The sequence below is a fragment of the Halichoerus grypus genome, chromosome 9 (genome assembly GCF_964656455.1).
Source record: "Halichoerus grypus chromosome 9, mHalGry1.hap1.1, whole genome shotgun sequence".
NCBI lineage: Eukaryota > Metazoa > Chordata > Mammalia > Carnivora > Phocidae > Halichoerus > Halichoerus grypus.
This window is the reverse complement of record NC_135720.1, coordinates 65,793,535-65,865,623: the sequence shown is the minus strand read 5'-3', so window position 1 is coordinate 65,865,623 and position 72,089 is coordinate 65,793,535.

Genomic DNA, 72,089 nt, shown 5'->3' with positions numbered 1-72,089 from the left:
CCTTCTTCACCTGCAACATGTATGTAGTATGGTGCCTTGAGAAGTTCTGACCAACAGAGCCATTAAAGTTTGAGTCTCTGTCCTTCTTGAAGTTCCCCAACATCATCGGACTGGTGCTTAATCCTCCTGAACAGGGAGGCCAGGTCCCTGAGCCTAATTATCCTCACCATTAAAGCAGGTAATATCAGGGTAGAAGAGTAAAGAGGGATTGAGGGCCTGGAGGGAGAGAGCCACTCTGAGCCAATAAGGAAGGCTTTGTATTTACTTCTAGTTGCAAGCAGCATGGCAGTGACTTATGACAACCAAACAAACTTCTGTTTTCAGCACATCCAAATCCTTATATAGGGTAGCTAGGTCATTATTGCTGACACCATCAATTTTGGGACTCTTATCTCAGCAGTCACATTGCTTTCTGCCTGGGCCCAGGAGGATGGTTTGACTGATTCAGGCTTGACTTGCATATTGGCAACCTTTTTTCAGGAGTCCATCTTAATCGTGGCATCCGCTGTCATTACAAGAGTAATATCTCTTGTTTTCACTCAGTAGGAGGAGTGACTTTTGTTATCGTCCCCTTCACATAAAAGTTCTTTGATCCCAAGGAAGTCTAGCCTTGCAACAGTCACATCATTTCTTTTGTTTTTCTTGTGCCATTTTGACAATCTATCTCTGTTGCTCTTAGCCACTAACCCTAAATTTGGGCTATCTCTACTCTAGGACATTTTCTAGGGTAGCAAGGCTGATTGAGTTAGTTTATCTATACTCCTCTGGGTCAGTTTCTTATTCTCTAGTCACCTTCAAAAGCCTTACAAACCCGATCCAGGCAGTAAGAGCCCAAATACTAGCCACTGCCTCATGTACGATTTCCGGTGGGAGTTCAGTTCTCTCATGAATTCTCCCTGAGAGTGCCAAAGCTCCCTTACAGTAGCCAGGACCCACTGCAAAAAAAACCCAAATAAATTTAAGGTTGGCATAATAGACTGCAGGAGGTACTGAACTGTAAGATGGCTCAGCTATTACCACTCTTCTCAACAAACCTTATGTGCCTGGCCTCCCCATCCCCCAAGCAAATCAGCCAAGATTCCAATGATTTCCTAGGTTTCTGCAACAGAGGTCATGAATATCCCTTGCCTCACCTGTGTGGTGCATGTCTCTGTAACTGTGTTCTTAAGGGGGTCAGAAAAATCTGCTCTCCTCCCCCCACCCTCAAGTAACACGTGGTACCAGTTGTTATAATTGGGTGGATCTGAGGCTGACTACCAGTTTGTTAAGGAAGTCCTCTCCCACCACCACCACTACTACCCCCAGACTAGGAGACAGTTAGCAAGACCCAGACAGTACTTAAACGTCTGTATATGAACCTGCTTTCTGGTACTCATCCTTCAACCATCTCCCAATTCCTTCTCATCAACAAGCAACAAAGTATGGGACCATTTATTGCCCATATAACTTTGTCTGTTTAACACATCACTACTGATTCCCATAGATTTTACTCAAATCCTGTTAATTAGCGCACAAGATCCTCATCATTCCTCTTCTGGAAAGCCATGACACTGTAAGCATATCACCTAGGTTATCAAAAATCATCAACAAAACTCTAAAAGGTCAGACTTAGCCTGCCAAACTTCATGGCTGCTGGCAGATGACACATGACTCCAGGGCCAAAGATAAGGTTGGTTTATTGCAATAGCAGTCCTAAGCATCAGCATTTGTACCGTTTTCCTGGGCCCCAGTTTTTACAAGGGGACATAAATTGGGCCATGTGGTCTCTGACTTGTATTTTAGGAGAGGAATATTTTATACTGCACAGTGAGCATTCCTGCCCTTTCCTCCAGAGGGGGTCAACCATCTCAATCTTCCAGGGCTGTAAACAAAACTGTTACTAGCTTTAGAAATTAATTCTACCATCCAAGCGTATTCTCTATAAAAGTATCTTTTAAAAGCTAGTCTAGAACAAAGGGCAGCCAATGTCCCTACTAGCAAAATGTACAGAAATAAAAGAGACCCATGGAGAATTGTCTCCCAAGTTAAAGAAGGGAATTTCAGGAATAAATTGGTTTATCCAGTTAATTTTTGCAACCAGACAGCTATTTGACCATACTCTTTTTGTTAGGATTATTTGGCAGTACACAAATATAACATGCAAGGTGCAAGGACATTTTTTTCATATTATTTTCAAAAAGAAATTTGAAGCCACTTTTGGAACTAAGGTTCTCCAGAGGTGGATAAATAGTACACATTATTTACATCAGATATTCAAAAGGGAAAGGAAGAGGACATGTATGAATGGTATAATGAAATAACTTCAAGTACAAATATAAAATGATACAGAGACAAGAATGATGGAAGAAAATGAACACTTGATCAGATCAGCACAATGGAGTGAGAACCAGAAATACATGGAGCAAGAATACGTTTTGGCTTTGCAGCTAAAGTAGATTTTGGCAGGATTAGATTTATTACTCTGACTTGCTCCTGTCTTTTGAAAATAAATATTGAAGATGATTCTATAATGTTGAATGATATAAAGGAAGTAAAACAAATTTTGAAAAAGTAGAGATAGCTCAATTTTAAGTTTAGGAGGTAAGAGAGGCAGTCTTAAAATAGTACAAGAAAAACAAAGGAATGCACGTGATGTTCTGAGGCTAATCTTTTTTGGGAAAAGAGTACTTACGTGAACAGAAAGATGGGGAAAAAAATCTCTCTCCCTACCACTGGAGATTTAAAAAAACTAAATAACTCATTTTATGTGACTCAAATGAACCTTATGAAGAAACTCATCCTTATAATTTGTGTGAATTTAGATTAACCTGGAACTTCAGATTCAGAAAAGTAGTAAGCGTCATCATACTTGTGTTATAATCTCCATATCTGAGTTCTGAGGAATGTGAAGACAGAAAGGGAGAGAGAGAGCTAGAAGAAAGAGGAGGAGGAGAAAGGGGAACATGGAGGAGGGAAGAGGAAGGAGGAAGGAAATAAAGAAGACAGAATAAAGGACTAAAAGAAACACCAAAAAAAGGAGTAAGACAAGGCGATAGTGACAGAGACCTCATTTAGTGCCCAAACACATAACCTATAATGAAGTTTCAGTTAATGATATTAGACCAAAAAATTGTAAGCTCTAAGACACTGATATATGATCTGTTTGGTTGCTTTTACTATGAAAAAAATAGAAACAGCCTGCAATTGTGTATCAGTAAAACAAAAACGGAGGCAAGTTAAAAGCCAGGTGTGTTTATAGTAGATGCCCACACCCACTTTCTCCCAGTTCTTTTCTATTCAACCTCAGCACGTAGTCCTCAGACCACAGCAGGGAAGAGGCCAGTCAATGTCTATACTGAATCCTGCTTTTAGACTTCTTAAAAGATAAATGATTAGAAGGTCGGAATCAAATGAATTACAGAATTCCTTATCAACAGTTTCCAAACCATAATTGATATTTTCCAGAATTATAGATTTATTTAAATGCTTTAACTTATCTTTTCAAGGACTTTTGGCTTAATAATTTAAAATCAAGATGTTTTATTGTTGCATCCTCTTATTGGCTGGAAGATTGTAAAAGGTGTGCTGAGTATCAGTTGATTCCACAAAAATAATTTTAGAAAATAGCTTTTTCATCAGTGTTATTAGAACATTAAAAGATTTATTTGTATAGCTGAAGTTTACTCCAATATCTGTCTTCCCTTTATCTATCTTACAAAAAGCAAACAATGTAGTCTCAGAAAGGCTGGGTTAATATTAATATCAGAAGCAGTAGGTTGAAAGTTGGGTTGTATTACATTTGATATTCCTTTATTGACTACACCTTTGAATTTTGTAGTGCTATCCAAATGATATACAATATAAACTGTTTGACATAAAATCCCTTTAATAACTTGAGAGTCTGTCAGAATTCAGACATTTTGTGTATTGCCTGCTATTCAAGGGAAAATTATTTGCACCATTTTGGTGTATTGATTTGTCTTCTTTGTTGTTTCCTGGAGAGATTCTATTATTGAACTGAAAGAAATATTCAGCAGTCACTTTGCTCTGACTCTCAGTAAGAAGGAATTGTTTTAATATGATTATAAATCGAAGAGTAGAGTAAAATCTACAATAACTTTCTTGGTCAGCTCAAGTTCTCTTTTTCGACTGAAACTATCTTCTAAGAATTACAAACAAAGCATCAAATACCTGAGAACTTCACAGTTGCAGGGACCTACACTTTCCATTCTAAAATTATAATTTTCATAAAATATTTAATGACAAATTTGATATAAACTCGAGTATCTTGTTGCTCCTTCTAAGACGTTCTTTCACGTTAGTCAATATTGGGTAAATAAGACTGAAAAGGGTGAATTTGAACACATTTCTTTGATCCCATGTGCTGCCCTACCATTGTTCCCCTGAAAATAGAAATGACTATTATCTATTCTCGTTCAATTAGGCCAAATCCTCTCCACCTGGCCATGCTTCATAGCAACATCGCCCTTGATTTTCTCCCTCCCAAAAGCTGAATATTTCAGGCTCTCTACACTAAACTAAAGGTGATAGTTTTAAGATTGTTTCCTTTGTATGCCACTAGAGGTTTCCAACATGTCTCTTTGCTAATATTCAAACAGCCTAATATAAAAGCGGAAAGAAAGAAGAAATAGAAACTTTCGTTCAAGGGTCGTGAAGGTCTTGTCACCTTTGAAATAGATTGGTGGGACGTAGGCTACTCTGTCCCTTCATCTTCCTATCAATCTACCCAACAGCGGGGCAGCTTCACTTACATACCAGGAAGAAATAAAGTCCCCGAACAACTGCTCGCTCAGTGTGTTATTACCTCTCTCAATGTCAGTCGAAAGTGTTTTCATCCTTCAGTGTTTCTCCCAGCCCGGCAGAAAAATGGGTAATGGATGATGATGTGGATGACAAAGTGCATGGACTCTGAAACGGATGAAGAGGAGAGAGAATTTGATAAGAAAAGCACCTCTGAGGCCACAGCATTATGAAAAACATCTCAAATAAACACACACACACACAAGTGGACCCTTTTGTTGCTTCTCTGTTGTTTCAAGCTCTCTTCTGCCAAGCCCGTGCCCCCTTCTCTCTTGGCTAATGTACAGTCGTCAAAAATGCAGGCACACAAAGGCTGTTAATGATCAGGAGCATTATCATCTCTCCAGCAAGTGTCAAAGGTAGATTTATAAATCCTCACATTTTCAATTTCCAATTTTTTTTTTAATCTTTTAGATCACTGTGGAAAACTATCACTACTAACAATAATTCCTGTTCTGCATATAAAAACCAAAGCTGGATAAGAAGCAAGCTAAACTTACATGCACCAACATTCTGGTGTGTTCTCATGATAGGATGGATAGCCCATTTGCCTGTTAATGAGAACAGCAGAAGCTTTTTGGATGGCGAATTGTGTAATATGACAAACCCTAGATAGGTGACCATAATAGGAAAGGGTGAGGTTATGGTGTCAGGGAAGCAAAAGGAATAGAATATATGCAGTTGAATCAGTAAAAAAAAAAAAAAAAAAAAAATTGTTCATCTGTCAGTTGCTCTTGATTCTCTCAATGATCCTTTTCCATCCAGGCTTTCCTCCACCTTCTCAATCCCTACTGTTCTAGCCCTTGTTATCTTTGTAGTTTTCCCAAATATACTGCCCTATAGTAGGTATTTAGTATTTTTATTTTTGGAATGAAGGATTTGTTTCCTTGCCTCTAACCTGTCCTTAACCATTTTCTTTTGAACTCTTCTCTTGAATACCTGTGATGTGCCTGGCCCCTTGCTAAGGGGACAGCAGCACAACAGACCCAGGTAACACAACATGGACCCTAACAGGTGCTCACTCAAGACTCACTTTGCTCATGTCCTCTTTGGTTTCCACTCAAACAGGTCTTTCTCAATTTTTCCTGATTAAGGTTTGTTAATGTTTCAAGTCTCAGTTTAAACATTATTTTCTCTGAGAGGACCTCCTTAAACCTCCACTGTAGGTTACATTTGCTTGCTATCTGTTCCCATAAAACCTTGTCTGTACCAGGTTTGTCTTATTAAGAGCTGCATTTCTACTACCCTAATACTTTGGCCAGGTAATCAGTGTTCAATGTGTATTTGTTGTTTTAATGGAAACCAAGAAACATGAACTGAAAAATGGCAAAGGTCATATTGTTTTTCATCATAGTTTTATTTTCATGTTTCAAAGAAAACAACAACCATATTTAGAGCTAAGAAGGACAAATATATACATAAAAAGGAGGTCAGGATCCTTTTAAATACAGTACATTAAACCCTCATCCCACCCACCCCCATTTTTGGCCCATTAAATAAGTGACCAAACTGCAGAAATTTTAAAGAAGATTAAAAACTGTGGAAATCCATTATATTTTTCCATTTTTCTTGGAACATGTAAGTGAAAAGTATCCCAACTGCTGAGACTAAATAAAAGTGAGTGCAGTGTGTATTGATTTTACATAACAAGCTAGACAATCAGCATCGTCCAACCTGAGAGTTATGGAATTATTGCAAAAGCTCTATAAATCACTTGTGCACTGAGCTCCATGTTTAATCCAGGTAACCATCCCGGTCTTCCCTAGCCATCCAACACAAAGCAGATTCCAAACTTTGCTAACTCACTCAACATAATCAAAAGTCAGGCTGGTGATCAGAATCTTGAACAAGAGACATGGCGTCTATGTTCAGTGGCTACAATACTGATGTGCAACTTAAATGGAAATATTGTGCTAGTGGGCATATTATGGCAAACTATTTCTAATTCTTATTTCAGTTCATTCTGATCCCAACAAGAGTGATGTGTGCTTCCTATTGGAATAGATTTTCTGTATGTCCCTCCTACTTTCAAAGAATTCTGACTCTATTTATAGTCACCTTTCTGTTTAGATCATGTTTCTAGGCAGAATGAGGCAAAAAGGCAAATAAGCCCTCTTGTCATTTGTCCAACACAATTGCTAGTATGACAAGTAAGCAGAAGAAATGTTAATTTAATTTTTTACTCCTCCTATCTTCTAGGATTAAAAAAAGACTTATAAAAGAAAGCATTAAAAATATAACAATATGATTCCTATAATTAATAACAATAATACAATGTGAGATTAAATCACTTTCATTTTTCTGCAAGTCAGATGAAAGATGTTCGATGCTCATGTATAGCAACATAAAGCATTACCTATTTTTGGAGCCATAATGTTTTTCGTAAGTGACTACTTAACATTTAAACTAAGTTATAGCCCTTTAGCTATATATGATAAGCTAGCATTAGTAAGAGAAAAAAATAATTTCTAATTTTGAATAAATGTTTTGTGTGTTATACTAATTTCCCAGGAATATAAAGAAATATTATTCTGGTTGTGACTGTAAAGCAAAAAGATTAGTTTTCCTATGTGAATCACTAAAATAACCAAATTATTCTGTAATTATCATTTCTCTATGCTTTAGTGCTCATAAATTTTTAATTAAATCAGTACTTAAGATAATTTTCTACTACATACGTTTCATGGTTTTCAAAAATCTCTAATGAGAATTGCGGTCTAAATAAAATGAAGACACGTCGGAGGTGATGTATGTTCATCTTCAACTAAAATTTTCAGTTCTTTCTCTTGGGGCCTCTTAATTTTTCATATTTGCCAAAGATTTTAGCATCATTTGCAACTTAAATACTTTTTAAGCATTGTTTCGTAGTTTTAAGTATAAGGTATAGTGAGAAAATTCTATCACCTTTATCAAAAGTTTTTCTTAGATTTTTTTTTTTCTGAGAGATCTTTTATTTAATATAGATGTTTTAAAGATTTGAAATAAAATGTTTATTTCTGAAAATAAGATCAGCATAAGAATTCACTATCCACCTATATTTCAATGAATTTATGACTTATTTCCCAATCAATAAGATACCTGATAAGATAGTTTTTAACCTCACAAAAAATACCCAAAATCTTAATCAATGGGGGTAAAAAGCACCTAATAGTGATTCAGAAAAAAAAAAAAAAATTATGCTTTAGGCAGCAGCATATTCTCAACTGCAACTCTTATCCTAAGATGGTGCTTCAAATAAATAAAAGCCAATAAACAGAGGGTTGCAGATTAAAGGGATACTGACAGAGGGTTGGCATTCTTATGTTTCCGTCCTGCCAAGATCTTTAATCAGAAAAAGACATGGGAGGTCATTTACCTTCTCGTAACAAAGTCAGGGGCAAGTCTAGCTGTAGCAGCAGTGCAAAACTTCCACAGAAATGCTACTTGTGCATATCAAATGCAGAGCTGACATTATTTCTATTATCAGAGACTAAGCAAAACCCTGTGATTGCCATATAACTCTAAAATGTTAAAAAAAAAAAAAAAAAAGAAGTGAGGGCTTTGTTTTATAGTTGCTAGTGTTGGCAAAAATGAAATGTTACTTCCACAGCATAAAATTGACAGTTCTTCCCCTTCTAAAAGTGCAGACTCTTATTAACATTTTGTGTATAAAACGTGCAAAATTTAAGAATGCCTTGAAAATTTATATCTATAGATGGGTAAGTATATAAGTAACTGCAAATTGCACAAATTGCCAAATAGACACTACAGCTTCTGGTAGCCCTTGTCATTTAATGCTCTGATGCAGCCACCTCAGGAGTACAAGATTTATACACATTTCCTTTGCCTAGCTTTTCCATTTCTCTCCCATGTTTTCATCTAGGACTATAATCTTCCCTACTCTGATGGCAGGTGCCGTATTATGGAACACAAACAACCTGAGGTGATGTTGTCTAGTTTTCTAATGGAAAAGCAGAGGAAATGATGATTAATCCTGGGACCAGATTATGGTTTGAGCATAGTTTTGAGATGCTTCTAGCAATAGATTTGGGCCAAGTCTCCAGGGTCATTGTGGTTTTACCCAGAGCTGATTTGAACTCTTTCAAGTGGGGGAACTTTGGTGTTACCCTAGACACATATCCTCTGTGGCTAAGCCATTCATCCAGGACAAGTCATCGTCACATGAGGACAGTTGTTTTCTGAGGATTAAAATGGAAATGAAAACTTAAAAGGTTGGTATTTTCTTAGTGGATACCATATTTAAAAATATGTTTAACATAATAGTCCAATTTAAAGGAAAATGCTATCATTACAGATGTAAGATAGCAGTCTTTTATTCTTAACTACACGCTAATCTCAAAGAATACAAAGCGAAGTGTTTTCGACTACTAAACCTTAATACTACAATCTTTTCTTATTAAGTTTTCTTTCCTCTCCTTTGACTCTCTCATGTACTAAAAAGGCCCCATAAGGAGTTGAGAATCCTTTAGGATTATAACAAGCCATGAGAAATAGTCTGAATACATATACTTTAGTAAATATGTAGAATCACAAAATGCAACTCTCAAAATTTAAATCTATAAATAAATCACCATTCCTCTTGCAGCCAACAGTAAAGAAAAAAGGGGGAAAAAAAAAGTTTAGTTTCTCCACCAACTTTTCTTTTTCATCACAACGTCAATAGATGTAGGTGGGAAGTTATTTTGGCTTTTCAGTTTCCTGATTGCTCTAGATATATCAACTATTCACCTTCATGTTAGTGACTTCATTAAATTCTGATTTAGAAACTAATTTGAAAGAAGCCTGACCTTTGAAATACACAGGGTGACAAGAGGGCAAAGAAAGGAGGTGGGGAAGATACCGCTGAGCAGATCTCAAATCACATTTATGCTTTAAAAGCTACCTTATGAGCCATTCACCACTCACAATTTAGCTTTTTAATCCAAATTTTAACTTGAAAGTAGCCCCTGCTGACTCAAAAGTGTTATAACATGCAGTGGCCAGGTGGGGGAGAAGTGCAACCTTCTCCCTTTGAAGCTTGGCTGCCCAAGATCAATCGGAGCTCACAGGTGGCCACACTTCAAAGAGGAGGCACAGGATCTCTGTTTAGGTCCAGGCCCTGTAACAGTTATTTTTGCCCCCAGCAGCTTGGAATTGGCTTTCATGTTATACTTTCACTTAAGAAAGTAAATGAAGAGCATTCGAGGCAGATCTTGATTAAAAGAATTTTAAAAGAAGCCAACATCTTGAGAGGACCAGCTACCTTTTAAAACCTATTAATGGGATTGCTGGGTGGAAGGAAAGGTAAACCTGCAGGGGAGAGTTTTAAAAGCAACCCATTTGACATTTTAGCAACTAAGCTACATCTCTTCAACGAATTGTTTTGTTCGGGGCAAATTATGTTCAGAGCCTGAGATTTGTCTTGGCCAATAATTTATTTAACACAGGTTCACTGCAGGAATTCTAATTTATAATAGTAATATTTCACAAGCCAATAGCATATAGGATAATACCTCTTAATGAGCCAATAGAGAAATAACATACTCCAAACCAATGACAGATTAACTATGCTCTTGTTCCAGGCAAAGGGGAGATGATGAAATAAAGAAATAAAGTCAAACTTAGTTGAGGTGTACCTTTATATAAGTTGGTTCTTGGTAGAGTTAGTCTTTCCAACTAAAATCTGGGTATCAGCTTCTGGCTAAGCTCCTTCGCTGCTGGGGCACGTAGCTAGTGGGGGGCAGCACTGGAATTGGCAGGCCGGGCGGGCTGCTCCGAAGGTTATTACTCCAGGGACCATTACACAGATTGCACCACTTGCCCACGAGGAATCGCCTCACCAAGGTAGCAACAGGTGTCCCTCTTCCTGGGACTGCTGGGCAGTTCGGCACCCCCACCGACCAGGAGTAGCCTGACCACAGCAGGAACGAGTGCCTCAAGATCTTCAGAGAGCTACTGAGATAAGCAAAGAATAGCCTTGCCCCCACCAAATACTTTTGGTAAAGCCTCACAGATTCTTGGTATTTGAAGTTTAAATGCCCGTTATGTCACAGTCACTTCTCCACACGTTTGTATCGATAAGCACAGGGTAGAACAATTCTTTTTTTTTTTTTTTAAAGATTTTATTTATTTATTTGACAGAGAGAGAGAGCACATGAGAGGGGGGAGGGTCAGAGGGAGAAGCAGACTCCCTGCTGAGCAGGGAGCCCGATGCGGGACTCGATCCCGGGACTCCAGGATCATGACCTGAGCCGAAGGCAGTCGCTTAACCAACTGAGCCACCCAGGCGCCCCAGGGTAGAACAATTCTGCCGCTACCATCCTGACTCGGGCCTCGAAATTCACCCTTAGACCCAAACAACTTTACTTGAACCATAAACAAGTAGATCAATACAACTTCACTGAAGTCATAATCAAGTGGATTTGAAATCATAACAAACCAACACACAACAAAATACAATGGGTATTAAAGAGGGCACGTTCTGGGCGCCTGGGTGGCTCAGATGGTTAAGCGTCTGCCTTCGGCTCAGGTCATGATCCCAGGGTCCTGGGATCAAGTCCCGCATCAGGCTCCTTGCTCAGCAGGGAGTCTGCTTCTCCCTCTCCCTCTGCCTCTCCCCCTGCTTGTTCTCTCTCTGTCTCTCTTGCAAATGAATAAATAAAATCTTTAAAAAAAATAAAAATAAAAAAAATAAAAGGCACATTCTGCATGGAGCATTGGGTGTTATACGCAAACAATCATGGAACACTACATCAAATCTAATGATGTAATGTATGGTGATTAACATAATAAAAAAAGGCACCCCCCAAAAAAAATACAATGGTTGTCAGCAAAATGTCCATTTTGTAGCTGGATGTCTATTCGGTAGTGGAATGAGATGGAGAAAATGCCCAAGCTGCTGAGTGCAGGTGGAAAGAACTTAGTGATACTAGTTGAAAATAGCAATGACCAAAGTTTAGCTGTTCAATGTATTTCTTTACAACCAACACACAAGAATATAGTTCTTGGGAGCATTTATACATGACAGTCACTGAATTATATATATAATACATTTAAGTGTATCTTATATACTTCATTTTATATAAACAGAGACCTAACATAATAGTGTTTCTCTTGTCACAGATGAATAAATCAGGTAAATCCCAATAATTTATATAAATAATAAAAAAAACTGGAGGAATTATTTAAAGTCCAGAAAAAAAAAAATCTTTCTCCGCCTTGGCCGCATCTTGAAATCATCAGGCATGCTTTAAGAAAAAAGATGCCTGGACTCCATCTGGAGATTTTAATTTAATCAGGCTAGAGTGGGCCTGGGCATAGGAATTTGAAGAGCTCCCCAGGTGATTCTCATGTGTACTAAGAGTGAGATGTGCTCACCTAGAACAGAGCCTCTCAAATCCTAAGGTGTATATAACCACCCAGGGATCTTGTTAAACTGACTATTCTGATGCAGTAGGTCCAGCGTGGGGTCTGAAATTCGGCATTTGTAACGTGTTCCCAGGTGATACCAAGCTGCTGGTCCTCAGACCACTCATTGTGGAACAATAATTTAGTATTTCTCAGCTCAGGAAAAGGGCATAGGTTGGAGTCATTAAGCCATTCAGGTTGAAACTATTTATACTCTCATAACCTCCAATCTAGTTAGACACCCACTACCCACTTGCCCCAACTCCATCTGCCACTATTTCTCATCTTTAAGGCTTGTTGCTGAAGGTCATTAAATCTGGTTTCTGGAATAATCTCTGGAAGGCTGTGCTGAGACTTTAAAATGCAGTCACTAATATAAATTGCATGCTGGGATATTTCAAACGAAGAAACTGCTTACTAAAGGTAACTAAAACAGCATTTCTGCATTGTCAAATTTCTTTTGTCGGTATATTGAGCTTGAGCCCGGCAAGAATGCTAAGTGGGGCCTTTCCCCTGATTGGACCATATTCATGACATTAATTCAAGGAAAGGATCAGCTGAGTGAAAGAACCACCTGAACCCAAGGAGAAAACCAGATATCCCGATTGGCAGAGGGCGGGTGGTTCTGTGCTCACAGCAGGGGTGTCTCACCAGAACGAGCAGTGTACTTCTCCTTCGCAGCCTGTGTGTGTCCCAGGCTGCCGACCGTGCAGAGTGCTTTCGCCCTGCTATGAAAGTTGCAAGTTCTTTACCCATAGACTTTTTATTCCACCCACCCCCAGGCCTTTTAAATAAACTACAATATTTGAAAAGTAGAAGCAAGAACTCCATATACTATCTCTCGAATCTTCCTGTGTTCTCTGACAATGCATTATTTAGAAAGATCGTGGGCTTTTGAGTATGAAAAGCTTGAGTTTTTGAGTGTGGGCTCCGATAGAATTTATGAGTCTCTAGACACATTAATATAACATCTCTAAGCCTCCCAGTTACCTATTTAGGATCCTCCTATCGTGTAATAGCCTGCTACCCGGGAGCCTCAGTCTTGCATTCTGCAGGTGTAGCTTTTCTAATTAATAAACCCACTGTTGTCCAAGCTCAAACAATGCACTGGAATGACTGGAATTAGGAAAGCTTTCAACACCTACCACAAATCAAGACATGATAAAAACACTTAGCCCTTTCATGGAAGGATAATCAGTAGAGTAAAGATCCTTTGATTTCAGGTGTCTCTTCCTTCCTGCCATTTGGCCTTACCTTGGAAACCTTAATTGTCCTGGACTAGTCTTCCTTACTCGGAATCCTGGCGAAAAGAATTGAAATTCTTGTGCAAATTGACCCACCTGCTCCCTAGATCTGAATAAGAAAAATCAAGATAATATTGCTGAGACACACAAAGAAACAAATTTGTTATGTCCTGACCCTAGGCATTACCTTACTTGGCGTTCTTTTATCATTTAGTCAGTCACTTGCTTACCGTGTGGTAGACAACCTTCCAGAAACTGAGGATCTAGAAATTAAAAATATAGACAAAACACTTGTCCCTGAACTGCAGATTCTATAGGGGGGTGGGGGGGGAATCTACCATATATAAGAACACTCTATATTTTATTGCAAATTTACCATTTAGCAGGTATGTTTAGGGCCTTTTATAGATTTATCTACTTACTTCTCCCAATAGTCTCTTGAGACATACATGGAGGAGAGCAAATTTTAGCAGGCATCAGAATCACCTGCAGAGCTTGTGAAACTATAGCTTGCTGTCCCTAAACCCCCAGAGTTTCCGATTCAGTGGCAAATGGAGCAGAATTTTCATCTCTCAGGCGTGCCTGGGTGGCTTAGTCATTAAGGTTGGCCTTTGGCTCAGGTCATGACCCCAGCGTTCTGGGATGGAACCCTGCGGGGAATCTGCTTCTCCCTCTCCCTCTGCCCCTCCCCCCCACTCATTTTCTCTCTCTCTCAAATAAATAAATAAAATCTTAAAAAAAAAAAAAAAAGACTCTCAGGTGATGTTGGTGCTGCTAGTCTGGGCACTACTCTCAGAATTACTGGATTAGAGAACATTTATTCAACAAATAAATAGAGCCAACATTAATGATTACCTAGTGCATGGAAAGTACTGTTTTAAACATTTTATGTGAATTATCTCATTTATTTCTTACAACAATCCTATGAGATATAAATTATTATTACCAGCTCAACTTCACAGATGAGGAGGCTGAGGAATAGGCTAGAGAGCTTCCCCAAGTCACATGGTTTGCAAATCTGTAATTCTGTTGAGGTATAAACTCAGTGCGAACTCTACACTCTTCCCTTGGTGCAAATAGTTGGGAATAATAATAGTTCTAAATTCAAATGGGTTAGGGTAGGAATCAAAGGAGACAATATTTGTGGAACTCCTGGCATAATATCAGGTACATATTAAATGTTCAATAAATCTTCCCCTCATTATGATTTTTTCTCCTTTATGGAATTATTTTAAACAGCTGTATGAAGCTATAATTGACATACAACCAACTGCATTTACTTAGTGTACAACTCAAAAAGTTTCAATATATCTCAGTACTCATGAGATCATTATGAGTAAATACATACATAAATACAAAACAAAACAAACCCATAATCTCAAACCATTATTGATTAGTAAATGAGACAGCTTTCTCAACACAGTGAGGCAATATTGAACATGACTTTTCACTCTGTAATATACAACGAGTGTAACAGACAAAAATTATGTATTATAGAAATTCACAATATTGGAACCTATAGCTGTAATGAAAATCCTCTAGCACTATGAAAATTTGCTTCTTATATGATTTAGGAAGAAAAACTTTAGGTTTTTAATTTAAACTATGGTCTCAATAAAGACACCACCGAGGGAAAATATTGTCCAAACTTGATAAGAGAATAAAAAGAGTAAGCACAACAGAATGTTGAAAGAGTGTGATTAGCCTCTGGCTTAGAAAGAGACTCTCAGAAGGCCTGCACCATTGTGCAGATTTCTTTCAGGGTAAGGCTCCTGAACAGGTACTTCATCTAAACCGCTATCATATCCTTTAGGGATTAAAAGCAAATTAAATAGTACATTTTATTCTACATTACAGTGGGAAACCATAGCATAATAGAACAAAGCTATAGGAAACAACATAGGCAAACTATGGCCCTTGTTAAAAAAAATCTAAATAAAAGAGGACCGCCAACATATAAATTATCATCATAACACTGAACAGTTTCCATAAAAGTACAAATGCCTCATGTTTTGCCCATTCTTTTAAATCTTTCTAAAGATTGACTATGCAAGTCTTTGACAAAGGTAGATACTTTCACTTTGACTTCCATTAAAAATGTCACCTCAGTCATCTTCTGTTACTTTAGCCTCATTTCTTTGCTGTCTAGTCTCTTTTAAATAATTAAGTATATAAAGAGTTTATGTGGAATATTTATTATAACTCTTTTTCATACAAATAAGTACCACTAATTAAATTTCTTGAGTCAATTCTAATGTTCAAAGACACTCTTAAATGAGCTGGTTAATATACGTGCTCGCTGGAGGCAGAGTGCCTCCTTAAACAAAATGACTTAAATCGTATGTGGTAGAAGAGCAGCTTTCGCTCCACATATTCAATGTTCTAGCCATGAGCAGGAATCAAGAACATTATTCCATTACTGTCAACGGTTGAAAAATAATGTTACTTCTATATATTTGTCTGAAGCACTGAATATTATTCACAAATCTTGCCCATAAACTCATTCTTACACCTGAGAGATATTGCACACAGTTGCTCTTTATTTCCCTCCTCAATTCTATAGCTTAATATAAATGATCAACTCATTACATGGTATGTTTCATAAAATATATACAACATTTACATTTTCATTCATTTCCTATTACGTGTCTAGTCTATTTTGTTAACCACTATAGGGAGCAAAAATGAATGACCTTTCCTGCTCTTCTCTTTATTGCAGGTTTAAGGTTTTCCTTTTATTTCCCCTGGAGACGACTGAAAGGGAGAAATTCAGGGGACGTAGTTTAGAATGCTGATTCCGAGGATCATGGCCTTCCTGCTTTAATTCAATCAGGAAATCAGTGCTTTCCCGTTAAAACAGTGGGCTTCCTTAAAGAAAATAAATGGGCTTATTCCTATGCAGAGCTAGGTAGGAACGTAATGGAGAACCTTTGGACAGAGTGTTCAGCCATTAGCTGAAATGCCAGCAGAAGCATAAAAGGGTTGAGTACAGAAAGAAAAAGAGAGTAAGCGAGTAGATGAAGTTAGCAAAATTATGAGCTATCGCAGGTACACTGTGGAACACCAAAGCTGTTTGCAGGGCCAGTGGAACCTGTATTGTTCAAAACACTACTTAGCTTTCTTCAATTCCTCTTGACCTCACCGCACTCATCCAAACAACTAGGTTGGCCAAGACTGGTATTCATCTGTTCCAGACCATCTCCCAAATCCCACTCTTCTCTTCATTTCCTCTGGATGATCTGTATATAAATCATCATCATCTCCTAGCTGGTCTCCTTCCTTTCACTAAGGCCCTGAAGTGACCCCTACCTAAGACCATCCCCAAACCCATACACAGGAGCCAGTTATCTTCCCTTACCTGGGTCTTCTCACTCCCCCTGCATTGAATCCCTTCCAGGTTATTAATGGGAGTTAGAATAAACTCTGATTTCTTTGCCAACCTTTCAATCCCAATATAATTTGTGTCCATATTCCTCTGTCATTTCACACCCCCGCTTCCCTTGTCTCTCAAACTCCAGCCACACCTGGCCTTTGGTTTCTACCCTGGGTCTTTTCACTGTTTCTTCCCTGAGATATTCTTCATCCTGATTTTTGTATCCCCTGAATGTTCTTCCTTCAGCTTCTCTTGTCAGATTTCAGCTTTCTTGTAAAGAACTTCCCCGACCCCTTTATCTTAACTAGCCCTCTTTTTTCAATCCAGCACTTTACCCAGTTATATTTCTCTGCATAATACTCACCAATAAAATATATCTTCTTCCTGGTTTTTGTTTATTACCTGCTTGCCTTCTTCCACTAGGTTGTAAGCTCCACAATGGCAGGGACCTTGGCTGTCTTGTCCTCTGCTCTACCCTCCAGGCCTAGAATAGTGCCCAGCATGTACACAGCACTCACTGCCTCTTTATTGAATTAATGAATAGGGCACCCTTGCTTCTGCTCTTCACCCCATTAAATTAGGGTTGTCTGTGATCTGCCAGCATTTCCTATAGTTATCCCTTCTGGAACTTCATCATTTCTAGGTAGAGATGCTGGGGTAGGGAGGCTCATAAAGTATTTATAATTTCTAATGTGGCCCATTTTAATTGTCTTAATTTATTTCAGTTGGCCTTTACTAAATATAGAAATGTTAAAAATATACTCTAAGAACCCTCAAATTCATGTACGGTTGGAAAAAATCCCAACCAAACTGAATTAATGTTTAGTCCATGTGCTTGGGAATCATTCTGACTTTTGTGAAATAATTTTCTTATCTATTTTTCCCTTTGTTAATTTACCACTGTGGTTACCCTACCTCTATACATCTCAGTGTATTTGTTATCTATTACATGAAACCTAAAACCCTGTGTACTTTAATTATGTGCATTCTTAGCCTTATGACTAAATATTACCCTCCCAAAATGTTTCCTTTTGTACTTTCTTGTGGAGATATTGCAGGCAAGTCCATTTTGGATAAGACTACCTGCTTAGAATTCTTCCTATTATGTTTTCAACACCTGACCTTGGAAGTCTAACAAGCTGCAATTTCATCTCCTATCGAGGATATAGTTATAGACTGACATATATATATATAAGTATCGAATGTCTCTCCAAATGCACACCAAATATTTATGTGCTACTGCCCACAGTCTCACCAAATATTGCTACAATCAATCCTTTAAAAGGGAGATTTTATATATTCAAGCAAACTTGACACCTAAAAAAATCCAAAATTACATACAATATAAATAAGGGCATGGTTATACAGTGAATAGCTCTAAACAGAACAGCATTCCAGAATTCTTGCTTGAAAACTCCCCTTAGAAGTCATCTAGTTTAACCGTGAGAGACGATGGACTCTGAGAAACAAACTGAGGGTTCTAGAGGGGAGGGGGGTGGGAGGATGGGTTAGCCTGGTGATGGGTATTAAAGAGGGCATGTTCTGCATGGAACACTGGGTGTTATGCACAAACAATGAATCATGGAACACTACATCTAAAACTAATGATGTAATGTATGGTGATTAACATAACAATAAAAAATTAAAAAAAAAAAAAGAAGTCATCTAGTATACCTATCTCACTGCATAGTTTAGGAACCAGCAACCCAAAAAGGAAAGCTAGATTGGAAATAGATTTGGGAAAAATAATAGAATAATATCTAAAAACTAGTTCATTTGATGTTCATCTACCAAATGTAAGAATTATTTAATTGCTCAGCCTATAGCATGTATTCAATAGAAACTTGATGAGTTACTGTTAAAGGATGATGTCTATTCTAGGTTAAAACAAATCACAGTACACATCATGTAAAGAAATCTCCTTGTGTTTATAGCATTGCATGATTTACTTGCATTTTTAAAAAATATTACTGAGCAAAGCATGCCTGGGTTCCAAACCTAATCTGCCAATGTCACATTTTAAACATGCAAAGACTGTACTTCTAGGTTAGGTCCCCAAAGTTAACAGTTAGCAATTCCCTTTTTAAGGGAACTGATCATAGGTGTACTTGAGGCTTAACTGAACTGACTGATGGTCTATCCCATGTAGCATTCAGGGAAATATTATCCTTGGGTTTAGAGCTATAGCTACTCTCTGCAGAACCTGGCACAGTTTGCATCTCTGCCTTTTTGAATCATGGTCAATGCCTTTGCCCATAAAGAACCACTCCATTCTGGTTGCACAATGCCAGATTGTTCCAACTGCTATTGTCTCTCAGCAGGCCAAAGCTATGTAGCATCCTTTAACACAGAGGGGTTTGTCGACATTGTCAGTTCTCCATATTTATGAAGTATTGCATTTGTGGGGATGAAATATAGCCAAATCCATATCGTTTCCAGCCTGTCTTTTCCATAACTGTCATTTCTTTGGCTTGAAGTGGGTAATGCTTACTTTTCAGGGAGAAAATCTAGCCTTCTTTCAGAGTGGTGTTTGGAAAGGGATTTATATTCTCACACTAAACAAACTTCCTGTTCTAAGACTATCAAAAATCAGTAGAATCACAAGAAAGAAAAAGACAGGGAAAAGATGCTGAAAAGTCCAGGGAACACTTTGGAGTCTTTCAAAGCACAGCGGGATTGAGAGCTCTTCGACACTAGCAAATATTTATGACATTTGCTATATCTGACATCAATTAAAAAATAATACCTGCTTTAGTGCACAAATATATCACCAATTCAGTCCTGCAAAATGTTATGCCATTCAGAAACATGTATGGTTTTGTACAACATGTGATTTAAGAACGACTGCAATGTGATAGAGGGACTGAACAAAATTATAAGAAATACAATCAAAAAGATGTAAATTCAACAGCCTGGAACAGGAGCATTAGGAGGTCTTAAAACTTTCACCCATTACTAAGTCCAGATAGAAAAATTCTAAGTAAGTAACTGTCACAAAGAAAATCTGTATCTTAAGATAACATTCTAAGAATGCTAAATCACAATAAACCCATGAACAGTTGTAGGGACAAAACACACAGTGGACAGCTTTCTGTTTGGGGCTGATCAGGAGTCAAAAAGCAACAAAAAGTCAGCTCACAGCCATGGCTCTATGAACCAGACTCTGTCTACTGTTGTTTCAAAATATTCCTTTTCCTTCTTAATAATCAAAACACTGTTAAGAAGGCATAAATGCCTGTTTATTAGGATGCATTATTATTAATACTTAATGGACTGTTTTATTGGCTTCAGATGAAAACAAAGTATTATAGGCTTATTTGAAGTAAGTCCAGTTATTTAGTGAGAGGTCAGTTTCTGTTATTCCAAAGAAAGAAAATTCCACTATTTTAAATGGTGTCTTTAACCCTAAATTAAGCTAGAATTAAATTATTTTAGGAATGATCTCTTCATGATATAGACTATACTAGGATACTATTTTATTGTTCTAGCATAATTTTTCTTTGAGAGATTCTACTTTTCATTGTACAACATCAAGGTTGTTTTATTCAGGGAAAAAAAGCTAAAAACATACAGATGATGTAGGACGATAAGAATGCAAACATTATAAGAACATTAATCATGTAAATAGTTCAGCAAATATTATCCGCACCATTGCAGCCCATTTGTCCTTTTTTGTTGTGTTTTATATCACTGTATTATGATAAACTATGGTTTCATATCATTCATCAGCAATTGGATTATAGCTGTATTGCAATTTGCTTAATTGGTATCAAAGCAAAAATTATGCTGTACTGGACAGGTTGTTAACAGAATGTAACAAAGGGAGAAAAATGTAGTCTCTAGCAAATCTGAACATCACGATGTATACTATCCCTATCAAGGCAAGTGGATTGGCTTTAAATGTCATGATGAATAATTAGGAACTGTGAGCATGATCTGTGATCATTCAGAAAGTATTTTGTTAAAATACTGTACACATCTGGCTAGATACTTTGAATTTTTAAAGCATGTATTAAAAAATACTAAAGAAAAGAGATAATCTTGGCCATCAAAAGTAGAAAGGTAAGTTTTCCTGCCTTAGGAGCAAAAGGGCAATATATTTTTTTTAACTGAAGCTCTCAAAATGAATGTACTTACCCCAGGATGGACAAGAGCTTCATTTTTCATCATCAGAATTCACACTTCTATCCACTTTGAAATGTAATTTGAAAAACTACTGGCCGATTTAAACATGGCCATATTCTAGTTAGATTCTTGACCTCTTTTTTCATCAAAGAATTATGAAAAGAATTCTAAAAATTCATTAATTGGACAAAGTCACAGACTTTCTAAGATCTATTTTATTTAGACACACACACACACCCCCATACCTACATCTAACTCATGTTCATGTAAACATAAAGCTTAAAACCAACTTTCTAAAATCTACTTGAAAATGGAATATCAGACTTGAAAATGATATAATAGACTTCTCGTACATAAATATAATTATTTGTAATAATTTTCACCTGCCTAATTATATTTAAAGGCCTTCTTTTAAAATCAAATGCATCCCTTCATCTTATATTAATAGCAGAGAGTGAGGATGTAGCAGGTAATGACAACTGAAAATCCACTTGCATTTCAAAAACAGAGATAGTAATTTATAAAATGATATTTCTCATGGAAAACCAATATAATCGTGTTGTAGTATATGCCTCATGACATATGCTTTTACATACAAATTCCGCTTTGACATCTATCTGTGTACTAGTAGACAAATACAAGTATGTGAAGGCGAGAGTAAACACCACTGTTCCTTCAATAAGTAATAGTTGAGCATTACTAACATGGTTCTTTGCTATTCCATCGGACAAATTCAAAAAGGGCATCATAGATTCATTGAATATTGTGGCCAAAAGGGAATTTTGAAATCTTTTAGTATAAACTCATCATGCAGTTCAAAATGTCAATCAAAATATATTTAAATACATTATAGATGAATATTTTCATCAAGCAGATCTTATGATAATGTACATACACATTGAGACAGACATTAGTCATTCTCAATCTTGACTACATATTAGAATAACCTGAGAAGTTTTTAAAAAAATACCCATGCCTGGGCTCCCTATCTCCAGAGAGTTTATTTAATTTGGTGAAGTCTGGCCATTAGTGTGTTCTAAAACTCACCATCAGTATATTTCCAAGAACACAGTAGCATGCAGAAGCCAGGGTTGAGAACCGCTGACCCACATGAATCACAGAAAGAGTCACTGTCAGGAAAAGATATCAAAATGCAAATCCAAATATCAAAAATGAGCAAAGTCTATTTCCAAGTTAAGACAAATTGTTAATATTACAAACCAGATTCATACATGTAAATTCATATAAATAGTTCTTTCCGTGTTTAAGTGAATCATTATGCATACATATTTTTAAATTTTTAATTAAGGCTATTTTACATTTCTATGACATTGAAGTTGTTAAAAAGCACTATACAAACATTAATTGTGCTTCACAACATTCCTATAAGCTACATATTATTATTTCTGTTGTACAAATGGGAAAACATAGGCATGAAGAGGCTAAACTAATTGCCCACAGTCAAGCAACTAATGAATGTTACAGCTGGGAAAACAATATTCTAATTCTTAATTTCCTTATCTAATAATGTTTTCTTTGGGGTCAGAAAGGACAAAATCCTGCAAAAAAACATTTTAAATTTGGTGCTTTCTTTTTTGGAAGGCACTCTGTCATTATCTACACACATTTATTACGTAGCTTCTATGGATAGGGTGACATGCCAGACACATGGAACATGATATAGTACAGGACCAAGAACCTCCATTGCATGTACTGAATCAAGAACTTCATTCCACATATGGGGCCAAGAACTTCCATTCTAAATAGAGGACTAAGAAATTCCATCTGAGATGAGCACATACAAAGTGACCAGCCATGCAGACATCATATATGCTTAGAGCCAAATTTGTGGTGAAGGAAGAACTCCAAGGATTTGGAGGTAATCTTTGGAAAAGTTTGGTATCAAACTGGTGTAAAGCCATAAAAAAATTCAAGACAAAGATGTGTACAAATATTTGGGGGTGAGTAATTGCTTCCTTTCTTTTGATCTCAGTATCTATGCAGGAGAGTATGGGTGATAAAGTTTGGAAATGTGGTAAGGACCAGAGGGTGAAAAGACTTGAATAGCAGTCTAGGAAGTTTGGATATTACCATATAGGCAAAGCGCAAAACATTGAAAATTTTTAAGTAGAGAGGTTTCAAAGGCAAAGTACTACGTAAGAACATTTATCCGAAACAGAATTGGTAGGAAAAATTTAAATGGGAGAAACCAGAGGCCAAGACACTAATTAAGATACAAATTGTTGGGTGAGGTGAAACTGGTCAATAACAGCAGATATGGGAATAGAAAGAGATACATGGATTAGCAAGACCTTTGAGTAAAAAATGAGACACACACACACACACAGGCAAACAAAACAAACAAACAAAAAACATGGAAAGACCTGGTAAATAACTGACTACAGAAGGAGGTGGAGAAGAATTTAAAGGTGATAAAAATCTATCAGCATATGCATACTCTACATATCATCTAGCTGGGTCTTAAATATGTTTTGTGATGTAGAACTCCCTCTTATATGTGGCAGCCCATCTCATATTAGGAAAGCCCTAATTCCCAGAGAGCTTGTTTTATTTGGCAAATATTTCACTCATAACCTTCTTGTAACTTTCATCCGTTGGTTCTAGGTTTATGCTTATATCACTCTAGTTCACAGATGCAATTATTTTTTCTTTAAGGGGTCAGACAGTAAAAATTTTAGGCCTTGCAGGCCATATGGTCCCTGTCACAGCTACTCAACTGCTGTTGTAGGGAGAAAGCAGCCATAGACAATACACAACATGCATGAATGTGGCTTTGTTCCAATAAAACTTTTGTTTACACAAACAGATGGCAGGTCAGTTTTGGCCCAAGGGCTATAGTTTGCTGACCCTGCTGTAGCTCATAACTATGTTTAACATATTTTAAGGCATATTTTACCCTTCAAACTTCCTACAAAATCCCCTTCTCCAGCCTAAACATTGACTATTCGTGGTAAGACAGGATTTTGAATCATACTTCCATGCTTCTCAGCAATGTAGCCAGGTACTTTTTTAGACTGTGGCCGTTTAGACTTATGGTTTAATAAATCTCTCTCAAAATGGTCAGACAAGCAATAGAGTGGGGTTATTGACCCTCCTTTTTTTGGACACTGTTGTCTACTAACAAATTCTATGACTGAATTAACTATTCATGAACAGCCACATTACTCTGTTGACTCATGAATTAGGTTAAGACTCTTTCTGCACTTTGAGGAGATAGGCTGCTTTGAGGCCGCTACCCCTGCTGTCTGTGACTTTCACTTTTGCTAACTGTGCACTGTGGCAACAAGATCGGTAAATCTTGTGCTTGACGTTCTAGAAAAGCAGATGCAAACACTCAGTGCCTAATGGACTGGCTCCCTACCTCCAAGAGCCTAGTCCAGGCTATGCCTTCTCTGTTCCAGGTTCTAGATGATCCCCCTAGTTCTGGTGATTTCCTCATTGTCCTGTGAGTTGGGGAGGGTCTGTGGAGTAATGATAAATGCAGCCAGAGCTCAGGTTAATCCACATGTGGCTGTGTTCAGACTGGCCACAGGGAGAGGAGGCATTTGCTGAGACAAGAGGAGTGTCATTTCCATCCCCTGGAGATGATAAACTTCTTGGCTATTTAGTTGAATGATGTCTGCTGTAATTTTTGGTCTTCATTATACATGTTTTGTTTTGTTTTTTAACTTGAGGTTGAAAACCATCTGAAGAACTGGTGCTTTCACTACAACCAGCCACTCTTTATCAAGTCAACCTTTGTAATTGTCTTCATAGCTACTTATCACTAGGTGAAGCTATCTTTTCTCCCTCCTCCCTTCCATCCTCCCTCCCCCCCTCCATCCTCCCTCCTTCCTTCCTCCCTTCCTTTCTTCCTTCCCCCCTCCCTCCCTCTCTGTTCATTTGTTTGTTTGTTTTCTTTCTCTCAGTAGAATGTATACTCGCTCCTAAGAGCAAAGACATTTTTGACCTAGTAGCTGCAATGTTGCAGGAACTGTTTGGTGTAGAGGCTCAGTGGTAAATTAGACCTAGGCTTTAGGTCCCTTAAGGATCTAAACTTTGGGGAAACAAGAAAATTATGAATAAAATTACAATATATAATCATACCTAATGTGCTTGTCCCCGTGTTTGTTTGGTTTTTTTTTGCATGAACTGTATCATAGCTTCTCTACTTTTTGCTAATAAACTTAACTTCTCATGTCTATTCTAATTATCTGATGCTATGTTACAAACATCCTAAAACTTGGATTGAGACAGCATGTATTTTGCTCCTGAAACTGTCATTTGAACAAGCCTCTCTGCCTCTGTTCCTTTGGCTGTCAGCTGGGATGTCTGGATACTGGAATCCAATGAAGGTGTGTTGTCTCCCAAGTCTGGAGATTGAATCTGGCTGCTGACTGGAAGATTGGCTGGGGCTGTTGGCCAGAATGCCTAAATGTGGCCTCTCCAGGTAGTCTCACTTGTCTCATGACACATGAGAGGAGAATCCCAAGATAGCTTAGTTGGAACTGTGGTGCCTTTTCTAACCTAGGCTTATAGTCACGCAGTGCCAATGGTGCCATATTCTATTCATCAATAGAAAGTGCCTAAGACCAGCCACCCTGTTCCAGGGGAGAGGAAACAGGCTCAATTTTTTTTTTTTTTTTTTTTAATGGGAGGAGTGTGGACATGTTTTAAAACCACCATAGTCCTTGTTCTGTGTGCCACAAATTACTTGCATTTCTTCAACGTGAAAAATACCTCATCCCTTCATAAGGCCTCCCAAAAGGCTCTACAGCATTGGGCTTGCACTTGAAGTCTAGGATTTCACTGCCTTTGTCAGGTTATGGTGACATGAGGCTTCTGTCAAATTCTAGTCAGGCACATGTCGCTAGTGCCAATTTCTGGAAACAGTTCTCAAAAGGTTGTAGTGCTGCTCTCGGAGCTCTTGACTCCACCCTCTGAGTCGTCCTTCTTTTTACATGGAACACAGCTGCTGTTTGTAGCTGATGACTTTCTTTAGCCTTCTTACTGTCCATAATAGTTTCAGAACCCAAAGGACTCTTCACGTTGTAATGTCTCTGCCTCTTTTAGCTCAAGCTGATACAATTAAAAAAAAAAATCTTTAGACGAAAGCTACCCGCCCCTTCAACAAATTTCTTTAAGATGATTCCTGCTCTACTTTAGGTTCCCTGGAACACTGCTGTGGAGACAGTTCTCTCAAGATTCTTAGAGGGCCTTTGGTCTATTTGAAAGGGTCTATACAGCACCGCTTTAAATCTTTCTGAGGTCTTAACAAAAGGATTTACAGTTACATCCTTGGTTTTATCTTTAGATCATGTTTCTCTGTGAGTGCCCTAGATTTGATCTTTGCCTGGGAGCTGTTATTTAATTATAGCATCTTTTGCAATCTGGAGGGTCTGGGAATAAGAAACCATTTTATTTTTGAACCTAGCAAGGCCAGGCCCTTTTATGTTTAACTATTCTCTTCTTTCTCTCTTCCTTCCTTCCTTCCTTCCTTCCTTCCTTCCTTCCTTCCCTTCTTCCCTCCTCCCTCCCTCCCTTCCCTCCTCTTCCTTCCTTCCTTCTTTCTTTCCTTCTTTCCTTCCTTCATTTTTTTTCTCTCCCCTTACATTTTACTATGGAGCAACCAGAAAAAGCTCGATGGCAACTTAAGCACTCTACCTGGAAATCTTCTCAGCTGGATCATTCAATTCCTTGGGTACATTTTCTATTTTTCATCTTTTTTTTTTTTTTTTTAAGATTTTATTGATTTATTTGACAGAGAGAGACACAGCGAGAGAGGGAACACAAGCAGGGGGAGTGGGAGAAGGAGAAGCAGGCTTCCCACCGAACAGGGAGCCCGATGCAGGACTCGATCCCAGGACTCTGGTATCATGACCTGAGCCGAAGGCAGACGCTTAACCGACTGAGCCACCCAGGCGCCCCTATTTTTCATCTTTTGATGGCAGGAGTTTCAAAGAAATTATAGACATCTGTTAAAGCCACCATTATATCCAAGTGCAATGATAAACATGAGGTTAGGGAAAGATTACTGAGCCAGGAGTCTAAACAGATTCTGACTCCATCTTTATTATTAATTAGTAATATGACCTTATTCAGATTAAAATAAAAAAAAACTTATAATAAATGAAGGTCTATGTGATTATTTTCAAAAACATTAGATATCTCTATCAGGCAAATAATTTTAATAAATGGAAAAACAATGCAGTTTAGTCTGACATACTGTTCATGTTGAAGTTATGATGACATCTGGAAATATTACTATTTTACAAAATATTTCCAAAATAACCCATTATGAGTATAGCAGGGATTAACACAAAAGTATCGTTTTTTAAAGTCATGATCAAGTGACCATTTACAGCTTTCCAGTAACACTCTAAGTTTCCAGCATCCCTCAGAGGATAAAGATAACAGCTCAACATATTAGTGTAAGCTCCTCAGCATCTAAGGTAAAACCTTTTACATACAGTAAGATCGAAGTCATATTAAGTTAGCTAATACTTCAATTACCATTTCTCCATCATCCTTGACCCTCAATTCTATTCCAGGGTGATGAAATTATATCATTTTAGCATTAGAAAGAACCATCACGGTCACCTAGCCCAGTGATCTGCCAATATCAATGACACATAAACTGGGAAACAGGACAAAATGAAATCATAAAGACCTTGTGGAAGCAAAGAGGATTTCCAGGCATTAGCCATTAGGCAATGGAAAAATCACTAGAGAATTCCAAGCATAGAAGTATTGGGGATAAAATGAGTTGGCAATTGTATTAACATTGTATGATAGGAGTGACAAAGTGTTATATTTATTAAATATTTAATAAGGTTAAAGTAAATTTAAATATCAGCTTTATACAATTTAAAATATTGTCAAAGATGAATCTTTGATCATAGTAGTAACATGTTGGTCAAAAAAAAAAAAAGGATAAGAACCTGTATTTTTGGTGAAAAACCTTAAGGATTCTTCATGCCTCATATGGTCTCAACTGCACCCCAAAAATGAAATACCTTAGAAAAATTTTCAGAATCTGTGAAAGGATGGAGAATTTTGCTAAAACACATACTAAATTTAACCTGATAATCACTTTTGGTTAGTCAATTGTTTGACCAAATGCTACCAAAACTGTTAGATGTAATGTACACAAGCTATGACAAGGACTAGGAAACTAAAGAATAGAAGATCCTCCTATAGAGAGCCAACCAGGGTCTTTGAGAGGAAATTAAAATTAGTTTTCAATTTATGTTAACAGGCTATAATTTGGGGTATGATCTATTGCTTGCTATTAATAATGTTAACAAAGACAAGAGGAGAGGTAAGAGTGATTATTTTACTTTTAAAATAATTAAAAATGATTATTTCTTTCTAAATTAAAAAAGGTACATGTGAAATATACAACAAAAATGACATTCCGAAAAAATATATATGGAAATTAGAATCATAAAATAATTTAAAAATTATGGCTTACACACTTTTGTATTTTGTCATTATGAAGGTATCTTTGTCACAGTAGTAGGGGATAACTTTATATTTAACACTATCTTCATTTGATTTACACACACACACACACACACACGTGCACACACACATACATTGTATGTGGACCTCCATTCTTCCCTTTGGCACTGCAAATTTTCTAGGCAGGACATTTTAATTTCTCCAGTCTGGATCCTTCTTTGCCGCTCCACACTTTCTTACTTGACATCTCCAATGAATGTCTCACATATATTTTATAATATATATATTATATTTTAAACTTAGCATATCCAAAATAAAATTCTTGATTTCCTCCCAAATTTATGACTCTACTCCTCATTTATATCTCAGTATAAAACACCTCTAATCATTTGGTTATCAATGCCTCAACACACCCAATCCATCATTTGTAGAGATTCCACATTCAACATATATTTTAAAACCTTTCTATTTCTGGAATTTAAGAAATAAAGCAGATGATCATAGGGGAAGGGAGGGAAAAATAAAAGAAGACGAAATCAGAGAGGGAGATAAAGCATAAGAGAGACTCTTAACTATGAGTAACAAACTGAGGGTTGCTGGATGAGAGGTGAGTGTGGGGATGGGCTAACTGGGGGATGGGCATTAAGGAGGGTATGTGATGTAATGAGCACTAGGTGTTATATGTAACTGATGAATCACTGAACTCTACCTCTGAAACTAATAATACACTACATGTTAATTAATTGAATTTAAATAAAATTTTTAAAAAACCCTTCTATTTCTGCTACCATTACCTTAATCCAATCCATGATCATATTTTTAAAATACATGTTCTAACTCCTAATTGAGGAAATATTGGTAAGTATAATCCACATAAAAAGGCTCTTTGGGGGTCCTGAATATTTAAAACCAAAACCCTTGAATGGCTAACTAGGCTGTAAGCTCCATGAATGTGGAGATCATCTGTTTCTCTCACCATTGTATACTAGCACTTAGCATAGAGGCTGGCACATGATATTTGTTGAATGAATACATGCATGATTAATGAAACAGTTTCAGTGAAATTTGGGATGAATACCAGATTGCAAGAAGTTAGATAAGGAGTCATCAACATCAGTAAACTACTTCTTCCAGAGGTTTCTCAGCAAGTGAAATGAGATAAACAGGCAAGGTGCTAAGGATGGAGGCACAGCCAAGAGATTGCTTCAAGACATGGAATTTGGCTCTGTTTAATTTGCATGTCCTCATAGCTGTGTGTGCAAGAATGTGTTCTAGATGAATTCCTTTTGGTTCATGTGCCATGATGAGTGTACTTTGTGTTTGGGATCCTTCGATAATCCTTTCCAGATGCCTCCCCTTCCACACTCCTGATATAAGGTCACAACATATGGATTAAAGCATTTTGTAAGTCTGATTGCCTTTGGGAGGTCTTCAAAGCACACAACGTGCTCCTGGCTCCCTGTGTATCATGGCTACAAAGAAAAGATATACCAGTTTGACAAGTTGAAATACTAACCATCGTTTTGATAAACAGTCCTAAATGAAAGAAAATGTCCATCCTCCAGTTTGCAACGAGAAAGCAGTAGCAATTACTGATCTCACAAGCCCGGAAAACACCAAGGAGGAATGGAACACAGTATGACACAAATGCTGTCATGAGAGCATGTGCAAAGCTAGGAAGGAAGCAATCTGGGCAAGCGATTTCACGTGGTGCAGCGCCATTCACTCTCTAGAATAAACCTGTACGATTAACTGTGCTTTTCTCCAGGGTATTTTTATCTCAGTCTCTCTCTTCCTCTCTCTTTTTTTAAACTCTGATTTTGAACTGCCAGCTCCTCTATTTTTATGTGACTTCGCCACTGCCTTAATTCCGTTTAAGGTCAGGTCTGCTTGGCCATTGGGAACACATGTGGCTCTCCCTCTCTGATTGTTCCCATTTGCCAACTTGGAATTAGAAATGGTTTTTCTAGAATCAGAGAAGAAAGAAAATAGATGAAAAGTAAATCCATGGCCTAATTTTAATAAGCACACTAAATGTGAAATAAATGATGGATGTAAAAAAAATGGCTATCTGGAAATTATGTTAGTGTGATAATAACAGCAATTTTCAGCCTAACAAAATGTATGACCATTTCATCAGGATAAGTGAAGAAACGTGATGTTGTGGCCCAAATGGTGGCCCCCCAAAAGATGTGTTCATGTCTGGATCCTCAAAACCTGTGAATGTTAGCTTATATGACAAAAGAGTGAATATTACCTTATAGGGCAAAAGGTATGATTAAGTGAGGAGGTGCTTGTCCTGGATCATCCTGGTGGCTGTAAATGCAATCACATGTTTTCTCATAAGAGGGAATTTTGAGACAGAAACACACAGGAGAAAAGAGAGAAGAAAAAGCAATGTGACTACAGAGACAGAGACTGGAGTGATGTGACCACAAGCCAAGGCATGCCTGCAGCCCCCAGAAGCTGGCAAGGCAAAGGACAAATTCTTACTGATTCACCCTGGAACACTGCCCTGCCGACATTTTGACTTCAGACTTCTGGCCTCCAGAACTGTGAGAGAGGACATTTCTGTCGTTTTAAGCCTCCCAGTTTGTGGTTGTTATTGTAGCCCTAGGAAACTAATATACAAGACAAACATTAGAGTCACACTACTTCTGTTTCCTTAGGGTTCAATTGATATATGTATGTATGTATGTATACATGTATGCATGTGTAAATATATGTATGCATATATGTATATAATGATATATATAATGATTGCTACTTTCTTGATAGGCTAATAGGATATTAAATTGAAAAAAGTCCAAAACCCAAAATATATGGCACCTATGGGTCAGGGCTGAGCACTAACTATGTGCTGCATCTCTCTCCTATAGACACACATATTTATAGTAGGTGAGATGCTTAAATTGGCAACAAGTGAGTTTTTCTAATGTTGAGGGAACTGTTGATTACACTCATGTAGGCATTAAAACCCCTTTCACAAAATAAATATCCTTTGCAGCAGAAGGCACCAGTATCCTATGAATGTGTAAGTGGAATGTGATCACAGTCATTGTACTGTAAACATCTGTTTGCATTTCCCAGGATCTTGCCATGATTCCTACATTTTGCCTAATTTGTCACTACACCATCTGTTTGAAGATAGATTGATCACTGGTGGTGGGATTATTGGGTAAGTAGTGCTTATGTTTATTATCATGTGCATAGCAATACCTTAAAATTATATTTAATGTGAATTAATTTTTAGGTGACAGTGGGTGTCCCCGAGGCCCCATTCATTTACAAGCAGTGGGAACCCCAGCAGAACAAAGATGTAATTGTATAATCAGTTGTATACGAACATACCCAGAAATGAGATTTCAGATTTGATCCTAAGCGTTTTTAGATGTAAAAAGACTCCATTTGGTACTTTTGATAGGATACATCCCACAAGTCTTGCAACCTTTACACCTGATAATGACAGAGTAATATTCTAGCTGAGGAAGTATCCACGTGAACCCTGACAGAGCTCTAGGCAACCTCAAGGCTCAGATTTCTCAAGTTCTGAGTTTGTGGAGGAGATATAGTTGTCAATATGACCCAGTCGTGGATACAGATGCTGTGGGCAAGAATCATGAACTCTACCTCAATTTGACCTGTTGAGGGAGTCTTTGAATCTTTGGAAGTATGTTTCAAATTTCAAAAAATTTAACTATAACATAAAAAATCAAAAAAATAAATTTGGTTACTATGCTAAAACTTCGAATTATTTTAATTCACATATGAAATTTTATTTAATGACCAAATTAGTTTTAATGAGTCTAAAATTCCTATGCTATTGTATAACTTGCTCTCATAATCTGCTTAAATTCTTAAGAATCTCTATGCATCCTTTGATCCTATAGTCTTAAAGGCTGTATGTCTTTGTGGACATAATTAAAAATTTATCTAAAATAAATTAATTTTGGGGCACCTGGGTGGCTTAGTCATTAAGCATCTGCCTTCGGCTCAGGTCATGATCCCAGGGTCCTGGGATCGAGTCCCACATGGGGCTCCCTGCTCAGCGGGAAGCCTGTTTCTCCCTCTCCCACTCCCCCTGCTTGTGTTCCCTCTCTTGCTGTGTTTCTCTCTGTCAAATAAGTAAAATCTAAAAAAATAATAATAATTAATTAATTTTAATAATATCTATTTCAAATCAATATGACAACATTTGAAGCTAAGATTCTATATGCCACTGCACCACATATTTTATTTATGTAGAGATATGGTTAAAACTGACACATACTAAACCTGAAATCAAAAGTATATATACACACACATATTTGAGCATTATATCAAATGATTATACTTAGCTATTGATTTGCCTCAGGTTACAATACCTTCCTGCAACCAGCATTAAATCCCACACTCCTAAATAGTCCTCTGAATTTCAAGTGACAGAAATACTTTTCATACATAATTATAAAGTAAAAAGAGATAGTTATAAGCAAACATATTTGCTTAAACATACATATTTAAAACACTGGAGAACTAAGTAAAAGTAGGTGATTTTTTTATCTAGTCACAACAATTTATAATCATACCTTAATTTCTATTCTGCACTCTTTATTACTATCAATATCAAAATGACATTTTCCATGAAAATACTATGACTAAATTCTATGATTTTGAGTGCTTCTCTCCCTACCTCCCCATCTCATAGCCTCATGGATTCAGTGAGGGTTTGGTCTGATGGCCAGGATTCTAATATTCCCATGATCCCAAAACCTCCCAGAGCTATCCAATCCCCAATCTTCTCATCAGCCCAGCCAAGTACACCTGTCTTCTCCCCCATTCCCCAAGAGTACTTTATTTCTGGGTGTAAACTTGAACTAATTATGATAAAAGGACATTCATGCTGAAAAAGTGAGATTTGGTCTCCCAGAAATAAGAGGAGAAAATCTATTTTCCCTAGGTTGCAAGCTGCTGACACAGCCTCTTCTCCCTGGGAACACTTGGTGGGACAGAAGCTTCATGGGCTTTTTCTCACTAGGGATTAAGACATGAAGGGGAAAGGATCAGATGTTTGGTAACAGATGGCTGTCCCTAGACTAAATTGTTCTCAGTCATTCAATCATGAGGACTACCAATTAATCCCTTTCTAGGGAAAGAAGAGTGTATCCTGAAAGGAGAGAAAGACGACATTTTTGTATGGATGATGCCAGTTCTGAAGGAGGATCAATTAGATGCATCACAGCATGGTGACCCCCAGATTATAGAGAGGATGTTGGACAGAGAGGGATTTTTTTTTTCCTCTAAAGGTCACAAGCAGCTTGTGAGAGGAAAAGAAGAGAAGCATTTGGGGGGAATGTCCCATGGATTCTTTAGGAAGAGACAAACAAACCCTAAAGAATTAGTCCTCCAGGGAGGCCTGGGCATTGTTGCTTAAGGAAAGTCTCTGCAATGTCAGGTTATGTGAAAAAAAGAGTTCAGGATGAGGTATCACCAATAGTAAGAGTACTCTAGAGGCAGGATGTCTAGATTTACTTCCCAGTTCCCACCATAATTTTCTGGATGACCATGGATAAGTCATTATACCACTTACTGCTTCAGTATCCTCAGTAGTAAATCTGAGACTAACAGAGTAATCATGTCAGAATTTACCTTCTACACGTGTTGTAAAGATTTGTTAAGAGTTTATATGTGTCAAATATTTAGCACCGTGCCTGACACATAGGAAGCACTCAATAATTGTTAAATGATAATTTTATTTATTTATGCTATTTAAGCCAGAAAAAAAGATGCTGAGAAATACTGCAGGTTCGGTGACTTGAATAAAGGCTCCCCTTGGTCTCACATGGAATTATTATTTTGTTTTGAGATGGAGAGAGTTTCAATCCTATTTTGTTCCCTCAATGGTTGGCATGAGCTTTTGTCTGTGCTTGTTTATCTGGGCTCATTACTGAACCATTTTGAGAGTCAATTACCTCTTCTGTTAATAAGGTGTGTTATGTAAGTGCCAAACTCATAGTAGGGATTCATTATAGTTGATTTTCCTGGGATTTTCTCTGGACTTTGTACTTACATTAAAAAAGAAAAAGTAATGGGGGCCCCTGGGTGGCTCAGATGGTTAGACATCTGCCTTTGGCTAGGGTCATGATCCCCGTGGCTTGGGATCTAGTCCCACATTGGGCTCCTGGCTCAGCGGGGAGTCTGCTTCTCCCTCTCCCTCTGCCTCTCCCCCTGCCTCTCCCCCCTGCTCATGCTCTCTCTCTCTCTGTATCTCTCTGTCTCAAAAAAAGAAAGAAAGAAAGAAAGAAAGAAAGAAAGAAAGAAAGAAAGAAAGAAAGAAAGAAAAGGAAAAGAAAAAGTAACATAAGTGACAGAAACTACAATAGGATCTTAAAAATAGAAAAATGTTTGCGCCTGGACCAATCTACATGCTAAATAGCTACAACTTCTTCTTATATTCTAAATTGTGGCTCCTGGGGAGCAGCCCAGGCTACTTAAGGTTAATCACTGGTGCTCAGAGTTAATTGTTATCAATCCCTTTGTGAAAGGCTACTCAGTTGGAGTCTTCCATACATAATAATAAGATCCCACAATAGTGCCAGGCCTAAAATGAGTTTTCCTTATACTCATCCCCGTAATCAATTATCAAAATATACCAAAGTGTAAAAACAGGCCTCAAATCATTATATTTGTCATCAAGGCATGTAGCTTTTTGGACCTGAGATGCATCAGAATCACTTGGAGGGTCTGTTAGAACAGATTGCGGGCCTCAGCCTCAAAGTTTCTTATTCAGCAGGTCCAGGATGGGGCCAGAGAACATGTTTTTCTCTCCAGTTTCCAGGAGCTACTGAGGCAATTGTCCCAGGAAAGGAAAACAAGGTTTTCTTCTCCGTGGCATTCCTAACGAAGGAAGGCGGGTGAGCCAATCTCTTCTGAGGTATCTCACTTGACTACAAATTGACAATTCTCTTTGTCAGAGCTAAGTCCTTGCTGGGCCCCATTCATTCCTATCCACGCGGCCCAGTCTCTCATCTATGGCCCCTTTAGCCCTCTTCCCCTCTCCATATCACCTATGAGGATGCTTCTTTGTGCATCAAAGAATATGCTGACTATGAGGCCAAAATCATCTCTAAAGCAGAGAGAGACCTCCAGCAGCTCTCTTCTCCCCTGGACTGCTCAATGTCAGAAAGTTTCGTAAGGGTGGAAAATTTTCCCTTTCTTCCTTTTAGGTTCTTTGGCTGGCCTAATAATTAAATTGACATAAAACAGAGTAACAGGAGAAAAACAAATTTAATTATGCACATACAGGAGCCCCTCAAAGTCATGAGACTCAAAGGAAATTTAGGGCTTATATACCCTTCTGAGCTAAGGAGATTGGGTAGGGGTCAGGGACTTCAAAGGGGAGGATGACAATCACATTTGAAGAGCAAATGTTTGGGAAACAAATGTTTGTCACACCATGCAGATAAGTCTTCCTATATAAAAAGTTATCTCTGATAATAGCTCTCTTCCTGGTACGGGCCTCCTATCTAAATTCTGTTAGGTAGTTAAGGTACAGGTTTTCCTGAGTTTGCTGGGTTTTGATTGCCTTTAGCTCAAAATAATCCATATGGCAAAGTGGCACATTTGGGGTGGAATTTTCTGATCTCCTTCAGTTTCATGTGCCCTTCTGTCTTCACCTGAAACTCAAACTTGGTATCCACAGATACTCATCCCCTCTGGTCCTGTAGCTTTAAAGTAGAATGCCCTTGTTCAGAGAGTAGGGAGTGACCAAGGTGGCCTTAACGTTTCCTTCAGTTTGCACTTTAAACAGGTTTCTTCCTGACTATAGGCCCCTAACCTCCGTTTTCTTAAAGCAGTTGCTTTAGAAAATGTGCAATTATAAATTCTTTTTCTTCCCCTTTGAGATGTAAATCTTATAAAACCCTAGAATGTTATTCTCAAAAACCTGGGAGCCATCCCTTTGAAATGTAATAATCAAGAAATAGAGTGTCCTTATCTCTCAGTCAATGTGAGAAGGAAGAAGCCAATTAGCAAACACAGATGGCCTAATCACCTTGACCATGCTCCCTCCTAAAATCCTCCAGGTACTTTTACATCAGCTCACTCCAGCTTTAAAAACCCTCCCACCTTTTGTTTCAGCAGAGTTGAGTTCCATCTTTCTCCCCTATTGCAATAGTCTTGAATAACATTTTTTTTTTTTTTTTTTGCCTGTTAATTCCATCTGGCGCAATTTTCCTTTGGCAGGAGACTCTCCCTCCCTGATTTGAATAAGCATGTCCCCTCGCTGACTTGTTGAATGAGAGTGTCCCCTGCTCCTAACCCTCACCCACCTTCCTGGCCACTTATTCCTAGAGTCGGGCCTGTGATGCTCATGTTTCTAATCCAGCTACTGAAGAAGATGACAAGTTCAATGGTCTCCTAATGACATAAGGAAATCAATGCATTTCCCGTATATGCTTATATGCTTTCCTGGCATCCAGTGCTAAGCTCTGGTCACACAAAGAGAGATAATGTGTGGCCCTGCCCTGACGGTCAAACATGTTTTCTTGAGCAGCAGAGATGAATATCATACCCAAATGACATATCTAGGCAAACTAGCTGTTGGCAGGAGGGAGAAAACTCCTCAGATTTCCCTGATAACCAGAACTCAGGAGACACCCTGAGGAACGGATCCAGTGCCATTTATCTAGATAGGGAGAGTGACTGAAGATTAAGAAAAATCAGACCTCAATGGTAGCCAGTCATTGATTCCACATGGAACTTTCTGCTTATTCCTTAATACTAAGGTGACCTTTTACTTTATCAGCTAATCATGATACTTTTCAGTGATAGGCATACTAGTAAACTCACTGGGACAATATGTATAACCAGGACCATCCTGGGAAATCTGGGATGTAGGGTAAACCTACATAACACCAATCATGGAAGACATTTGTGGTAATTGAAAATCATAAGATTCTCTCTTCACAGTGCACCTGATACCCATATATATGCATATGTGTGCGTACACACACACACACACAGTCATGAAGAATATAAAATCACATCTTGTTTCAGGATCAAGTTAGTATCAGGACAGCACCCTATATATGCACCTCTGAGAGATCCACAGCTTCAGCCCCTTAACGGACAAAATTCTCCCATTCCTACATCCCTCCTCTTCAATGACAGCCCTTCTGACCTATGTTCTTTTACTGCTGGAGGAGGAGTGGGGCAACATTAGGAGAGGTGGTCTTGCCCCAGGCAAAAATATATAAAAGAATGAAAAGAAAAAGCTAAAAGAAAGGCCATCTCATATTGCCAGGTTTAATTTCCTGCTAGCTTATCTTTGAGCATTATCTAAATGGAGTCTCCTTTTCTAAACCTGAGGCACATTATAAAAATCTCTCTTCTGTTACCTCAGCCTGGAAAGACCCAAACCTGGACAAGTGGAAAGAATTAAACACCACCCTTTTTTTTTCCACTTTGGTCTGGAATCTCCCTGGACTCTCCAAGGAGGTCAAAGCAACACTGGTTCAAGCTTCATATTCTCCCAGGGTATGAGTAAATGCAAATCCATTAATTCTGTCTCCTGGCTGAGTTGTAAATGCAAGTAAATACTTTTGGTTTTGTGTTCTTATTCAATAATGCTGTCTTCCTTAGATTACTAGACGTGGATGCCCCTTCATCCATTTTCCCAGCTCTGATAATTGTCAAAGGACTGTGAGAATTAGGATCTCTGGATAAAAGATTAGTGGGTTTTCCTAGAAAGCTAACGAGCCCCGCCCCCTTAGTCAGTCAGGGTTTCACAGGTGGCAAAAAACACTGGAAATAGCAGAGGGCACAGTGTGGAACTGAGCAAAGGTGCCAATGTCACCAAGCCAGGAAAAGGAACCTGAGTATAACAGAAGACCAGAAGCAACTCTCAATACTCAGAGCCCCAAGCCAGGTAATAGGCCACAGACACAGAAACATATGTTTAGTAGGCAGGCAGCAAACAGTTCAGAACAAATGCCAGAGGCCCAGATGTCCTGGTTGGTTGACTCTACGGGGGCCTCTGCCTAAGCTATGAAGATGAGCTTCTACTGCCTTTAAACGATCAGAGATAGAACCAAAACATTATCTGTTAAAGTCTTCGAACATTTTCCCATTTCTTTCCTTCAGGATTAAGCCCATAAACACCTGTACTCAGTACAAAATGTTCTACCTATACCAAACTTTCTAGACTCTTTAATTAGCCTTTCCCATGCATTCCCTCAGTACTCCAGGAATGTCCACCTCCTCATAAATGAAAATATCCTGTATTTTTTATTGTTCTACCTATGCAAAGCCACAGTTAACCTCTACCGATCTGAAAGCTTCCAATTGCTGTTGCACTATTCTATTCCCCACACTGCAATGTGTTTGGCATATAGAAAGTGCTTGATGAATTTAATTGACTGAACTGATGAGGGTTCCTATGCTTTCCAGCCCTGTGTATGCTCTTGATATCTCCTCCCTGGGGCCTGAATGGTCAAGTCCATGCATGGTTCTTCTTTGATCAGAACCTCTGTTATAGACTCCATCTATGACACCGCTGTCTCCATGTCTGTCTTCTCTCCTAGACCTGAAAGATTTGGGAGGTCAGGGCCAATGGTTACTCTGTAACCCTGACATCAAGAACATTACATAGGTGTTTCATCGATGTTCACACACAAAACTGATGTGAGTCCATGTTGCCTACAAAAATAAAGTATAAACTAAAAAATATACAAATAGAATTTACAAATAAAATATAAACTATAGTAAAATTTTAAATATAAATTACACAGATACATAAATTATTTTATAATTTTTATTTTTACTATTAATTTTTATTTAAGTATAAATAAAAATATTTATATTAAATGAAAATATGTGTATCAGAGAGTCATAAGTTATAAAAGTGTCATCTATTTTCAAGCAAGTACTGACTACAAAGATAAGAATCCTCTTGGAAAACAAATTCTAGTATTTTAAAGGATTCTAAAACTTGCTATAGAAATAAAGAACAATAAATACAGGATCAAGAAAAAGGTAAGCAGTAATTTAACAGGTAAAATTCCCAGGGGAAAATCTTGTATTGAGAGTTGTTAGAATTCAGTTAGACCGAGGCTCAAATTCTGTCTGCAACATGTGTTAGCTGTCTGTAGGGACATTTTATTGGAATTCACCGAGCTTCTGTGTCTTTGGCCATAACCTGGAGGTAATACTATCTGCCCTGATGGGTTGTTATGAAAATTAAGTAAGATAAGGACTTGATAGCATCCCACATATTTGTAGGTACCCAACAAACTTTAGGTTCTATCCATATATCTGATACTGAAATTAGGACATATATGAAGAGGATAGCATCTCTGATGAAAAAAATTAAATAAAAAGGGTGATCAATATAGGTGAGATTGATATTAACCAGCTGAGGTGGAAAATTATTATATATTTCTTAAAGAAACAGTTTTGTCCCCAAACTAGATTACAAATAATTGATTTCTAATCATAATTCAGATGTATTCTATTTTTAAAACAAAGCATATATCATTCTTCCCGTTACTTTTATCTCTTGGAAAATAATACAACTTAATATCTGCAAATGAACACCTTAAGTTTTAAATTTACCAACATATTATAGATCACAACAAAAAGAAAAATGTTTTATTTATTTAATTAATTTATTTATTTTTAAAGATTTTATTTATTTATTTGACAGAGAGAGACACAGTGAGAGAGGGAACACAAGCAGGGGGAGTGGGAGAGGGAGAAGCAGGCTTCCCGCGGAGCAGGGAGCCCGATGCGGGGCTTGATTCCAGGACCCCGGGATCATGACCTGAGCCGAAGGCAGACGCTTAATGACTGAGCCACCCAGGCGCCCCAAAAAGAAAAATGTTTTAATTTATATTTTTACATCACTAAAAACAACTTAACGTGAGACTTTCTTTGGTAAGGACAGCAGATTGGGAGTCCTAAACATTTGGACATCTTCCATTGTTAATTCAGAACAAGCTCTTACAAAGCCTTGCCCCTTTCCCCTCCCTTGAAACACTGGGCATGGTCTGCAGCTCCTTTTTTGCCTCCCTTGCCTTTCTGCTGTCTATATCTGCTCTAAAGAAGTGATCGTTAGATGCAACATCACATCAGGGAAAGGAGGGAAACATATAAATAATTATCTTTCTCTTGAAGAGATGAATTCTAATCCTTCTTCTAGGTCACATGTAAATATGACATTTGAGATTTTTATAAATAGAAGCAATGATTTTGAAATAATGCAAAAATAAAGCATAAGAAGAAGCAGCTGGTGGTGAGAAACCAAAAGGGAATTATTATGGTGATTCTTTAGTAAACTGAATTTAGACTGGGAGTGACAGTCAAGATACATCCATTACCATATTTTCCATTAGCTACCTGCCATCCTAAGCAATATCACACTGCTATTCCATTGCTAATTTTAGCTTGAATAATATAAATTATTTCTTATGTTCAATTTACTTATTTGATATGACAATTTAAAAGAAATGTATACCTCTGAACTTAGTGTGAAAAATGGCATACAATATGTCTATTACTGGCAAAAGCAAGGGTCTGTTTCAATCCTTCCTATCACCTTGGTGGTAGTTGTAGCAGTTATTGCTCTTCCAGGTTTTGCATTTTGCTTCTTGTTTAAATTGGTGCTTAAAAAAACAACAAAAAAAAAAACAAAAAAAAAATGTGTTCATTTATTCTGCACATTTTTTAAAACCAGTGCACATTAGGGTTCCTGTTAAGAAAAAAAAAACAACAACTTTTTTTGAAAAATGCTAACATTACAAAATATATAAAATACCAGCTACAATTGAGGTGATTATCTTTTTGTAGGTAATTGTAGTACTCTGGTGAATATTTTTATTTTAGAGTGAAAAGAGAAAAAATGTCCACTTTTTAGATAGGTATTGAATTCCAAAACAAAGACTTATTAAGATATTAATTTAAATGTTCTATGAGGAATTTGGGTAATGATTGTATTTATTAGAAACATAATTTGAGGAAAAAAGGATTTCGCCATTTTTAATATGTGAACTGGAGAATAGTTCAGCAATCTCGAATATAATCAGACTTCCTTGGTAAATAAGTAGGGCTTTATGAAAGGGGAAAATTTTGCAGGATCAAACACAGTTATCCTGTGACATTATAAATATAGTCTTAATAATGTTATTTTAGGGCGCCTGGGTGGCTCAGATGGTTAAGCGTCTGCCTTTGGCTCGGGTCGTGATCTCAGGGTCCTGGGATCGAGTCCCGCATCGGGCTCCCTGCTCCTTGGGAGCCTGCTTCTCCCTCTGCCTTTCTCTCTCGCTCTGTCTCTCATGAATAAAAAAAAAAAGTTATTTTATTTTAAAATCTCACTTTTCAAAAGATTACGTTAAAAAAAGAATGTTTTTTTCAAATAAATTAACATTTAGGTTAAGCTTAGGGCGCCTGGGTGGCTCAGTTGGTTGGGCGACTGCCTTCGGCTCAGGTCATGATCCTGGAGTCTCGGGATCGAGTCCGACATCGGGCTCCCTGCTCAGCAGGGAGTCTGCTTCTGCCTCTCCCGCTCCCCCCTCTTGTGCTCTCTCTCTCTCTCAAATAAATAAATAAAATCTTTAAAAAAAAAAAAAAAAAACATTTAGGTTAAGCTTAAAAGTAGCATGCCTCCAGTTCTGTTTTATTTAGGAAAGAAGCATATATTACTTATCTTCTTTAGAAATGCAAAAGCAATTACAGAGGTGGCATTTTCTTTAACATCAGCTCAAAACCAAACTATTTGTTTGGGGAAAAGTTCACAAAATCATAGCAGTTCACGTTGAAAGCCACATTCAATTATAGTGAGTTTTATAGATACTGTAAAATAGCTATTTGAAAAAATATTGTTGAACTTCAGGTCTTCTAAAAGTCCCAAGTCCTTAAATTGCACCTCATATTTTATAACATTTAATAACATTTCCCCTTTCTCGAGCCCTAAAGGTTAAAAAGCCATTTCAAATGTGTTCAAGAAGAAAGTATGTCTTTAAAATGAATGTTTAAGAACAAGTACAATTAAAAGCCTTATAATTAAAAGTCTTTATATGACTACATGAAACAACTATAAATTAGTTTATTTAAAACTTTTAATTAAGAGTAAATTTTTTTAACAGTCCCTCAATATATAATGCAAATAAGTATGATAATTCAGGTTTATTTTAAAAAATTGGCATTTAAGATATTGATAACAATTATGTTCATAGCCAAATTAAGAGAATATTAAGTAGAGTATTCCAAAGACCTGTCTCATATTTTCTTTAGCCATTTGTTCATTTTTTTCACTCTCAGAATAATGGTTACATTTTACATTAATACATATTTATAATTAATGATTACTTTACCTTAATACACAGTATCTATAGAGTAAGACTAGATACTGTTCATAGGTGGAGGCTAGATTCTGAGCATGTTCTCTCAGGGAGCTCAAACTAGATTTCAATACTTTTTTAATATAAATAATAAAAGCAGTGTCTATTGTTCACTCTCCAAAGAGAAGAACAGAATGACACATTGTTGATCAAGTAAAGCCTAGTTTTTTTACCTCCTGCAACAGGAAAAACACCATCCTGACTGAAGTGTAGTAGTATCTTGGAAGGGGAAATTGAAGTGGATATCTTTAAGGTTAGGGATTTCCTTGCCAATGATTTAAGGCAAATCTTTTAATGTGGGATCATATCGGGGATATTGGGCAAAGTTCTTAATAGTTTAGGATTGGAAGACAGAGGGAGGCAAAGAATGAACGTCAGTGAATAGACAGTTGTCTGATAGGCAAGTGGGTTTGACCAGTTGAGAGGTTTATCGCCCTGAGAAGGGGGTTGGTTGAGTACTTTATTGATTAGATAAATGGCTTTTTCTGAAGTTATGGAAGAAAACAATAAAGTTATATATTGCTTTACAGCCTTATCTTTCTGGGTAAGAATTCCTTGGAACAAATTTTAAGGTCTTGTAATGTTGTCTCAGACCAGAGAGTTAAATTCTAGGACACCAGGCATATCCATTTCAGTACTTGGAAATAACAACCATCACTGGATACACATGCTAGAAGAAGAACAAGAAAAAAGAAAAATAAAATCTCTCCTGTAAATGTAAAAATAATCTTATATTCTTATACTATAAACATATAATAAAGGCAGGACAGTTGCTAGATAAGCACACTCACACACAATCCCAGAAGCATTCCACCTGGGAAAAAGTATAATATGAACCGCTGGAATAATCTCTGTCCAATATATATCTCAAATTATTTTTCCTTTCTGAATTTTTGAAGAGAAGCATTTTAATGATGAGCAATGACATTTAAGTTAGGCATCATATCTTTGGTCGTCACTTTGTTAAAGTATATATTAGCTGAAACTGAAATACATGCCTTGAACTCTAAGATATTCCCAAGTATTCAAATGTGGTGCAATGGAAGATCTGAGCAGTAGCGCAACTCAAAGGCCACATGGGGTCTGTACCAAAGAATCAGCTGGGTGTAAAACTAAGTAGCCACAGGTTTAGCTTATTTCTAGGATCCATTGCCCATACATAAGCAATATAGATTCATGAAATAAAATGGCATTTGGCCTCCTAACAATGTGTTTAAAATTATTTTCTTTAGAGTACTCTTTACATTTAAGAAACATGTTGGCTGTATGAACTCGATGAATACTCCTTTCTGTCCTTCCTTTCCTCTTGGCTTCCTTCTCTTCCTCCCTTCGTTTCATTTCTTAATTTCTTTTCTTTCTCATATAACAGATAGGTATGTCTCCAGCTCCCACTAGCTACTTTACAAGGAGGGCTGTGGGGACAGAGAAAGGTGAATCATAACTATGCGTATAGATTTACCTCCGTCTTTTAAATAATGAATCTATATATGTTACATTTTATTAAATGTAGTAATGAAAGCAACACCTGTAAATGTCAGATATTACCTTCCAGACAAGTTTTTCTGACATCTCTCCAATCGTGCCACGTGCACTTATTTCTGAAACACTGCCATTTATTCTATGATTTCTCCTATTTCAAGGAATCTTTGGAATTAGTTCAAATCACCAGAAAAAAGGCCAGCCTAATATATAAATATGCATTTACATCTCTTGAGTAAAGTGGTAGCATTACTTCAGTGCTTTTTGATTGGGCTTTATTTAATTTGTAGCTAGAGATAAATATTGAGTGAAAATACAAAGAAAAGACATAAGAAAAAGGAAACGTAAAATGTGTAACTGATCTGAGATCTTTCGTCTAATCATGACTTCATATATCATCTATAATTCAAATGAAACATCTTAAGTACTGATCTACTTCTCTCTTGTTTCTTCTAGGGCCATTATTACTATTAAAAATTAGAAATTAGTTCTTGTCATCCAAACTGGTGTTTGGTAGTTACTCAGGAGAGAAGGCTTACAATAGCTCACAGGATGTTAAATTAAAAATTGTGTATGATGCAAACAGAGTAATAATCACATTTTCATCTATAAACAAGGACTGAAATTCTTAGACTAGGGTAAATTATTCTGGTAAGCTCTACATGCCTTTGTGAGGGAAACACTTCAGTTAGTGATCAGTTAATGCTATTTTCTAAAGAATAATGGAGTCTCCATAAATACCAATTATTGTCCTCCCACTTTTTGCACTAATTCATAGTGAAAACAAATTATTTACCTATGCTTCTTTCTTTCATAAATGAATGCACTAAAGACATTAAATTTGTTCAAATAAATATCAATAAATTAGTGTTCCTATTATTTGCTTATATCCTCCAGTTCTTTTTTTTTTTTTTTTAAGATTTTATTTATTTATTTCACAGAGAGAGACACAAAGAGAGAGGGAACACAAGCAGGGGGAGTGGGAGAGGGAGAAGCAGGCTTCCTGCCAGGCAGGGAGCCTGATGCGGGGCTCGATCCCAGGACACTGGGATCATGACCTGAGCGGAAGGCAGACGCTTAACCTACTGAGCCACCCAGGCCCCCCTCCTTCAGTTCTTAGATCAGGTAATTGGTTCACTAACCTTCACTCTCAAATGTATTGAAAATCAGGATAGTATCCCAATATATAGGGCATATCAACAGCACAGCGTCTGACAACCAAATAAATGTTACTGGCACATAAAGTTGTTTAGAAGAGTGAACTTTTGAGTATAAATGTACAAGACACATCAGTCTTGTGGTCATGTCAGCTTGGACAAATCACAATTAATTTGGGCTAAAAACAAAGTTAATGGCATATTCCCTTTCTTTCCACTTCACAGATGTCAGGAAATATGAAGTAAATGCCTCAGAAAAAAAGACACTTTATAAAACACAGGCTATCATTATGTTTTTAAGTGATTAAAAATCATATTTTCAAAAATAGAGTAAACTTCTAAATATATCTATAAAGAATATTCAAACTTCAAACATCTGTGGTCTACCTATATAATCAAGGGAAGTAATCAGAAAAATGAATACTCCTAGAGGATCAAGCAAATCACTCTCAAAGAGGCTACACTTAACAGTATAGAATGAAATACAGGTCGGGATTCAAGAATCATGGGGAAGCTTGCGTTTATGTCAAGTTATCATGAGTCTTGCGGAAAGATGATACCATTGAAAGAAATAAGAATTACGAATATTAGAATTCCCATTTCTTAAATTTTATACTACTTAGATTTTTTCAAAAAGAAAACTAGGGGGCTCCTTGGTGGCTTGGGCGGGTGAGCAACTGCTGGTTTCAGCTCAGGTAATGATCTCAGGAGTCCTGAGATTGAGCCTTACGTTGGGCTCCACACTCAGAAGAACTCTGCTTGAGATTCTCTCTCTCCTTTTCCCTCTCCCCTCACCCCCATTCAAGCATGTGCCTGTGCGCACTCTCTCTTTAAAAATAAATGAATAACTCTTAACCAAAACAAAAACAAAAAAAAACTAGGATCACATTTTTTTATCGATAAGGCAGTAAAATTAAAATATAATAATATAAAAGTTATATTTGAAGATTCTAGTAAATTTTAGCTGCTTACTCAAAGAATTCAACTTTCAAAGAAAAAATATATAATGGAATTTGAAAACGATTTGCATGAGCAAGAAAAAAATAAAAATAAAGTTGCAAATTATCAGACATTTCTAGTACTTAAACAAAATATATATATCTATATACAACATAGAGAGGGAGAAAGGAAGGGAGTTCATGAAGATTTAGAAGATTCAGTCTTTGGAAAATAACAAACGAGACCTGTAAGTCTATTATTAAAATAATCATATCAACTTGGGCAAATTGTAATCAATTTTCTGCAATCAGTATATTTATTTCAGATTGAATTCATGAGTGATAAATACAGAAAGAAGATCAGAGCCTGAACCCCCATCATATAAAAAGGAAACACATTTTCATCTTTTTCTATTTTTAAAACAAATGTTCAACTCTAAAATCATAAATCTCTTAATTTTGTTGCCCAACAGAGAAGGGAAGACTGAAGTCAGTTCCAAAAAAAATCAGTTTTCATAAACATTTTGACTTTAGGATAAGAGGACCTAAAAACAAAACAAAATGAAACAAAAAACAAACAATAAAACACCACAAAACCAAAAACCAGTATGAGAGAAAAGCTGTGAGTATTTTCTTCTAAGATACTTTATGACAAAGATGCATTGATCTTAGATGCATTGATATTAAACATTAATACAAGTCTTGAATTAGAATTAATAGCATCCATTACATTTTCCATAGCAGAAATTCAAGCACTAAATACATCAATGAGACTTGCATCATCAATTATTTTAAAACTTTTTTTTAAGTATTGTTCTCAGACAATGTTCTACATCTCCCTTCAATATGTGTTTTCTTTATAAGTTTGGGAATTTATAACGTCGGGCAGAAAACTGGATATACAAGGATCCATGTGCTTTCTTAAGAACTCTGACTCGCTATAACAGTTACCCACTACTGAATTAATATTAAGACCTGTGGTTTACAATCGGAAGGTTTCTTTTTTCTTATCCATCTCTGAAGGCCCATAGACATATTAATATAACTCATATTAGTGAAGTTAAGATTTTCCAGGAAGCTTAGGAGTATTCTTATACTATATTATGCCAAACTAAAGCCTTAATAAAGTTAGTTTTCATAGAAAATATATTTCCCCCAACATAATATGGAAAATTATATAAATGCAAACATTAATTTTATGAAAACCATGAAATAATCTTTCAAACAAATGGGCATATCTTTTTATATTATATTTCTGGGGCTTTTAGGAGATGTATATTAATAGTTCGTGCTTAGTAACTGTGTGCCAGGCACCGTTCTAAATGCTTTCTATGTAGCATCTCACGTAACGTTGCCTGCAGCTCTGTGTGAGAAAAGTACCTTTACTGTCCTCATTTTAAATTTTTTTTTTTTTAAGATTTTATTTATTTATTTGAGAGAGAGAATGAGATAGAGCGAGCATGAGAGGGGGGAGGGTCAGAGGGAGAAGCAGACTCCTTGCTGAGCAGGGAGCCCGATGCGGGACTCAATCCCAGGACTCCAGGATCATGACCTGAGCCGAAGGCAGTCGCTTAACCAACTGAGCCACCCAGGCGCCCCTACTGTCCTCATTTTAAAATGAGGAACTAAGACCCCTGGAGAATAGGAAAACTGCCAAAGTTTACAGAGCCATAATTGGCAGAACCAGCATTTGAAGTGAGTCAGTTGAACTTTAGAACTTGTGCTCTTAACCGCAACAATGTTTTTCTCACTCTGTAAAATATTAAATGTTCCTTGGTCAACACTAGAGTGCTTGAATTATCTAAAGAGGTTTTCAAAATAGCTATTCATCTCTTCTGCATAGAGTATGTAATGCATTTGGTTTTCAATAATACCTAGAAGCAAGGTTTGCTCTTGGCCTTGACAGGCACCCGGCAGAATTGTGAAGGAAGAAAGGGTGACATACTTCCCCCATGTGTTCAGCGACCCTCTTCCCGAGGGCTCTATAAATCCTCCTAAACCCTAGCTGTTTTAATATTAATATGCCCTTGCTCTTAAGCCATTATCAACCAATCTTTCTGGGTAAAACTTTAAAAACTATCCTAATACTTTTTGTTCCAATTATTTAATGTTCAATACAATTGTTCAAAAGATCAACCATTTTATGAAAGCAATCACTTTCTTCAAAATCCAGTTATCATGAATTTTAGTTTAGGCAAGGGGTTTAGGATAAAATAAATAAATGAAATGAACTTTATAGGCTCATTCTCTGCCTGACCTGCAGCGAATAGAGTTCCAGAGGGGAGGGAGAGGAATTCATATCATCCTTCTCACAATGAGGTATAAACATCCTCACAGTACAGTGATGGACTAGGTGTGAGTAAATGTGGGTGCTAAGAGCTACAAGATGAATACAGTACAGCTTCCAGAAACAACAATTTTACTACATGGTAATTACTTAAAATATTACTTTTCATTTTAAGAAGAGATATTATGAAATCAAAGGCAACGTTTACATGATTTTTATTTTTATTTTTTATTTTTCAAGGATTTTTTATTTATTTGACAGAGAGAGACACAGTGAGAGAGGGAACACAAGCAGGGGGAGTGGGAGAGGGAGAAGCAGGCTACCCGCAGACCAGGGAGCCCGATGCGGGGCTCGATCCCAGGACCCTGGGACCATGACCTGAGCCGAAGGCAGATGCTTAATGACTGAGCCACCCAGGCGCCCCCATTTACATGATTTTTAAAGGATAAAACAGACTTGAGACAAATTTTATGTTTTCATCTTTTAAAGCCTATATTCCAAATGCTTCCTTCCTTTCCCCAGGACAGAGTCAAGATTTCCTGAACTCAGGGTCTTTTGGAGAACAGGTTGAGCATTATTTGATCAGAAATACATAGGACATTGAGAAAAAAAGACATTCTTCAATTCATTGTATGATGGTTTCTTTTTGAGTTAACTCTGATTGCATAAAATATACTTGGATACTGACAGACTAATAGGAATTATCATCCTGTCTCTAAATTTAGTTAATATTATATTGAATTAGGTAGAACAAAAAACATCAATATTGGCCTCTGTGCGAATGGTTACATTTAGTAAGAGCTAAGACGCTTTAGAGTTAAAAGAAAAACTAACGATCGCTTAGTCCAAGTTTGCATCTTCCAAATTGGGTACAAGTAAGCTGAAATGACATGATTCAAGTTACGAGGTGCATATTATAGTTGTGAGCAAGTCAGTACTAGAATCCATGTCTCCTACTTCCCCTTTCATTCTCTCTCCAGTGTGTCATGAATTAAATTCTTGTGTTCTGATTAATTGAAAAGCTTTATGCACCCAAAAGCTGCATGCTTCATTCTTTCTTTTATAATCTTTGGCCTCCAAACAGAAAAGAGAGCAGCCAGAAAGAATAGCTGGTGTAGCAGAGGGTTGTCTACAAGGCCTCTTACTAATATAAACTCTAGTAGCAGTAGATAGAATAAGAACAGATTGGTTACCCTAGGATACAACAGTTATCAATCTTAATGAAAGATAATCGTGGGAGGGAGACTACAACTGGGAGAATCAGAAAAAAGCTTCCACCTCTGTCAGCTCTTGATTTGGCTTTGCTCTGGGTTCACCCTGTCTGTCTACAGAGACTTAGAGCAGTGACTTAATCTCTATACTTTGCCCATTGGTAAAATAAGGCACCTAGACTAGATATTATACTTGAATTTAATCAAAAGACCAAAGAGGCATGATGCATGATAATCTTTATGTTAGCTTCTACTTCTTTTTTTTAAAACGATTTATTTATTTATTTGAGAGGGGATGGGGAGGGGCAGAGGGAGAAGGAGATCTCAAGCAGACTTCCCACTGAGTGCAGAGCCCCACATGGGGCTCGATATCACAACCCTGAGATCATGAGCCTGAGATCTTGACCTGAGCCAAAATTAAGAGTCGGACATTTAACCAATTGAGCCACCCAGGTGCCCCGGCTTCTACTTCTTAACTTCTATAATGCTATAACCACAAATGGCTTCTTCTTTCTCTAAACATTAGATGTTAATCATGTTCTATTAGTTAAAGGTTAAAAAAAGAATTGGTTTGCACAATTATCTGAAATACTCTAAATATAAAAACAATACTCTAAATATAATATAAAACCTGCCTAAAAGCATGGATGGGTTTGGCAGGACTTCACTGGCCACCTAGTAGCCACTGCACAAATGGAAACAGATGGTCTCAAAGAATTAGATATGTTCTCATGTGTCAACCACTCCCACAAGACCATCCTCCAAATAGGGGTTTGTCTAATAACATTGTGAAGTCTGGGCATTATGAAAGAAGACATCTGAAAGCCAAAAGCATTCACTACTTAAAATGAAACATCTACAGTTATGGAATTTCAGGTATGCTGATAGTTGTCAGGAAAAATATTTTGGGGTAGCCATATTTGCTAATATCCTTTTCACACTATTGAGGTGAAAACCTTATCTGTTTATATACATGTGATGATTTGGCCAAAGGCCACGGCCCTACTTTATTTTTTACAAAGTAGGGCTACTTTTGTCATTACCAACAGGAGCAAGCAAACATAATTTTGATTGGGAACAGTTCATCTTTGGTTGGAGAAAAACCAACATATTCCAGAGGCATCATCCTATCATCTATGACTAGTTTAACATTTTTCTTCAGGGTGCTTTAGTTGTGTCAGATGGAGCTGGAAATACCAATCTTCCTGTGACTTGCATTCATTCACCTAACGAATTCACCTTCTCAACCAGGTTCCATGGTATAAATTCAGAATATACCAGACAAGGAATTAACCATTTAATCAATGAACCTATAACCAGATAATATGATTAATTAAATGAATATTTACTGAGTCCCAGCAATGTTGTATGTTCTGTATATGCTTAGCACTAGGAATACAATAACAAAAAATGCCAGTCCCTGTCTTCCTGTTGTTCCAAGACTGGTAAACACTCTGTTTTACCAGCTAGATATGTCTTTCTGCCCTAGAAATCTGGACCACATGAGTGGTGAGACTCTTCCTCTTCACTTCTTCCAGGAGTCAGAGTCAAAGCCAGCCTAAGGAAGAATCCCATCTGTTCTTACTTGCTTCTCTGGTTCTTATCATTCCAATAGAAGAAGGAAGAGACCAAAAAGGAGACCTTCTCCCTTAAAACCTAGAGCAAGGGTGTTAAACACTACCTCTTACCTTTACATTGTTTTATGTTCCTAATGTTAGGGGAGATCCCCAAGCAGAAAATAGTTCTATTCCCATCATACCACTTCATCTTCATGAGCTAGAAACCAGTAGAAAAGAAGAAGTTGACCATAAGGAAGAACACAGTTTTTACATCCTATATTTATACTATTGTATTTTACATAATTTTGTTTCTTTTACCAAACTTTGACCACTGTTGTTAATTTATTTAGTTTGCTTCTGTCAAGTCCCAGCAAGGGAGGAGAGAGAAGAGAGGGAGAAGGGGAAGTAGCAGGAAGAACAGTGGCCCATCAGAGGAACCTGGAGCCTCCTTCCAACTAAAGCTAGTCCACGTGGACCACATTGTGTAGTATGCTCTGGAGGCAGCCTAAAAAAAAAAAACAAAAAAACACACATATCCAGCTTAAGGAAAGATTCCAGGAAAGTGATGAAGATGATTCCCTTCCTGTTGTATTCTAGACAGCATATTATTCATGCTGTCGCTGGCACTGAAGGATAAATTAGACTGTCTGAATATTCTCAGCAGAACAGAAGCAATAATAGCAAACTGAGTTATACAACGTTCTGAACGAAATGCAATAAGGCATGTGATAGGCCAAATAAACTCCAAAGTTAAGCTTAAGGAAAAGCCCTCTGCTCTTAGTTATGTGTTTGCATGGTAAAACCTACTTTCTATTCTGGAATAAAGACAAAGTGAGAACAGCTATGACATTACTAATCACCTACATCAGAGTAAGCTCCATCACATGGACAATTTGTATTGAATAAGATGGTTTAAGGGAGGATTAAAATAAATTATGGCAGGAAACATGTAGTTGGCTGATGAATTCATCATGATCACTATCTTCTTAATTAATATTTGTTAAACAAAGAAATAATTATACTGTTGAGATTCTCTGAGTGTCAACTAAATAGTGTACAGCTATGGATCAGTAGTCATTTAGGTAAATAAATAAGGTTGTCCTATTGAGAATCTCAGTTTTCTTCATTCTCAAGCAAAATATGGCTAATATGAAAGTTGATCATCAAGATATTCTCATTAATTCTAAGTTTTTTTTTACATTTTGGTTATTACTTTAATTCAAGTTCCAGTTGTTACATTATAAAAAGGGTTTGTTTGGCTTATGTGTGTTTATAATACTGCATTAAACTCTCATTAAAACTATATTCTCAATTCATCTTACACATAAAGTTCTGTACTTCATGATCACGTCAACCCAAAATTCTTAATAGTTATTCTCAAGAAACAAACAAAAAAATCCCATAAAAACCTAAATCAAAATGAAAAGCCATGTTTTATGGTCACCAACATGTGATCACTGAAACTTTCTTTCCTCTCTAATGGAAATATCCCAACAGGATGCAGAAGGTGATTTTGTGTGGCAGCTTTTGGTAGCAGGCATAACAACACAGAGGACCATCAGGAGTCAGAGGAAAAGGAACAGGGCAAGGAGAGAAAAGTTGATTAGTAAATTCATTTTCAACGCACAATTCACATGCTATTCAAGTAAAGTTTTGCTGAGGAAGACAAAACAACCCTATAAGATTTCATGGAAATTCTGATGGAAACATTTAACGGAGGTGTATGTAGAAGCAGGTTTGGAACAGCTTGGTGACCAATAAAAAGCTGTCTCATTATTCAGACATGACATCAGTGAGTAGCAGAAAATGGTGGACATTTTGAAAAATGCATAGAGTTAGAAGCATTTCAGAGAGAACAGTAGAATCATAATAAACAGAAAAGAAAATGGTATCTTCATGTATAAAACCCAGTTGCAGACCTGAATCTTCAACTGGGCAAGCACCTCAAACTCACCATATTCCTCAAATGAATATAGAGTCTACCCCCCAAAACTGCTTTCTCTCATAAATTACCTATCTCAATAAACTGAGTTACTGTCGTCCCTGTTGCCTGGCCCAGAGGTTGTCCACATCCTCACCCTCCCTCTCTTTACATCCAAGCAATCACCAAATCTTAGAAAAGGAACTATTCTCCCAAATCTTTAGATTCTGCACATTTGCCTTTACCCCCACTACCTCTATCCAAATAAAACCATCATCTCTCTTCTGGATTCTTACAGTGATTTCCCTTTCTGGTTTCTCTTTTTCTGCTCTTGTCCCCTTCCACTAATCCACTGAATGCACTATAGCCAGAGTGATCTTTCTGAAATGCAAATAGGATCCTGCCAGTGACCTACTTGAAACCCAGTGTTTTCTGAATTAAATGAAATCTTCCTGTTAGACCCTTCCTCACATGGCCACACCTCCCTCTCTAGATTCATCTCTCAGCATCCTCACACCTACACCACACTCCATGCACACTTACAAGGCTTCCAGGTGTTTGAATGTGCTGTGAGCTTTATTTCACTACTGACAATTGACAGCATTGAATCTGTATCTCTAATAGTTTAATAGTTTGTAATCTAAAATATTATTTTTTATATTCTATCAGAAACTGGTCAAATTGGGTGGAAAAACCCTGATGTAGGCCTGATGATAAATCTTTTCTTTTTCCTATGATGAGGCCAATTTGTTTAAATTTTATACGTAATTTGCATTTGAGCCTGTAGCCTATTTGGGCCTCACCGTGGAATTAATAAATTCAAAGAATCACAGGATGTGAATCAAAAATAAAAGTAATTTCCATCTTTATTTTCTTCTTTCAGAGGACACAGGAGACTCAGTTAATGACCACTAATTCTACCCATTTTCTCCCTCCCATCACCAAAAACTGACCTAGTATTCTCTCACCTCCATAGCCCCTGTCTAAGCTCTGCACTATGTCCATAAACCTGGCTTCTCTGGGCTTCTTTTAATTTCTCTTGTCTCACCCATTATCTTGATTCTTTAAAAACGCATGCCCAAGAATTTGATGGAGCAAGCACATGGGATAGAAGTAGGGAAATTGTGCAGTTCCATACATCAAGGACTTTTCTCCACTGTACATTTATAGCTTTGCTTCTATTACATAAGTTTCACAACATTTCAGTGGTGCAATTACAAGGATTCGCATGAGGAACACATCAAGAAGCAGTCTAAATGTCAATGAAGCATAAGGGGAACTGATTGAAACTTTGCCTTGCTAAAAAAAAATGTGAACAACTACGTGGAAGAAGGAGTCAACAAATACAAAAGTGTGGCACCCAGGTGAAAAGAAATTAGAAAGGAGATTCAAGCTCTGAGTGAGCAGAGGCCTGTCTTAATTCTAAGGGAAACAGTAAGCATTTCTATTCTCAAACTTTTTTTTTTCCTTCCCTTAGCTTAAAAATATGCCTGCCCATTGCATTGTAGCAGATATGATAGGTAGACTAACTCAATATCCGTTCCAGCCTCCTTCTTGTATGTCTTCCTGCACTGCAGAAGCTAGGAAACGAAAACCTGCATTTCCTAGATGCCCTTGTAGCTAAATTTCAGGATGTGATTTAGGTTCTGTCAATCAGACACTTTCAGATGAAGCTTGAATGTGGAGGAGAGGACCAGTATAGGTATCATAGCATTATCTTTTTTTATTTTTTTTTATTTTTTTATTTTTTATTTTTATTTTTATTTTTATTTTTTTTTAAGATTTTATTTATTTATTTGAGAGAGAGAGAATGAGAGAGAGAGAGCATGAGAGTGGGGAGGGTCAGAGGGAGAAGCAGACTCCCCGCCGAGCAGGGAGCCTGATGTGGGACTCGATCCAGGGACTCCAGGATCATGACCTGAGCCGAAGGCAGTCGCTTAACCAACTGAGCCACCCAGGCGCCCGCATTATTTTTTTTTTAAACCTAATCTGGCTACATTGTACATTCCCAGTGTCCGTTATACTCCTTTTGCTCCCACTTTTATGCCGTTTTTTTATTTATGCACCTTTGAAGCCATCTTAAGAACTTTGTAGAGCAACCAATACTGAACTTACACTTATGTAGAATTTTGAACATCGTTTTTGTTCAATAACATTAAAAAGCTGTCTTCTATAGATTATAAAAATGTTTTTAGTTTTTTAAATCGTGGCTAATCTATCATTGTTTTAATTTTTATCTATGTAGTTCTCGGAGATGCTGAATATTTTTATATGTATTTTAGCTATTTATAGACCTTTGTTAGAAAATTACAATTTATTTTTTATGATCATTTATTTATTAGAACTTTATATTTTTAAAGCACATCGTCAGTATTTGGGGGATATTAGCTATTGCTTTATTTATTGCATATATCTACTCAACTTATTTTTCAGCTTTTAATAGTGTCTGTTTTTTTAAACTAATACTCAAAGGAGTATAGCCAGGGCAATAGGGAAAGGCTCCTTGTTAAATCCAACAATAAAAACACATAAAGCAAAACTGCTCAACACTTTATGTTACTTAGAATATGTCTTCATTGAAAGATAGAATGAACATTGAAAAGGGTAAACTCAAGCCTAAAACAGATGAGGAAGAAAACTTAAAACACATATAGTATTTCTGGATGAACACAATTTTCCCAACTATTAAAAGTGAGTTTGATGCTCCTCCCCTAGTAGTTCACAGTGAGATCCTTTGAGCACACAGCAAGATGGTGGCTGCCTACAACCTGAAGGGATAGCAGACACCAACCCTGTGGACACCTTGATCTTGGATTTCCAGCCTCCAAAACTGTGAAAAAATACATTTGTTGTTTAAGCCAAAATAAATAAAAATAAATAAGTAAATGTGATTTTGATACTATATCCTAAAAAATCCTAGCCTTGTTAACTAAACAGATGATTAGATCTTGTAAATGATTTAAGAAGAGTGATCTACAAGAACCATGACAGTTTTGAATTAGTATATTTTCTTTTCAACTCAGAAAACAAACTAGCAGATCAGGAAATTCCACCTTATTGGGTTTCAGCTGAATATTTGGCAAATCTCTCATATATCATTGTTGTTAGAAAAAATAAGTATGGACTGCTGGGAAAATTCATACCTGGCTGAACAACGTTTCCTATAGAACTTAGATCGTTCAGTTCAGAAAAATTTCTTAAAGTGGCAAGCATCAATTTTTTTTTGGTTTGAACATAAAAAGGAATATAGAAAACAATTTTGAGTATCCACTCTATATTTATTCACATATATTATTTACATATTTTACTGTGCTAAAATTATGTTGATTATAAAACCTACACAGAAGGTGAAATTGACAAGAATAAGATAAAGATTAAGCAAAATAACATCTGATTCATGAACATCCAAAAATTGCTCTAAATAAAAAAATATGTTATGAATAACATTTGGAATGCTTCCTATTTAAATGTCCTACCATCTGTGATGCTTTCACTTAATTATTAAGTTAAATCCCAAGGCACAAGGTACATTTATTGCTGTGTTTACCTTTCTTGCCAAATCTGTTTAGATTCTCATGGTATGTGCAATGTGCCTGATTATGAGGTTATACTAGATGGACAGTATCAGCTCTACTATTTAATTCTCCTTTGTTTACATTGCAAAATATATTATTTTTATTTACACTTTCTTAACAGAAATCTTTTAATCTACTTGTGCATTTAAATAACCAGGAAATTGGGGCACCTGGGTGACTCAGTCGGTTAAGTGTCTACCTTCAGCTCAGGTTATGATCCCAGGGTCCTGGGATTGAGTCCCACATCAGGCTCCCTGCTCAGCGGGGAGCTGGCTTCTCCCTCTCGCTCTGCCTGCCGCTCCCCCTGCTTGTGCTCTCTCTCTGGGTCAAATAAGTAAATAAAATCTTTAAAAATAAATAAATAGATAATTAACCAGGAAATTCACTTACAACACACAAACTACAGTATACCAAATATGAGCAAACTCTTTAGGTTGTATTCATCAAACCTCTGTTAAAGAGCTCTCATTTCTTTTACATTAAAATCTAGTTGGATTATGAATCAACTAATATTAGAAATATTAGTAAAAATTGGTTTTATGTAATTGTATAGATAAAATATGTAAAAGTAAAAGTCATCTAATATTATCTTCTCCTTCCCAATGGTTCAGATCAACTTGTGAAATCCCTGGGATGAGAACACCTTGCTTTATATACCATCATTTTTCCTATTACTGACTTACCTGAAAGCATGTGAAGTATGATTAGTAAACTTATAGATGACACAAAATAGGAGGAGCAATTAAGATTCTAGATGAAGTCTTAATTAAATCCAAAACAATATCTCTCAAGAGTAGGAATGGGATTGAGAATGGGAGGGTTCAGGTGGAATCTGCCAGTGACTAGTGTTTCAGTCTTCATGATGTTGAATATGGATAAGGGGAATAAAAATCTCAGGAAGGGATTTATCTGGGATGTTGAATGACAGTTCAAAAGGCAAGTATCTAGAGCAATAGATGATTTTTATTGATATTGAGATATTGAGAATTTAGGAAGTAGATACTGTTGTATTGTCCATTTAAAGAGATCATGTTTGTATCACTATACAAGTAGGAACACATTGGTTTTGCACCTTGAAATATATTTACTTATGGTTATTGTGAGCCTTACAATGCAATAAAATTGCCTTGAGGTATATCAGGTCCCAGCTATGTACATGAGCTTTCTTTCTCTAGGTACAACTTCACTTGATTCTTTCTAAAGACCTACATAGTAATTAAAAGAAGTGAAGATGCAGGGGTGGCCATGTGGCTCAGTTGGTTAGGCATCTGACTCTTGGTTTCCACTGGGGTCATGATCTCAGGGTTGGGAGATCAAGCCCCATGTAGGACCAACCCCATGTAGGGCACCATGCTGGGTGTGGAGCTGCATAGGGTTCTCTCTCTGTCTCCTTCTTCCCCTCCCTGAAATGTGTGCATGAGCGCTTTTGAAAGGAAGGAAGGAAGGAAGGAAGGAAGGAAGGAAGGAAAGAAGGGGAAGAAAGAGCTGAAGATGTTAATGCTGGAATTTTTTTTTTTTTATAGAAAATACAAAATGGTCTTAAGATATACAAAATCTGTAGAACAGAAAGGGATTATGCATAACTGGGAAATTTCCAGAGGGTAGAACTGAAACCAATGAGTAGAAAGTATTCTTTAATTAAATATTAAAAAAAAAAAGTTTTCCTAATATTTACTGAGTTACCCAAAAAAGTAATGCTCTGTCCTCTGAGGTACAGATAAATGTTTAAGCAGAAAGAATGGTCACTTGATCACAGAATTTATATAACAATTTACTCTATAGTACATGGAAAAAATCACACTCATCTTTAAGGGATTTACCTGCTGTAAGATTCTGTGACTCTTCAAACCAATTTATACTTGAGAATAACTTTGTTTAGTCTTCTTTTTTTTATTTTTTTAAAAGATTTTATTTATTTATTTGACAGAGAGAGAGAGCACAAGCATGGGGAGTGGCAGGCAGAGGGAGAGGGAGAAGCAGGCTCCCCGCTGAGCAGGGAGCCCGATGTGGGACTCCATCCCAGGACCCTCCAATCATGACTTGAGCTGAAGGCAGTCGCTTAATGGACTGAGTCACCGAGGCACCCTTGTGTAGTCTTCTGAAAGTCTTCATTACTTGTTATATATTTAAAAGATACACAAAAAGAATTCTGAAGTTATATTACCATATACATTAATTAAATCTTTTATTCAATACCATGTAAACAATTTAAAACAAAATTTTTAAAAAATTTTATTTATTTATTTGAGAGAGAGAGAACACAGGAGCAGGGGAAGGGGCAGAGGGAGAGACAGAGAATCCTCAAACAGACTCCCCACTGAGCACAGTGCCAGATGCGGGGCTCCATCCCAGGACCGCTGAGATCATGACCTGAGCTGAAGGCAGACGCTTAACTGCCTGAGCCACCCAGGCACCCCAAAACAATTTTTTTATTTTGCTGGTTCAAAAACTACATTCTCCCTGCCAACTGAAAAAATCCCCATGAATTTATTTATTGTATCCATTTTATTTTAGGGGGAGGGGTATTATGTTCAAGTGAAATAAACTTAAGTAAAATAATATGAAAATTAAGTATTTGTAGAGTTGGCTGTTTGATATTAAATATGCTTTAGCAAGAAGAGTCAAAAATTACTTATTCTTTGTTATCTCAAAGCATCACTAGAACCAAAAATAAGATTTTTTATTTATGTGCTTGTGTGTCTATCTCACTATCTCTATATAACTTGGAAACAAAATTTAATTAATTTCACTAAAAACATCACTACTGTAGGTAATACCATTGTATAATATATATTCCAAAGTTATATAACTATACTCTTAAATCAGAAATACATAAGGAATTTTTAAAGAAAAGGTATATTTTCTTGAATAGATATTTTAGATAGATTGTTTTATCTCCTGTATCTAATTCTTGAACTGTGACCATTAATAAGTTCCACACATGGGTTAAATAGAGTATTAGTAAATATTTGCTGATTACAAAGAACATAGTAGATATGCCTCAGAATAGGGACTCACTTACGGTTCTATTCACATGTAGAATCAATCTATATTATCAGTACAAACAAGATTTTAAAAAACAATCTAATGGGCTTGGGGCACCTGAGTGGTTCAGTCAGTTAAGCATCCGACTCTTGATTTCAGCTCAGGTTGTGATCTCAGTCGTGAGACTGAGCCCCACGTCTAGGGCTCTGTGTTCAACAGGGAGTCTGCTTTCCCCCTCTCCCTTTCCTCCCCCGCCCCCCCATAAAATAAATTAAAAAATCTTTAAAAAGTATCTAATGGGCTTTGAGTTCTGATATATGAAAATTAGCTAAGAACTCCATTTCAACCCATTGCATGCAATTATACATTAAATTTTTATTAGTATTCAGAAAACAACTTCCCATTAAAAGAAAACAAAAGGCATCTTTTAAAAAATGTCCTGGGGTACCTGGGTGGCTCAGTCGGTTAAGCGGCCAACTCTTGGTTTCAGCTCAGGTCATGATCTCAGGGTCCTGGGATGGGCTCTGCACTCAGCAAGGAGTCTGCTTGAGATTCTCTCCTTCCCTCTGCCTCTGCCCCTCCCCCCAACTTGTGCTCTCAAAAATAAATAAGTAAATAAATCTTAAAAATAATAAAAAAATAAAAAATATCCTGAACACCGAAGAGACCACAATGCTAAGTAGAAAGTTTCTATTTCAGTGAAAATCTACAAAGTATACATTAAATTTATAATTGTTGAAGAAGAGAATTAACATTTGGTTTTTATCAAACTTTTTTTCCTCCTGAGAGTTAATGCCTGGGTAATCTGAAGAAGACTTTACCTCAGCCAAATTCTTCAGAATCTGCTTTTTTCAACTCACAAAATGACCTTTAAAAAGTAATTTATTAATGTATATATAGTTCAGTGCCCTCTACTAAATTCTATTTTCTGCTAAATATAGGAATGTAGCCTAACCCCTCAAGATAATCATCATTAGAATCAATTATTAATGACACCACTGAAAAGTTAAAGCTTTTGGTATATTCACTCCTATTCACTCTAGATACAGAGCAAGTTTTTCAATAGCAGAGCATTATTTTTGTTTGATGATGTTGTTTGCTTGATTACTCTCAGCTTTCTTTCTCCTATTGAAATAGTTATATTACATATTTGACCCCAAAGCTTTCTTATTTTGTCACTTTTTTTTCAAATCGGAAAAAAATGAAACTCAATAATTAAATTTGACAGATTTACATTGGCAATTTTCTACTTAATCATAGTAACAACTTTTGTCTTCACTTTTTATTTTTTATGTCATTAATGATCAAATTCATTAATATACCATGACAGTCATTAATTTACCAGTCCATAGTACTTTGCTAAATAACTTGTTATGCTATTAGTAAATGTTATCTTACACAAGAAAAATCTATTTGGACTTATCACATTTATCTTTAGGAAAATGAGGTATTAGATCTAGGAAGGCTGACCAAAAGGAAAAACAAAAACAAAAACAAAACAAAAAAAGCCCACCTGCCCCCCCCACCTCTCTCCACCAATAAAAGCCTTCACATACAGATTAAAATAAAAACCTTTAATCTAAGTTCAGAGTGATACTTTAGATTCTAATTAACTTCTTTTTTTTAATGAAAAAGATAAAATAAAGCTATGTGTTTGTGGGAAAAATATGAATACATTTAATGTTAAAAATTATATCCAGTTCATGCAATGCTTTTGCTGGAGACAGTAAGTATTACCTCTCTCTTCAAGATGAGAGGGAAAAAAAAAATCAAGATCTAAAGAGTTAGACCGTTTTTCTTACAAATACAGGGGAATTGTTGCCTTTAAGGCTGCAACTGACACTGGAATTTTTAGTAAGCCCTAATCAATCATAACTCTTGAAAGCAGCTATTAGGAAAGTCATACTGTGTGACATGAACTTTCCAAAAACCAGCCCTGACAGCAGCTCTCTCTAAGGGCACTCATTTTCTTCCTCTTTGCTTGAAAAAAAAGAGAGAGAGAGAGAGAGAGAGAGAGAGAAGAGAAAGAATGTGAATTCTTTCAAGTTCCAAAAATGGTACTTTTACCTATTAAATAATTTGAATATACAGAATCAATATTTTACACATAAGAACATTTGCAAACTGATTTAATGCACTCAATACAGACACAAGATAAAGACAGGCAAACATTTACAGATGAAGAGTAATTAGCATGACTCTTTCTCTTAAAGAAATCCACCCAGACTAATTTTAGCTTTAAATGTATGTCAATAAATGAAGTTTCACAGAATCATGTATCAGCTCACTGATATGGGATCCATTTAAAGATGACTTTGATTAGGATGGGTACAGAGAATGCTTATGCTCTTTTTATTTCTATTCATTAATCAAGGAAGATAATCATACTACTTACATACATTTACTAAATGGGGATGGTTCAGCACATGTGTTTATGTGTGATAATAAATCTCCCTCTGGAAAGGAAAGAAAACCGAATTCAAGCAGGCCATCTTTATAAATAAACAAATGGCTCAGTAAATTTGTCCATAAATAGTAAATCTCAAAAACAGGAGACATTTTTCTTTTAGCAATTGTATTAAGGTGACCAATAGTTCGTTTTGTGAATTCTTTCTTTTTCCCTCCATCCCTCTTTGTTCTGCCTGTTCACATATACAACTGAGGCAGGAGGCAGAAAGACAGAATACTGTTGAAGGGAATCAGAATATGCCATCCCAAAATATGCCACTTTGACATAAGGATTACTTTGAGCTGAAGGCAACTGAGAAACACCAGACACAGGAGGAGCGTGCTGTTCTTCCCCTTTCTGACTAAAAGCAGGGCATACATTTCCCTTTGTAAGGGTGATGTAAATTTCTATTTGTAAAGTTGTCCCCCTCTCAGTACCAGGAGGAACACAATAATTCTGGAGAGGACCTTTATTTCCAGGAACAACTTGAGTCTGCATGACAGACCTTACTAAACAACCCTATCTACCATACATTAGCTGTTAACCCTCCACAATTTATTACCTCAAGGAGCCCGAACTCGCTTTTCCTTTGTCTAGTCACTTTTCCACTATTACTGCCTTTTGTCAAAATGGTATAAAAGCCCCCAAATCTAACTGCTTCTTTGGGTTTTCACTTCTTTGCTTTAAAGCCCCTGGGAAGGTAAAAACAGTTTAAAAATGTATATGCCTATTCTTCTGCTAATCTGCCTTTTTCCAGTTTAATTTGCAGGCTCCAGAAAAGAAACTTAAGAGGCTATTGTAAAAGTTTTTTCCTCCCCTGCACTATTATTGTTTATCTAAGGGGTGACATGATACTGATGTCATGACAAGATGAAAACATGTTCAGCTTTCTATATGTAAACAATTCAACTGGCATACTTTCAGTGCAAAAACTTTTTTTAGTTTAGATTTAGAAATTTTAATAAAAAGGATATTTTGACTCATGGAACCATCAAATCATTTCCTTTTATGTTCACTAACAACAGAAATGTCTCAATTAGCATCAAGGGTATAATTAAGATAGATAAAAATCAGAGCCTAAATTTAGTTGATATATTTCCAAATCATTTTTATATCTTTGTTGAGCCTATATTAGGTTGACTTTTTAAATAAAATGCTGACCAACAGATAACTATATAATAGAGCCTCAAAGAGAAATTTTCACCTACCTAAATATTTGAAGAGAAATTGGTATTATTTTCATAATAATATATAGATATATGAATTATGTTCTATTTATATATATATAAACATGAAATTGCATATATATATATGAATGTATGCAACTTATACATAGGTTTATATTTGAATGACAGATAATTCAATTCAAATATATGTACTAGATATAATATGTAATATATATTACATGGATGGATATATATATCTTTATAACATATGATATATAATTAATATACAGAATTATAATATATATAACATGATTCCTGTCTGTCAGTGTTTTAATCATCATGCAACATAAGCAGAACTAAATAGGTAACCAAATAAATTGTCTGATGTTGAGTAAATGTGATTAAGGTGTGTTTTTAAACTGAACAGTTTAAAACGCAACCATTCTGCCAAAATTTGAAGGGAAAGAGATAACATTAAATCTGGGACTAAGAGAGAAGGAGACGTTCTACATCACTAAAAACACAATCTTGAAAATCAAATATTTGCATCAATGAGAAAAAAAACAAGTTCCTAATTCTACAGGAAATTTCTTACTAGCGAATCACCGCTCTAGGAGCGTTTCAGCAATGGTGTTTAAACAGTGATAATTATCCTGACCTGGTTTATCTTCTAGGATGATTTTTAAAACCATTTCTACATTTTTAGGATTTGTAGGGGAGCAATTTTGATATATGGGTATAGTTAATGCTAAAATGTTTTTTTATCTCAGTGGAAAATTATTAGGATCTAAAGCTCTATAGGAAGGATTGCAGAGAGGTGTCCTGATTTCACTGGACTTGGAGTTCTCCTAATACATGATACAACTTATTGTCTAAGGAATGGTGCACAGGTTATGACACATTCCTAAGCTTGAAAAAACAGAAATTATCTCCAGTGATCTATATAATTAAAACTTTGGCCAATCTTTGCATCAGTGTCAAAAATTCATTTTTGCTGTCCCAGAATATCTTTTCTTATAGAGGGTCATTGTCTTTACAGGAAAATTATACACAATGAAGATATCATTTCTCTTATATTTGATGAATTAATTGTAATTCTCCTTCAATTTTATTGGGTAATATAGCAGAGTATTAGTTGATGAGATTATTAAAACAAATACCACATCAAATTCTTTTATACCATTACAGTTTAAATTATAGTTGCTTGAAGCCCTAGAATTCTACTATGCATGTAAAATCAGAATCTATTCTCAATTCTTTGTATCAGTACAAGAGGGCACAATGAGGCTAACCACAGAAAGTGAATTTTATGATTATCTTTGAAATATACCTTTTAAAAAATCGATAACTGGTGAGTCCACAGCTGCTTAGAGATACTTTCCCTCATTTGTCACTCTAGCTCATTCTCCTCTTGAAGTCCAACATGCTTGGAAAAGGCAAGTCACCCCTCCCTACACACAGGGCTTCAATTCACAGTTTTTCCTGTAGAGAAGAGGTAGCTAAATACAGGCTTTCTTGTGCGGTGCTTACTGTCAAGCATCACAGGTACCCGGAGGCACACCAACATAGCAACAAAGGAATCAAATAAGTAGAATAATTGTTAATTTGAAAGGAATGTTCGCTCGGTTTGAAATAGAAAACCTATACAAGAGTTGGGGCTTATTTTTTGGCTTTTCATTTTTATGTTTTTTCAATATTTTAAGTGAGAAAGAGCTTAAAATCTCAAAATGCAGTTGTATGTATTGATAATGAGGAAGGCAAAGTTTTGTCACAGAGTATGAGACAGCACCTGGACACAGCGGGGCCGGCCGGGGCTCTCATGAGCTCCAGCTTACTTGTCTCTCTGCTTCAGACCAGTCCCAAGTCCCCAAGTCTGTGTTTACCTGGGAAATCAAGGGCTCCATCTGCATGATCTCTAAGAGAATCTCTAGCTCTAACAGGTCCATGATTAACTTACTGGAAGGATCTTATCTAAAAATAACCAGCATTACTCAGATCTGGATTAAAGGTTCATAATTAAAACTCCAGTTTTTATATCAATGGGACAACCGAATTACTGAGGCACCTTACTGCTTTTCTTTTTTTCTGAAACGTTATTGTAGTCTCTCATTTACGGCGTAACAGTTTTCATTACACTCATCCAAACGGATTGTGAACTAGATAAATTATGCACATTATATAAAGTATAAAAGTTGACTATTTTAAGTGAGACTCACAGATGGTCAAAGTGATTGTCAGAACATCTTACTGCGGTTAACCAAATGATTTTTCTCCAAATGCTGATGTGATTAAGCTAAATTTTGTACTAAATGTGCATTATAAAAACAAGCATTCTATTTCTAGAAATGCGTTCTACTTCTAAAAAAATCTGCAGGCCAGGGTCCAACTACTGTTATTTATGTGGAATAATTAAAAGCTACACTTTTTTTTTCAAATAACACAATGCAAAGTCTACAAGGTTTCGCCCGTTTTTTGTAACTATATTTATATAACTACGTAAATAACAATGCTTAACGATGCAGTATTTTTATACAGATGTCTTCTTTGACTCTTCCTTTTGTAATAATATACCAGAAACTAGTTTCTTTTTTCTTTTGTTAGTAAAACTTTTACACAATTGTGTAGGAATAGTTTGCCCTGGATATACTAAAATTTGACAAATAGGATTCAAATGGATTTTTCCCATCTGAATAGAGGAATCCTCACAATCAAAGAAAGAGCAACATAATAGGGTTCCTTCAGCAAAGTTCAGCTCAGTTTAAGATAATCATATCAATATGTTACAAATTGAATACTCTTCCTGCTTCAGTGAAAAAAACCACAAAATATATAAAGGCCTCAGTGCTGATGACATTTTGGTTTAAATTATTTTCTTTTGTAGACCATGTGTGTTCCTTCTCTTGACAGAATACAGATCGCATGAAGGCAATTATGTCTTTATATTTGCCCTCTTTCGGGTCAGTGGTATAATTATAAGAGTTTGCACAGCTAAGTTGGTAGGTGGTATATTTATTTAATTGTTTACTACTTGATTGGGAGCCAGCTTTAGCAGAACAAAAGCCTGAGATGCGTGCACAGTCAGATCCATCCTAATTTATGGCTGGTGGGATTTGCTGCAGTCAAATGATCTGGCAGAACCATGCCACAGTGACCCAGGAGTGCCCAGCTCTCGACATATGCCTCGGTCGCATTACCCAGTCATAACAAACAAAACTCACCATTTCATGGACCTCTCAGTGTTTGTTTACCACAGGCACAATTGAATTATTCTAGTCACCATATGTGTGTATAAATCTCAAGAATGTAACTTAATTATGCTAAATCAAATGTCAAATGTATATGATGCTATTTCTGTTAAATTAACTTAGGTAGTACCTAGAGCGTATATGTGAATAAGAACTTCTTTTTAAGACAGCACTTTAGACTATGGCAAACGTCATGCAATGTTGATTTCTTTGTCTTTTTTCTCCCTTTGGCAAATTTATTCATAAAACTTGTGAGGTTTCCCCTCTCGTCTTTAGATTCTTTAGGTATGTACACATTTATTGAGCTTCTCTCTGGGACCCAGACCTGTGGTAGGTATTAAGGGTGCTATAATAATAACCCAACAGACGATTATGCCGTTACTGGGCCAAGAGTGAGGGACGGTGTTGTAGCCTCAGTAGGTGATCAATAAATATTTGTATCTAACTATGGATCGATCGATCAACAAATATTTGGTGAATGAATGAATTCACTCAATGCACATTGCCAGTTTTACATGGTCATGTGGTGAATGATTTTCTCCTGGAACATAAGCTCAACTTTAAGGTTTAATTCAGTGCGATAAGCAGCTACAACAACAGTTAGCTACGAGAGCCCTTAAATCAGATTATTGTGATGGCTTGATAAAATCCAATACTTTAAAATGAGTAAAAGGGGTTCACAAATAAAAAAGCAGGTGAAATTTTGAGGTTAATATAAAATATCCTGAAACTTGAAAAAGCTTTTTTTTTTTTTAAGTCTGATTAGGATTTGAACACAGGAGGTCTTTGGGGCTGATTCCGCAGACACACGTAAATTTCAGGCTGTAAAGAACTGTTTTTTGTTCATAATGGAGGATTTGGATTATTGCCTTGTGGTTGGTAAAAGCTGTCTTATTAATGAAGGATAGTAATGACTGGTTACCATTTAGAATGTTTTTAATAAACTGTCCACACTTGTAAAAAATAGCTACCGCAGTCACTTGGTTAGCTCACTTTGTGTGTTGGTTTTATATAGGAACATTCAAGTGTATCTTCACAGCTAATGAGAGGAAACACATGCCACAGAAAACTAGATCAACTGAGGCCCGCATCATTTTAGGAGAAGAAAACTGAACAAACATAGTCAAATATCATTCCTTCCCTGCCAGGGCCTGATTATTTTTTGGACCTTCTCCCCCAGACATGTGAAAAGTAGAAGCACCTGGTACTAACATCCTGGAAACAAGAATGCATTGGAAATTCCAACCCGAACAGGAAGTCAAAATGTTCACCTTTCCTCTACTCAACTGTTTTTTCTTGTATAAGATTTTCCTCCTTGAAATGCAGCATGCCACACAGCATCTATGTCCAGTGCAAGCTGTCCTGAGTTTCTGCCCTCCTCACGTGTACTGTGTGGATCTTTCTGGCTGTGATGTCCCCAGGGCGCTCGCACTTCTGTTCTTTTTCTCACCATCTGTAACCTCACACCCCCATCATCCTGCAGCCGAAAGACTGGAGCTCCGTGAGCCCTCCTTCCTATCAACATGAATTTCCTATGATCAATTCAAATCTCAGCTAGAGCAATGCTTTCTCCTTAATTTCTCAGCTGTCTCTCTTTCCTAAAAATGTTTATGGATGTATAACACGTACACAAAAGTGCACAAATCATAAGTATGCAGCTCTACTTATTTTCTCAAAGCAAACACACTCTAGTAAACCTACCATATATAAAAATGGAGCATCAGTAGCTATGCTATCCTCTCCCTCAACCTCTAGCCACTCCAATGGCTGTATTGGTATCCAGTTGTAGTGGTTTTAATTTACATTCTCCTGATGACTAATTTGATGAAGGATATGATGTGTAGTGTCCTTCTTCCTCTAAGTCTCTCTCTCTCTCTCTCTCTCTCTCTCTCTCGCCTATTTCTTGTTGAGTGGTCTGATTTTGACTAACTATAAAATTTTAGAGTTCTTCTATGTATTCCGGATAGGAGAACTGTAACATTTGTTGCAAATATCTCCTCCTACCCTGTTGCTTGCTTTTTCATTCATTTAATATTGTCTTTTGACAAACAGAAGTTTTTAATTTAGTCACCATTTTTTTCTTCCTTTCTGGTTCATGCTTTTTTGGGCCCCCTTTAGGAAAATTTTGACAGCTCAAAAGGTAAAGGTAAACAATATATTCTTTTCTATTTGGTACATCACCAATAATGTCATCCAAATATAATGACTGTTTTATTCTTCCTTTCAAATTCTTAGGACTTCTTTTTTTGTCACTCTTCCAGTCTGTCAAATAGAAGAAGTAATAATGGATGTGATTGCTTCACTGTTGATGTCAGAATAAAAGTTTTCACCATTTCACCACTAAGTATGAAGTTTGCTAAAAGAGTCTTTATAAAAACTATTTATCCTTCGTTTTATTACTTGTTTACTATGATTTTTGTTATAAATGGTTAAGTTGTATCAAACGATAGTTATGCATATATGATATAAACATGACTTTTCTCCCTTTTGAATGAATTACATTGATCGATTTATAAATCTTCATCCAAGCTTGTATGTCGGATTAAAACCCATTGATTTTTTTTCCTAATTTATTCATGAGAAAGATTGGCTTAGGAGAATTGTGAAGTCTCTTATTGGTGTTATCTTCCACCAGAGAAGGTTTCCCTTATTCACTCATAGGAAATTAGAGTGGGAACTGGCCACTTTAATCCAGTAACAAACAGAGCAGAGTCAAGTATAAGGGTTTGAGTTTTTATAAGACTTGGTGTCTTTTGAGTTGTCTTCTTTCCCAAGTTGTAGCTCTGTAGTCCTCAGAGCAGAGCAAACCTCCCCAACAGTATCTTCAGAAAAGTGACAAGATCCCAGAGAAAAAATAAGTATGTTCAGAAAGTCTTTTTTTTTTTTTAAAGATTTTATTTATTTATTTGACAGAGAGAGACACAGCGAGAGAGGGAACACAAGCAGGGGGAGTGGGAGAGGGAGAAGCAGGCTTTCCGCCGAGCAGGGAGCCCGATGTGGGGCTCGATCCCAGGACCCTGAGACCATGACCTGAGCCGAAGGCAGACGCCCAACGACTGAGCCACCCAGGCGCCCCTGTTCAGAAAGTCTTAAAAAGATTCATATGTGTAAAATGTATCATGAAAATGGCAGAGAATTAGTGGTCCTAAGGATGTCTTTTCTTATTAATAATCATTTTAAAGAATATGTTTGTTCTTAGAAACTTTGTAATTTCTTCAGGTTTGCAATTATGATAGTCACCCATATGTTTCTCTGTCATAAATGGTAGAAGGCAAACCTTTACAAATCTGGGGAAAAAAGCTTCATTTGCAGGTAGGTTAGGGACATAAAGAAGGAGAAGATGAGAAGGAAAGGTTCTCTTCCTATAGCCAGTCAGTATCCACAGATGGTGTATTCATTAGGGGCCTAAGGTTTGCTCCCAAAGGGGAAAGGTCTGACCTGGGCTCAGAAGGGAGCTGAGACTCAGCAGGCCTCCAGATTTGAGACTCATCCTCAGGGCATGATCCCCACCAAGGAAGCCACACCTTTGAAATGTAGAGTGACATTTCCTCTTGAGAGATTATAATGACAACTTTTCTATGTGCACCTAGGTATAGTCAAGATGATTCTGAATGCAATAAATTTTGTAAATTTTGTAAATTTAAACTGCACAGGAAGGCAAGTCTATCTAAGTGTCACATTATATATATATATGTATATATATGTATATATATATATATTTGTCAGAATCAATCTAGCATAATGTATATGTAAATGTCTAATAAACATATTATATTTTGGGACATTCTTACCATAATATCTTCTAATTTTTATGGGCTAATTTGCCATGTTATGGAATTTTCCCTCTATTTTTCTCTGACTTTTAACATGTACTACTTTAAGGTTCACTCTTGCTAGTGGGATCATCACAAAAAAGGAGAAAAAGTAAAACTTTGGATTAATTTATCTTGGGAAAGAAGTATGGAATTGCCTCTTTGGGTTTTATTAATTACTGTGAGAAATTCTGTTAGTTGGAAAGGCCTCTTCCATTGGCATTTGTGACTTCGCTTTCCACCTGTCTGACTACTTCTCAGTAGTCTCCTGCAAGGAGATGTCAGTCACCTATTAAATGCATCTGTTCCCTTGGAATCCATCATCTCTCTTGGCTGACGCTTTTAATATCTGCACACCTTTGCTCTGAGTGCAGCCTCGTATAACTAGATGACAATCAGATGCCTTTCTTCAGAAATTATGCAAATATCTCAAAGTTAATATTTCTGAATCAAAATTTCTGTATGCCCTAAACTTGGATATCTATATCTATCTATCTGTGATTTGTCACATCTCTTTTCTTTCCTTCTCCATTGTTAACACCTAAATTTAAAGCTCCTTACCTGTCAGGTGGGTTATTCTTGTAGTTGTCCCAGCTGCCTTTCTGCTTCCTGCATGGACTCCACTACAATCCATCCTCCGCACTCCTCCTACAGTGAACTTTCTAGACCTTCAAATCTGACCATATCATTGGGTATTTTCAAATCCTGCAGTGACTCCTTGTAGCTCTTAGAACAATATTGAAATGCTATTGCTTGACACAGAAAGTCATTTTTTATTTGGCAATTTCCTATTTGACGTTACTTATTTGTTTGGAAGCTCAAAAAAGTCCCCTCTTCTCCACCCTTACTTCATTAAATAATATCTACTCATTTCCCAAAACTAAGTACAAGCTTTCCGTGGTCACCTATTTGGAGTTAGATGTCTGCCTCAGTGCAATTAATAGAAAACTGTACTAAAGCAATTCCCACACTTTATTATAAACAGGTATTTCTTTCTTTTACTCTCAAATTAAGCCTTAACAACTTTGAGGACAGTGCTTTTTCCTTAGTTGACATTGTAGCCCAAGGAAATAGCATAATACCTAGTATATAACTGATGCCCAGTAAACTTGTCCTGTAATCATGGATGAACGTTTGCATGTTATAGATTTTATGTATGCAAAGATAATCAATTTGTAACTCAACAATATAAATATAGAGAAAAGAATTTCAATCCATAGAGTACTCAACAACCATAAACCATAAAGAGCTGATAAATCAAAAGGAACGGTTTACCTAATGTGACCACAATGTGATGAGTGATGAAGAAAGGATATTTCCTTTGAAATGCTATATTTAATTATACAATAAAAATGAGTAGGATTATAAAATTTAATATAAGCTTTCTTATTTTAATAACACAAATGCCAACTTTTTAAACAGGGTTTTGGTAGAGTTGCTTTTACAGAGTCCCTTTAAATTTGCCTCTGATATTAGGTCTGTTAATTGTTTCAGTAAGTTTTCCAAATCAAAAAATGGCCAATGAGGAGTTGAGTTGT